Below are 58727 nucleotides of genomic sequence, written 5' to 3'. Positions count from 1 at the left end.
CCCAGGGCTTTGCACGTGATAGTCAAGCAGTCTACCACTGAGCTATTTCCCCAGCCCCTGGAATAACTTCGGTGGAGACAATTAGGCAGTGGTATTTATCAAATGTTTAAATGCACATTCCCTTTGACCCAACAATTCTACTTCTAAAAAAATAATCTACACAAATGCTCAAGCATATGAATGAAATTTATTTAAAATAGCAAAAGATTGGACACAACTTAAATGGTTTGGGGGTTTTATTGAGGTACTGGGGACCTCCACATGCAGTCTACCAAAGAGCCACACCTCCAGCTATTAAATATCAATGCAACCATATAATGCATACTCTGCAGTCATAAAAAAATAGAATGAGAGGGCTGGGTTTGTAACTCAGTGGTAGAGTACTTGCCTAGCACGTGTGAGGCACTGGGTTCGGATCTTCAACACCACATAAATAAATTAATTAATAAATAAAACAAAGTTGGGCTGGGACTGTGGCTCAGTGGTAGAGTGCCTGCCTCGCACATGTGAGGCACTGGGTTCAATCCTCAGTACTGCCTATAAATAAATAAATTAAATTAAATCATTGTGTTCATCTACAACTAAAGAAAAAATATTTTAAAAAATAAAAAATAAAAAGTTAAAAAAAAAGAAAGAAAGAAAAAGAGACTGGTGCAGTGGTACGTGCATATCTAGACTCAGACTCAAGAGACTGAGGCAGGAGAATCACAAGTTTGAGGCTAGTCTTGGTGAGTGTGAAGCCAGTATGGGCAACTTAGCCAGACTCTACCTCAAAATATAAAATAAGGGGCTGGGGTTGTGGCTAAGTGGTAGAGCACTTGCCTAGAATGTGTTCGATCCCCGGCACCACATAAAAATAAAAACAAATAAAATAAAATTATTGTGTCCATCTACAACTAAAATTTTTTTTAAATAAATAAATATATATATTATTTATTTGTTTGTATGTATATGTGTAAATATATATATATGGCTGGGGATGTAGCTCAGTGATAAAGCAGCCCTGGGCTCAATCAAACAAACAAAAAATAAATAATTATTTTTAAAGGGATAGGGAGGGTCTGGGGTTGTGGCTCAGTGGTAGAGCACTTGCCTAGCATGCATGAGGCACCAAGTTCAATCCCCAACACAACATAAAAATAAATAAATAAAGGTATTGTATCCATCTAAACAACTGAAAATTATCTACAACTGAAAATACTTTTTTAAAAAATGGGCTGGGGGGGTTGGGGTTGTGGCTCAGCAATAGAGTGCTCCCTTAGCACGTGCAAGGCCCTGGGTTCAATCCTCAGCACCATATAAAAATAAATAAATAAATAAATAAAGGTATTGTGTCCAACTACAACTAAAAAATAAATATTTTTTAAAAAAATAAATAAATAAAGGTATCGTGTCCAACTATAACCAAAAAAGTAAATACATTAAAAAAAGGGTGGCTGGGGAATGTAGTTCAGTGACAGATTGGACTTGGGCTCAATCTCCAGTACTGGAGCAGTGGTGGGTGGAGGTTGGGTGGGGGAGTGAAGAGAGGGGGGAAATGAGAAAATTGTTTATGTACTGATGTAGAATGATCTTCAAATTGTTAAGTGAAGAAGCAAGTCCTAAACAGTGTGTATTGCATGCTATCATTCCTGTAAGAAGGTAGGGGGTGTAGGTTTTGAGAGTGTAGCTAAGTGGCAGAGCACATGCTTAGCATGCAAAAGGCTCTGTATTCAATACCCAGCACCCAGGGGTAAAAAAATGTGGTGGTAATATACATTAATAATTGCTTATATTTGCATAAATATTCCTGGAAGAATTTAATAGAAACTAATATCATTTTGCTGCCAGGAAGCGAACTAGATGGCAGGAAACAGGTAGGAGAGAAGCTTTTCTTTTCTTTTTCTTTTTTTTCTTTTTGGTACTGGGGATTGAACTCAGGGCCTTGTGTATGCTAGGCATAGTACTCTACCACTGAACATATCTTCAGCCCAGAGGCTGGCTGTAATATATAGTGTTTGGTATCTTGATATTTTAAATAATGTGAATGTGCTATCTATTTTGAAAGTAAATAAATGTAAAAGTTAGTAATAATTTAAAGCCACTTATTTTTTATAAGTAAAACTCATTTTTACAAAGAAGAATGCCTTTATTGGTATTCCTAGCTTTAAGAGATTGTTAGTCCTTTTTTGTGAGTGTGAGTGTGTGTGTGTGGTACTGGGGATGGAACCCAGGGCTTCATACATGCTTAAGCAAGCCATCTACCACTGAGCTATATCAACAAAAAAATTTTTAGGGGGGTGCAGTTTACAGGGGATTAAGTCAGGGGCACTCCACCATTAAGCCAAATCCATAGTCCTATTTTGTATTTTATTAAGAGACAGGGTTTCACTGAGTTGCTTAGTGCCTCGCCATTGCCGAGTATGGCTTTTAACTTGAGATCTTCTTGCCTCAGTGTGCGTCAACACACCTGGATCCCCAAAATTTTTTTATATTTTAAGACAAGGTCTCACTAAGTTGCCCAGGCTGGCCTGGGATTTGTGATCCTCCTGCCTCAGGCTTCCAAGTAGTTGGGATTACAGAGGAGTGCCTCAATACCCAATTTATTTTTTTATTTTTTTTTAAGAAGATTTTTTTTGAGAGAGAGAGAATTTTTTTAATATTTATTTTTTAGTATTCAGCGGACACAACATCTTTGTATGTGGTGCTGAGGATTGAACCCAGGCCGCACGCATGCCAGGTGAGCGCGCTACCGCTTGAGCCACATCTCCAGCCCAATACCCAATTTATTACAGTCTCATTTTTTCAGTACTGGGGATTGAACCCAGGATTTCATGCATGTATGCTGGGTAAACTGTCTACCACTAAGCTATGTCTCCAGCCCCTACAATCTTTTATTCTTGTTGAGTTAATTAGATCAGCAGTTATTCATTATAAAGTTATTGAACATAACCAACCTCTCTTGGCAAAGAATTTACAATTTGTGTAAACAAATATTGTTTTTCTTTTTTTAATATTTATTTATTTATGTAACTTTAATTTTAGGTGGATACATTAGTTTGTTTTTATGTGGTGCCGAGGATCGAACCCAGTGCCTCATGCATGCTAGGCGTGCACTCTACCACTGAGCCACCACTCCAGCCCCCAAATATTGTTTTCTACTATAAACATTTTAACAAATATAATTTATTATATAATAAAAATCTCAAAAATACAAATAAAAACACAAATCAATATTCCTCAGAACTATAATTTTTATATTACTGGCATGTTCTTCTTCTTTAAAAACACATAGAGGGCTGGGGCTATAGCTCAGTGGCAGAGTGTTTGCCTTGCATGTGTGAGGCACTGAGTTTGATCCTTAGCACCACATAAAAAATAAATAAAATAAAGGCGTGCTGTCCATCTACATCTACAAAATAAAATTTAACAACATGTAGAAAATTAATTTTATTTGTTTGTTTATTTGTTTTTCGGTACTAGAGATTGAACCCAGATGTGCTCTGAGCTACATCCCCAACCCTTTTTATTTCTTGAGACAGGGTCTCTCTAAATCTTCAAGGCTCTGACTTATTCTACTCCTACCTCAACCTCCCAAGTCACTGGGATTACAGGTGAGTTCCACTGCACCTAGAATAAACTCAATTTTGTGAGGAAAGATTCAGAGTAAGCATATATTTAACTTAAATTCAATGATAAATGGTGTATGATTATAGTACATAATCCTACCATTATGTATAACTATAATGCACTGATTAAAAAATGTGCTCTTGGGGCTGGAGTTGTGGCTCAGTGGTAGCGCGCTTGCCTAAGCATGCGTGAGACACTGGCTTCGATTCTCAGCACCACATACAAATAAGTGAAAATAAAAGTCCATCAACAACTAAAAAAATATATATTAAAAAAAAATGTGCTCTTATGTCCTTTCAAATTCCCGCTATTGATCTAATTATAATCAAGAGCAAATCTTGGATATTCATGGATTATAATTTATTTCTCCAAAAAGCCAGTTTTCAGAATTTGAAGGAGTTCTTCATATGCTTAAATGATAAGATTTGTGATTATGAAGATAGCAACAGGAGGGTAGATTTCAATTCAACAAATGAAGAACATTCTAAGAATGAGAGGGATTTCTCCCTCATGGAATGGGCTGCTTATGAGGTATAAGTTCCTGGTCACCAGAGAGGTGCTAAAAGAAGCTAACTTACAAAATGTTGGGGATATGAAAAATAGGGGCTCGGGGCTAGGGATGTGGCTCAAGTGGTAGCACACTCGCCTAGCATGCATGAGGCACTGGGTTCGATTCTCAGCACCACATAAAAACAAAATAAAGATATCGTGTCCACCTAAAATTTTAAAAAAATAAATATTAAAAAAAAGAAAAATAGGGGCTCTATAATGACTGAAAGAATTTGGATCTGATACTTGTTGATTCCTATTCTAAAAGGCAGTTGTTCATAAAAGTTAAATGGGGAAAGACAGGATTTCCTGTAATTTTTACTATTCAGTGCCCTGAAACTTCAAGGGAGGGAACATTCTGAAGAACTACTGTCTTTTGTGAACTCTGTTGGATAATGAAAAACACCCCCAGTGAAAAATAAATGAGTTTCTCCTTAAAAATTTAATAAGGGGGAACATGAACTTTGTGAGTACAATGAAATTTCAGCTATCACTCCCTGAGCTTGAGGTGCTGAGCTGTATCAAACCACATCAGAGCCCAAGTGTCCAAAAAGAACTATCCCCAATTCATGGGCTGGCTGTTCTGAGGCAGTAGCATGGGATTTTTTTTCTCCTCACTGGGAATTGAACCCAGGGGCAATTTACCACTGCACTATATCCCCAGTGCTTTTTATTTTGAGACAAGATCTCACTAAGTTGTTTTGGGCCCACTGAATTGCTGAGACTGGCCTGGAATATGGCAATGCTCCTGCCTCAGGCTCCCAAGGCATGAGGACTACAAACACGTGCCACTGCACCAGGCAACTAGACCTGGATTTTTAAGGGCTGAAAGCAGCATCAGATACCAATTCTAGCAATCCCTCTCAAATTCACGCAGACATTTTTTAGAAAGCAGTCTACCGCCAGCCTCACAACAATTCCCTGGGATGATAGAGGTGTTATTATTCCATTTGATCAGAAAACACAGGCTGAGAGGAAGGAAACTTCACAAGTCAGTGGTAGAAGAGAAAAATCGAATATCAGAACTCATTCCACTTCCTCACAGCCTTGCAGGGGACTGGAATTCTCTCTAGGATAGGAAAAAAATCAAATGAATAAAGGATCTTTCTAATGCAAAATTAACTTTTTACTGTGATGTGTCAGAAATTTTAGAAACTGTCAGAACCACCCGTTGAACTTACCATATCCCTCCCCCAGAGTTTGTGAGCCATTGAATTTGGGTTTGGGCCCTAGATTTTGCATTACTAGCATGTTCCCAGGAGATGCTGATGATGCTGGTCCAGGAAGATATTTGGAGAGCCATTCTCTTACTGTGTTTTTTCCTTCCTAGTCTCTTCTATTAGATTCCAGAAGACACGTGAGAATAATTTGAGAAACAAACAAACAAAAAACCAAAATTATTTTATACCTCTGTAGACTGCTTCTGAGACACAAGTATACTACCTCAGAATAATCAGGAGTCAGAAGGATTAAATTACAACTCCAGGTTCTGACACAGGGTGGAGAGTAGGATTTGGTGACCTTTCAAGAATTTGGAATCCTGAGATTCTGGGTCCTTGGGCAAATCATTCCTTTCTCTGGGGCTCAGTTAGATCATCTGTAACATGTCCTGAGTGTGTAAGTGGTCAGGAGGGTTGACCTCCGAATTGTCTACCCGTTCTAATGTAAACTTTTTTTTTTCTCCCAGGGACAAGGTCTCACTAAATTGTCCAAGCTGGCCTCAAATGGATGATCCTCCCGAGGTACCTATACCTCCATCATGAGCAAGAAATAGGTAATATTTAGCACGGACTGCAAGAATTATGAGAAATTAGAGTGTGCATGGGAAGTTCTGTTCATATGATGGCTCAAAAAACTTATGGAGGAGCTGGTGAGAAATCCTGACTATGGAATCAAAAATTAAGTCTCCAAGGGAATTGGGGGTATAACCTTGTGGGTAAGCCCTGGCTTAGTCCTAGGTTCGATCCCCGGCACATCTTCAATGGGTGGGTGTGCACACATGCACACATTTTGTTTCCAGGTTGGGGGTGTTGCTCAATAGTAGAATGTTTGCTTAGCATAAATGAGGCACTGGGTTCTATCCCCAGTGCCTAAGTCCAGAAACATGAATTAAACATCATCAATTAAGGTGGGCTGTAGCTGTAGCTCAATGGTAAAGCACTTTCCTAGCACACATGAGGCACTGGGTTCAATCCTCAGCACCACATAAAAATCAATAATTAAAATAAAATTATATATAAAAAAAAATCAGTTAAGGTCAGGTGTGGTAGCACACACCTGTAATCCCAGCAGCTTAGGAGGCTGAGCCAGGAAGATTGTGAGTTCAAAGCCAGCCTCAGCAACATTGAGGTGCTAAGCAACTCAGTGAGACCCTATCTCTAAATAAAATACAAAATAGGGCTGGGGACTTGGCTCAGTGGTCAGACACCTCTGAGTTCAGTCCCCAGTACCAAAAAAAAAATAATAATAATTAATTAATTAAAAAGGCTGGGGATGTAGCTCAGTGGTTAAATGTCCCTGGGCCCCTGGATTCAATCCCAGGTACAAAAAATAAAATCAATTAAGTAATTGTCTGTCTTGATGAAAAAGGAACAATGGACACAGAGTTTTATACAGAGATAATGCCAAGCCTTCTTATGTGACTAAAAAGTCTGAGGAAAGGCCACCAGTAAGATTACATTTTACCACACTCTGCTCTGTCTTTTATTACAAGTTACAAGTCCTTCCCCTATTTGCCTGACTTTTAGAGTAAATAGATAAGATTAATTTCTAAAGCTTGTAAACTATGTTTCAGAGAATTACATAAGGGCACAAAGCATGCTTTTAGTGAAAAAGATTCGTTGAGAAATATATCTGCTATTTTCATTTAATAAGTGACCTCTCTTGTTATCTTTTCCTTTTCCTTTCTTCACTCCCTTAGCACATAGTGAAATCTCTGGGGGTAGAAAGCAGTTTGGCATTACCCTCAGCTGTTTCCCCTGAAGTTGCTGAGTTTAAAATAGTTTCTTCCAGCTATTTCTGACTCAAACATCAAGGTGCAGTGTAGTCTATAAAACAAGGAACCAAAACTCCAGGACACAGAGTTGAAGACTTTAGACCTGGGGCTGGGGATGGGATGTGGCTCAAGCGGTAGCGCGCTCGCCTGACATGCATGCGGCCCGGGTTCGATCTTTCTCTCTCTCTTTAAAAAAAAAAAAAAAAGAAAGAAACAATGACAAGTGATGAGATGTCAGGTCCTCATCAGGAACTCCAGCTCAACTGCATCCTTGTTTAAAAAAAAAAAAAAAAAAAGACTTTAGACCAAGGAGGACAGAGGAAGACTGACAAAACTTCTGGTATGGCATAGGGAGAAGTGTGTGCCTAAGGTGGACAAAGAACTGACCATCAGGTGAACTGACACATCAAGTGGAAGCATCCAAGTGTCAGGGTTGAATTCTAAGTCAATTATTTAAAGTCGGTGTTTCCCCCTCTTCATTGCTGTCATCAACTAAACACATTCATAGAAGATCTTGGCACCTGACCCAGTCTTTACTGTAGCAATTGTCAAGGTGTGGTCCCCACACCATCAGCAGAAAAGCAAATGCTTGGGTCACCAAGATGAGCTGAATCAGAAACTTGGTGTGGGCCCCCAAACCTGTGTTTTAATAAGGTTTCCAAGTGATTCTGGTCAGCCCTAAAGTTTGAGATCTACTGGGCTATTGTAACCCTATGACAACTTGGGTGACTTCAACTTCACCTCAGTGACCCATTCAGCTCTCTGAACTCTCTGCTGTTTGATCTCTTCAATTTTCCTTTTTTTTTTTTTTGGCATCAGCAATTGAATCCAGGAGTATTTAACCACTGAGCCACACCCCCAGCCCTTTTTATTTTTATTTTGTGATACAGTCTCACTAACTTGCTTAGGGCCTCACTAATTTGCTGATGCTGGCCTCCAACTTGTAATCCTCCTGCCTCAGCCTCTAGAGTCCCTGGGATTACAGGTGTGCACTACACACACTGGGTCCAATTTTTTTTTTCGGTAGTGAGGACCTCTCACATGCAAAGCAAGATATATCCTCAACCAGCACCTTTATTATTGTCATCCCAGTGGGTGTGTGAAGTGGTATCTCATTAAAGTATTAATTTACATTTCCCTAATGACTAATCATGTTAAGTCTTTTAATGCACTTACAAGCTATTTCCAGTCTCAAGCCTTTAATTTAACATACTTTTGCTATCAAAATTATCTTTGTAACCATATTACAGCCCTGTTTGGGTGTATTATCTCCTACAGGACAAGGTCCAAATCCTGAATTTAACAATTGAGTCACTTCCCCATCTGGCCTCTGTCTATGTTTTTGGTCATCAATGCTTTCGCTCCATATTTTTCTGTTCTGCTGAAGCTATACGAATTACTCATAGCTCTTAGAATACATGTGCTATTTCAAGCCTCTGTGTATTTGCTTATGGCAATCCCTTTGCCAATAAACCCTTTCTTACCTTCTTCCACTACCTTCCTCTTGCCCTTTAATACTACATTCATGTGTGACCTCCTCTGAAGGCCTTTCCTGATCAATTACCCTTTGGTAATTGGTAAATTAGTCGTCCTTTATGAGCTTTCTTTTATAGAGTCTACCATTTTCCCTTTTGTTTTTCTCCCCACCTAGGCTGTGAAGAGCCTGAGAGCCTTGACTGAATTTGATGTATCTCTGTCTTCAGTGCCTAGAACACGGCCTGACTGGAAGGAATTAATTTCATAGTATCCTGGTGTCCCTCAAATGCCCTCTGGCTCCAGTGCTAAGACTTGTTCCAGTTTCCTGGGAGAAAGCAAAGCCAGTTTACCTTTAGGCATCTTAAAATAGCCCAAACCTCAGACAGAAAACCAATCAAAAAAGTACATAATAGTTGAAAGGTAAGGCATTCTAAAAAGGAATGGAAGACAAAACTTAACTCTTAATATTAACCCATTTTGTTTCATCTCATCAAACTTTAGGTACTGAATGATCGTGTGTGTGTGTGTGTGTGTGTGTGTGTGTGTGTGTGTGAGAGAGAGAGAGAGAGAGAGACAGACAGACAGACAGACAGATACACTGGGGATTGAACCCAGGGGTGCTTTACCAGTGAGCCACATCCCTGGCCTTTTTATTTTTAGAGATACGGTCTTGCTAAGTTGTTTAGGGCCTCATTAAGTTGCTGAGGCTGGCTTTGAACTTGTGGTCCTCCTGCCTCAGCCTTCCTAGTAGCTGAGGAGTGCACCACGGCACCCTGCTGAATTATCATTCTTATTCTCAATATTTGTTATGCACTGTTAAGGGGACTCCTTCCCTTTCTCATAATTATCTTATAGTAAGCAATAGACTATAGTACTTGTTAAGAGTAAGCCTATCTGGACTCAGGAGCAAGCCAATCTGCCTATATTTCACTCCCAGCTCTACACTTTTGACTCACAGGACCATAGAATAAAACTATATGACATTTCTGTATCTCTGATTCTTCCTCTTTTTTTCCTTTTTCTTTCTTTTTTTTTTTTTTGGTGGTGGTACTGGGGATTGAACCTACGGGCTCTTTGCCATTGGGCTACATCCCCAGTCCTTTTTGAGTCAGGCTTTTGCTAAATTGATCAGGCTGACCTTGAATTTGAAATCCTCCTCCTTAGGCTCCCAAGTCACAGTGATTACAGGCCTGCACCATGGTATTCAGCTCTATACACAGCTCTACTAAATGGCTATTTCTTTATCTATAAAATTTATGTAATAACTTTATTTCAGAGAGGTCCATCAAGGACTGAGTTTCTGTATATTTATACAGCAAGCTCTTAGAACAGGCCTGAGGTGATGAAACTGTTAAATAAAGATTAGCTATTATTATAAGATCCTCTTGCCAATCCTGCAAGTAAGACATTATAATCTTCATTTTACAGATGAGAAAACTGCAGCTTAGAGAGAGGAGTGATTTGCCCCACATTAGAGAATTACATTAACTCCCAGATCTAACAACTGACTCAGATCTAGCAATTTACATGCATATTTTCTTGGGGTTTTATTTCCAGGGTACCCTTCTGTACAGTCTAACAAATCATGCATCTGCCACACATGTATGTATAGAGTGGGGTAAAATTCAAATTTCCCAGGCATCCTTACTTGTCATCTATTTACCATTCTAGCCCTTTCCTGGGAAGTTATACACTTGTAAATGATTTATTATCCAATAAATATAACTGAGGCTTTTCCTACACTAGAAATTCTATTGGTAACAAATTCCCTAACTAATGATAAGTCTTTTATTCTATACTCTTTCTACTGAATTATGTACCCAATACCTCTCCTTTATGTCAGGCTGTATACTACAAAGTGACTATGATCCAGTCTCTGCCCTCAAGGTGCTCAATCAAGTCTAATGAGTGAAAAGACAAGCAATATAAAAAGAATATGACTATCCAGGTGAGGTGTACGCTTGCAATCCTAGCGACTTGAGAGGCTGAGACAGGAGGATTGCAAGTTCAAAGCCAACCTCAGCAATATAGCAAGGCCCTAAGCAATTTAGTGAGACCTTGTCTCAAAACAAAAAGAGCTGGGGGATTTGGCTCAATGGTTAAGTGCTCCAAAAACAACAAAGAATGATTATGATGGAGGTGTAGCACATGGCCTTGGCTTGCATCCCTAACACCACACACACACACACACACACACACAAAAAAAAAAAAAAAAAGGTGCCTACTGGAACACAGAGGAATCAGAGCAGGTTTCCCAAGAGAGGTATGATTTGACCTGGGCTTTGAATACCTGACTTACTAGAACAGGAAAGAACATTCTATGTAGAGAGAACCACTTGTGTGAAGGCAGTGGAGCATGAAACCAGATGATATGTTCTGGGTCTACAAATACAGTGTGTATGGGAGGGGAAAGGAAGCTGGAAAGGCAGGCTGGGGCAGATTACTGCAGGGTTCATCGGCAAAGGTAAAGAGTTATACTTCATTTTTAATGCTATGTGGCATTTGGTTACAACTCTCTTCAGGCACAAGTGCTTTTTTCTGACAGTCAGGTTTTGGTTACATTTAGAAGTCCAAATTAATTTATTCATTTTTGCCCATGTGCTAAACACCTACCTGTAATAGTCCCTGTGTACACAGGCGAGAGGCTTCAGGAATAGACTTGGAGTCACAGCTTGAAACCTTGTGAGCTTTTTTAGAAGGCACTAAATCTCAGCCCAGACTCCAGATAACTTACCCTGAAACCTGATCCCTTCCCTGCCCTAGGTTTTGCAATCCAGTTTGGTCTTTTGGACTTCCCTGAGCATGCTGCAGTAAAAGGTCCCCCACCCCCTACTCCCACACATTGTGGGAATGGCTGCAATCACAAAGGGAACCAGTCAGCTTGGGTGGTGAACAAATCCCTATTGTACTCAGGCACTAGGATCTCAAGAGTGAGATGGAGAAGGAAGAGAATAACAAGTCCCTACACTCTGGGATTTTACAAACTAAAAATGCAGCCCTGGAAGACATGTTTAGAAATCATTAGCCACATGGGATAAATTGAGCACTTACAAAGTGTCTGGCAAGGTGTTGAAACCTGGGAGGCAAATAAATAAATCAAACCTGGTTCCTATGCTTAAGGAATTCAAAGTCTGATAAAACAGATAATGTAACAGGTATTAATAAAACAGATAATGTAACAGGTTTATAATGTAAACAGGTATTAGCCAGCCACAATGGTGCAGGTCTATAATCCTAGTTACCCTGTCTCAAAAATAAAAAATAAAGGGCTGGGCATGTAGGTCAGTGGCAAAGCATTTGCCTACCATGTTCTAGGCCCTGGGTTCAATCTCTAGTACCACAAAAAGTGGAGGGATGGAGGAAAGAAAAGAAAATAGGCAATGACTGCAGTGCTTCAGGAGGCAGATGTGATCACTGCCGGCTAACCACAGCCCACAGTCAACCTGTAAAATTGAGGAAGGCATTTTAGATAAGGACTGAGTTTGAGGGTCTGAGCTGAGGCTACAGGGAAGTGGGAAGGGCAGCCCCAGAGAAAGCAGCCTGAGGAGTTCACAGGAGTAAAGTGAATTAGACGATGGGTTTTAGGACCAGAGGGAAAGTATCAAGTGATCCTGCTGGGATTAGAGGGGAGGGCCTTGCATGCTGAGCTAAGTATGTGCACATTGTGTAGCCACTGGTTTCCAAATGGGGATGACACAACTCTGCATTTTAGAAACGAAAGTGCTTTTCATTGTTGGGACCAGCATACTATAAAAATGAAGGAGTTGTTGATGATTTCCAAAATCTTTTCAGTGCGAGGAGAGATTCCTACTGTATCTCCTTTACTACTTTCAACAATTGCTCCTGAGAGATAAGACAACACAGGCTATGGTTGGGGGAAGCATCCTTACAACTTAGGTACTGGAAGCGAAGCATGGTGGTACAGGCCTGGAGTTCTAGACACTTGGGAGACTAAGGCAGGAAGATCACAAGTTCAAGACCAGCCTCAGCAACTCAATAAGACCCTATATCAAAATTAAAAACAAAATGGGCTGGATGTAGCTCAGTGACACCCCTGGATTCAACCCACAGTACCAAAACACACACACACTTAGACACACATACACACTGAAAGACCCCAGCCCAATAACTTTAGGCCCAGTAACAAATCACCAGGGCTTGCTTCCGCACCTGCACAGACGTCAGATGTATTTTTCAGAAAATCAGTTAAGTGTAACCGATTAAGAAAGGACAGGATGGTTGGGAAAGGAGCCGGCACGGTTGGGCAAACGGGATCATACAATGAAAAACCATACAATGAATAACAAATGGTTTTTATGTGGTTTTTCCTTTATGTGGTTTTTCCAGGAACCTATAGTGAAAAACAAGTTTACCCTTTAAGTGACCTATATGCTGGATTCAAAAGAGCCAATGAGATACCTGTTACTGTGCTAGGAGGGAAACTGACCACTGTACCCTATAAAAGATCTGTACCCCAAAGCCCTGTGTGCCAGTTCACCGAAGCTCCGGCTGAGGTTTCGCTGAGCACCCGCAGGCGCCTGTGTAGCAATAAATCGCCTCTTGCTTTTGCAGCCAGTGTCTCGTGTGCTTTTCCTTGAGCAGGGAGTCGGAGGGTCTTTCAACACAACTTAGGTATTGAGGCTGGGGTGTAGCTCAGTGAAAAAGTACTTCCTAGCATGTTCCCTCCCCCCAACCCCAGATTATTCCGGGTTCGATTATAAGCCCCAGCACTGCAAAAAGAAATAAAAACAAAAAATCTCAAGTATTAAGGTTGGTCTATCTCCTCCCAGCTTTGGAGTGAGGTAGAGAGTATAATAAGGCCTATTTTACAGATTAGGAGACTGAGGATCTGAAAAAGAATGGATCTAGCCAAAGCCAAACACTGTAGAACTGACAGAAGAGGAGTTATTACAATTGAAACCTCTGGCCCCTATTTCAATGCTATTTCTGGCATATTTCTATGCTGCTTCAGGTGTTCATTTATTCATTCAACACAGATTTACCCTGCACCAACTACATTTCAGACCTGTCACAACATGTGAATGATGGGAAAGTTACCTTTCAACAAATCAAAGGAGTGAAATATACAAATGTAGGGGGAGAAGGCTTATTGTAGTTTGTGGCTTATTGTTGAGTTGTCAGCTTTAAAGACAGATTATAGAGAATGCAGAGAGATATTAACATTTTAAAAAATTTATTTATTTGTTCTAATCAGTTATACATGACAACAGAATGCTCTTCGATTCATTGTACACAAATGGAGTACAAATTTTGATTTCTCGGGTTGTACCCAAAGTAGGGTCACACCATTCATGAAATCATATGTGTACCTAGGCTAGGGTAATGATGTACGTCCCATTCCACCATCTTTCCTACCCCCATGCCCACTCCCTCCAAGATATTAATATTAATCTCTGACTTTTGTACATACATTCATCAAATATTTGTCAAGCCCTAATTCTACACCAGGTCCTATGTTAGATTCATTAGATTCTGATGGCACAGGTACGAATCAGAGGCAGATCCCAGAGAGCTCACGGTTTAGTGTAACACAGCGGGTTTTGTTTGTTTGTTTGTTTGTAAGTCCTATCCCCAAAGCTAGCCTCAGCAACTTAGTAAGGCAATAAGCAATTCAGCAAGACCTGTCTCTAAATAAAAATATAAAAAAGAGCTGGGGATATGAGTCAATGGTTGAGCACCCCCATGTTCAATCCCCTGTTCAAAATCAAAAAACTTATCCCCATCATTAATGATAACTCCTGTTTGCTTAGTGCTTGAGGTTAGGTGACTTGGTGGCGACTTAGTGGCAACTTAGAACAAAGCAGCCCGTGCTGGAAAAGAACATCAATCAGATGCCGGCAGAAATGCCTGTCAATCAGCCAGATCTCCTGACTAACACCTGTCAATCAGCAGGACCCCCTGGCCAATCCTGGAGTTCAGCCAACTCCCCTGACCAACTTCAAGGGGGCAAGGGACCCTAGAAACACCTTTTCCTGTCCCAAGCCCTTCCCTTCCTGCTGTAAGCCCCATAAAAGTCCAGTCCAGTCGAGCTTCCATGCGGTTTCTCCTCAGACCCTTCCCCTGTCCCCTCTGTGGGTCTGATAGAGTTCCACCCGGGAGTGATACCTCAATAAAGCCTCCCCCACCTGATCTGACACTTGATATATGCCAGTGTTGTATTGTTTTATATATAATTATTATAATTATCTTAATTAATATTAAAAAATCTTATTAGAATCTATATTACATAAGGGCAGGGTTTTTTGTTTGTTTGTTTTTGTTTTTTCTTTTGATACCAGGGATTTAACCCAGGGGTGCTTGACCACTGAACCACATCCTTAGCTCTATTTTTAAAAATATATTTTATTTAGAGATACGATCTTGCTGAGTTGTCCAGGACCTTGTTGAATGTCCGAGGCTGGCTTTGAACTCAGGATCCTCCTGCCTCAGCCTTCTGAGCTGCTAGGAGTATAGGCATGCACCACCGCGCCTGGCAAGGGCAGGGATTTTTTTTGTCTGTCTTGTTCACTGATGTATCCTTAGAACCTAGAAGAATGCTTCCATGTAATAGACGCTCAAAAAAAAATTGTCACATGAATGAAAAAACAACCTTTTGGGGGAGATACACCCTTTACCTCCATTTCACAGATCCATAAACTAAGGATCAGGTAGGTGAAATGCTTTACTTGAGATCTTCTAAATAGTAAAATGCAGAACCAAGATACTTCTAGAACCCTGGATTGCGTGATCCCATACCCAATGGTCTTAACCTTTGCATACCAGTAGTTCACAAACTTAAACGTGAACAGAATTACCTGGAGAGCTTGTTAAAAACAGATTGTGGGGCTCCAAACCACTCTATACTAACCACCTTCCCAATTTCTCATTTATTCCTATGTGGAAGGCCAACCTTACGGGTGACTGAGTTATACTCCCCATCTGCGTGCTGAGGCACTCAGTCACAGAAATGGGTGTGTCTTGCTACAGCCCCATGGATGAAGCTATGCTCACCTGTTTCTTTGTAATATAACCCCTTGCCCTGTTTAGGATAGAATCTTCCATGGAAGTGCCTTGTGTGTCCCCTTCTCTTACTGTACCCTTGGGTGTGGCCTACCCAGGTGTCAGTCAACCTGCTGACAGTGGACCTCATGAAGATAGACTCAGCCCCCTGAAACCTGACCCCTTGCCTCATTTGAATAGCTTCTCCTCAATAAAAGGGGTCAGCGCTTGATCTCGCTCTCTCTCTTTCTGCGGCCCCTTAAGGTCAGAGGAGCCGTCACAGCAACCCCAAAGAAAAAGGTATTTGTGTCTCTTGTGTGGTTATTTCGTGCAGCCCAGTTAGCCCAGTTTAACTAGAGTGACCCCTGAGCCTTTTAGTCGCGAGAACAGAAACCCGGCATTCCTATAAAATGAAGAGAATGGAGATTAACAGATGAGAAAATTGAGAACAGAAAAGTAACACAACTTTTCCAATTCCCAATTTCCCACAACACATTTTTCTTTTCTTTCTTTTTTAATTTCTTTTTTCAACCCAGGGCCTCATACACGCTTCGCAAGCACTCTACCACTGAGCTACAACCTCAGCCCCTTGTAAAATTTACTATCTCCTATACTAAGGAAACAAGCAACCTGGAGAGTATTTCTCAGAAAGAGGCAAAGATAAAATTGGAAAGGTTACTGTTACCACTGTTTACTAGTGACAAGTCCTTGCTTCCCTGAATGCTGAAGTATAAGACCAGAGAAGCACCCCAAGGCAAGTGTAGAGTGGAAAGTGGAAGCCTTTATTAAAGGATAACAGAAAAGACTTCTCCCTAGAGGAAGAAGGGGAACCGAAAGGTGAAAGGCAGAATCCATGGAAGGGGGAGGTCTTCCCTTTTTTATAGTTTTTTTAGTTTTCCCACATTCATGTCCTTTGTTTCCTCTTATCTTGCAGTGATAGAATGCAGGTGGGAAGGCCAAAAGGTGGGAGAAAGGTGGACTGGAGAAGTAATCTGGGCAGGAAGCACTTGGGGTAGTTTGATTAGCACCTCCCAGATTGTTGGGAGCTGTTTCATTAACAGTTCCATAGGATGGGTTCTGGGCCTTTAACAATTCAATGTCCCCAGGTGCTGCTCTGGTTTCCTGGACTCCATTCTCGATAATGGACTCCATCTTCCTTATTTTACTCGATATTAGACCCGATTTGCCTAACTACACTAACTACCTATCTGTAAATCTGGCTTCATTACCACCCAATTTTCTGCCTTGAGAGGAGAGTTCGGGCTTTGTCACTAACTCCGGTGTGCCCTGGAAAAAGCCCTTTCCTCTCCAGACCTCAGTCCTTTTGTTCGGAAAGCAGGGACCTTTTCATTTTAAAGAATGGCCCCAAGCTTCAGAGACAGGCAGAAATTCAGGTTGCATTGAGTCCTGTTTCTGAATGCTTTGCGCTGGCTCCAGGCCTGGCAGGTCTTGTGAGGATTATGTGCCGTGTTATCACCGCTTGAAACGTGAATCTGAGCGGAGATGGCAGCTGTCACAACAATCTTTCCTAGTCTCGGCGGTGGAGGGTAGGGTGGGGGAGTAAGGCAGCGAGGGAGGTCTGCAGGCTGCCGGGTTTGGGAGATAGACTGGCCACAGCCAAAAGGGCAGGCGACTTCCCCCGCCATCCTACCCAAAGCCGAGGGTCTCCGATCTTCCAAGGTCTAGGAGCTTGGCAAGCCCGGGACGACTCAGACCCAGCTCACCATCTCTAGCTGAGGAAGGCCATCTCAGACACGAGCACCAATGCTAGGCCTTCAAAGTGAGATCACAGCAAACGTGATTGGCCGGTTTGTCTACGCTGAACAAGTACTGTTAGCTCAGATTTGTAACTGTGAGAGAGGAGGGCGACTTCAGCAGGTTGTATGTCTTTGAAGACATCACTTTACTTCTCTGAATCTCTTCTTAAAAATGGAGATACTGCTGGGCGCGGTGGTGTCCGCTTGTAATCACTGCAACTCCGGAGGCTGCGGTAGGGGGATGGCGAGTTTGAGGTCAGTGTCAGCAACTTAGTGAGAACCGGGCTCAAAATGAAAAATAAAATAGGGCTGGGGATGTAGCTCAGTGATAGAACACCCTAGGTTAAATCTACAGTACTGCAAAACACTTAAGTAAACAAAATAAGAAAGATTAAAATGGCAATATTAATATCTATCCTGAATTAAGCCATAGGACAGTGAACAACATGTGTAGGAAAGACATTATGTCTTTAAAAAGTACTTTTATTATTCCATCTGCTTACAAAAGTAATGTGTGATTCTTAAAAATAGGGACGACAGTACACTATTCCCTCTCTCCTTCTCAATCCATAGTTAGCAACTATTAATAGTTTAGTGCTTTTTCCTCAGGTTTTTTTCCCTATGAATATACCTAGGCTTAATTTTTATTTATTTTGTTTTATCTCTTTGATAAGGCTGGTCTCAAAGTCCTAGGTTCAAGTGATCCATGTTTCAGTCTCCTGAGTAGCTGGAGTTACAGGCTTGCATCACTGCACACGGCTAAAAGTTGAATTTTGATTAATTAATAATATTCATGTATTTTTATTTTTGGTGCTGGGGATTAAACCCAGAGGTGCTTTACCGCTGGGCTACATTTCCAGTCTTCTTATTTATTTATTTGTTTTTGAGACAAGATCTCTTTAAGTTGCTGAGACTGGCCTTGGACTTGCGATCCTCATGCCTGTGAGAAATAGAAAGACTGGTGGTCCATCTTCAGTATACAGTATTCAGACTTAGTTGGATCCAATTGTAACCATTTTAATTATAGCCCTTCCCTTTTGCCCACCCTAATATTAAAATTAGCCAATCGCATAGATTGTGCCCCTGAGTCCTCCAATGAGGGCAAAGGACAAAGCTGCCAAAAAGTGTATACACTGCTTCTGCCCAGGCATACTTGCTAGCCAGGTTCTGTAGTGTGCCCTTCTGTTATAAGTAAATGTTTGCCTTGCCCACCCACTTTCAGGCATTTGTTTGATTTCTTTCAGCACCTCGCTATTTCTAACATGCCTCAGCCTCCCCAGTGGCTAGGATTACAGGCGTGCACCACCATACCAGGCTAAAGTTTAGTTTTTAAACAAAAACGATGTTGTACAATACAACTTTTTATTTTTCACTTAATAATGCATTCAAATATCTTTCTGTGGGGCTGGGGATGTGGCTCAAGCGGTAATGCGCTCGCCTGGCATGTGCAGGGTGCTGGGTTCTATCCTCAGCACCATATAAAAATTAAAAAAAAAAAAGATATTGTGTCCACCGAAAAACTAAAAAATAAATATTAAAAAATTCTCTCTCTCTTATATATATATATAATCTTTCTGTGGTTGAGTGGTCAGTACAAGCAAGCCAGAGTAGGAAAGATCTGAGTTTGAATTTCCATTCTGCCTCTTTCTGACCTTGAGAATCTTGTATCTTTTGCTTCTCTGAACCCCAGTTTTCTTACTTACAAGACTGGTGTTTTGTAACTGTGCCTACTGCACAGCTTTGTTGTGAGGATAAAATAAGATTATATGGGTAAGGGCTCCAGGGCTTGGTTGGAATTTGGCAGTTTTGTAACAAGTTGAGGGGTGGTACTATTTTTTTCTCATTATGGATTAGAAAGCAAGTTAGGAGTATAAGAAACTCAGCTTGAAAATATTGAATTATTTTAGCTGAGTATCTTCATTATTTATCTCAAATACAAGGCTTAACCTTGAAGTATTATGACAGAAGTGAAATTTTAAGGGCTATATAACCTTCCCAGTTATCACCTTAGGAAGCAATATTCATATTCATTTTAAATTTATTATCCTTGCTGATTTATTTGGGAATTTTCTACAGGTATTACCAGCCCAAAAGGGCTAGAGGTCTTCAGGCATAGTAAATCTTCATATCTGGAAGGCAAATGTTTATGTTTTGATAATAAAGAAGAGTTTGGTACCAAATCTAGTAAATGAAATGAATTATTTGGAGAATACATTATTATAAAATTTTTTAAAATAAAAAATATGTCTTTCAATGTTGGTCTGAATATGTTTCATTCTTTTTAATATCTACATTGCATTCAAATCCACTATTATAGGACACTTGTTTTTCTTTTTTTTTTGAAATATTTTTATTTGTAGATTTATATAAAAACATTATTACTTATTTATTTTTTGTGTGTGGTTTCGAGGATTGAACCCACAACCTCACACATGCTAGGCAAGCGCTCTACCACTGAGCTTCAACCCCAGCTCACATTTGTTGTTTCTAAGAACAGCAGCAGCGGCAACAACACCTGCAGCAAGTATTTATTTATTTGTGCAAGAATTTTTTTGTAGGATACATTCTTGGAGGTTGAATTTCTAGGTAAAAACATAAGCACATTTTCAATGTTAGTAAATACTACTGAATTGCTTTCCAAAAAGGAGGCATCAATCTATAACTGCACTAACAGTCTGTGGAAATGCTGGTTTCTCAGTATGCTCACAAACATAGGATGTCCATCTTTGTAAAACTAACAGATGAAAAATACCACATTGTTTTCCTTTAATCATCTTATCATATGTTTATGCATGTTCATACTTTTCCTCTTTCAAGAATTGCATGTTCTTGTTGAAACCTTGTTTTCATTATTGTAGCCCTTAAACCCTAGTCATTATTAAGCACCCAGGGAATGTTTGATGAATAAAAAGCAATGCTGTGAAGAAGAGGTGAAATAGTGATCAACAACTATTAGTTGAATCTAAGTCTGGAGTCAGGAAGTGAGCTCTGTAAAGCTCTTGAATTCTTCCTTTCGAATCTTGTTGTAAATCTAGGATTACGAAAGGCATCCCTATCCTCTTATTGTGTTTTTTGTTTGTTTGTTTTTGGTACTGGGGATTGAATTTAGAGGTGCTTTACCACTGAGCCACATCCTGGCCCTTTTTATTTTTTATTTTGAGACCCGGGGCTCACTAAGTTGTTTAGGGCTTCACTAAGTTGCTGAGGCTGGACTCAAGCTTGCAGTACTTCTGTCTCAGCCCCATGAGTTGCTGGGTGGCATGGACCACCATGTCCAACTCACTGTATGTTTTGGAATAAATTACTTAACTTCTCTGACCTCAGTTTCTCGTCAACAGTTGGAATAATGTCTGCAACCTGCATTATGCTTATAGAAAAGGGCTAACAAGTGAAAACCATGAAGTTATATTTTTCAATAAGCACATATTAATGTATTAACTTAAGTAATTAAAACTATTAAGTTTAAAAAGTAAAGGTGAACATTTATAAGAATGGAGGGGGGGGGCTCAGGATGTAGCTCAGTTGATAGAGCACTTGCCTAGCATGTGTGATTCCATGGGTTCAGTTCCCAGCATTGAAGATGAAGCCAGATTTAAAGATAGGTAGTTAGTGTAGTTAGGCAAATCGGGTCTAATATCGAGTAAGATAAAGAAAATGGAGACCATTATCGAGAATGGAGTCCAGGAAACCAGAGCAGCACTTGGGGAAATTGAAATGTTAATGCCCCCAAGGCCCAGAACCCATCCTATGGAACTTGCTTCCAGCAAGTAGGGAGTTGCTAATCAAACCACCCCAGGCCCTTCCTGCCCAGATTACTCCTCCAGTACACCTCTCTCCCACCTTTTGGCCTTCCCACCTGCATTTTATCACTGCAAGATAAAGGGAAACAAAGGACATGAATGTGGGAAAACTAAAAGAAGACCTTAGCTATAAAAAAGGGAAGACCTCCCCCTTCCATGGATTCTGCCTTTTGCCTTTCCCTTTCTTCCTCTGGGGAGAAGTCTTTTCTGCTATCTTTTAAAAAAGGCTTCCACTTTCCTTAGGGTGTTTCTCTGGTGTTATACTTCAGCATTCGGGAAGCAAGGACTCACCGGTAAACAGTGGTAACAAAGAATAGAAGGCAAATAAATATACAGGGAAATAAAAGAAGAAGCTGGCTGCATGATCTTAAATTTCTTTTTAAAATGTGACTTCATACTTGGCTTAGCTCTCTTCCATCTTTTTACCAACTCTCTATTGCCCTCTACTGCTCTGATTGTTTCATTTCAGTGCAATTAAACTCTCCAAATAAGGGGAAAGTAATAGTTGTGGCCATCCCTGATTTTAGGTATCTATATCATCCAAACTGGGCCTGTATCTATTCTTTTTTTTTTTTAAGTTGTCGATGGACACAATATCTTTATTTTATTTTATTTTTTTAATGTGGTGTTGAGGATTGAACTCAGTGCCCTCCACATGCAAGGCAAGCACTCTAGCACAGAGGTACAACCCTCCTGTCTATTCTTGACCCCATAACCACGGGTTATACAAAGGACATATAAATCAGTCTGATGATTTGAATTGTAATTGCTTACATAGTCATATTAATTTAAAAACTAAAACTTGGATTTCAATGCCATATTCCAGCTGCAATAAGCCATTTCCCAAGAAAGAAGTGGCTGGATATGGTCCACTCTTTGCCAGATTAGTAGTGAAGTCATTTGAGAAGCACCACTATAGGTGATGGAAAACTATGGATTGAGCTCCACTAAGGACTCTAGAGTAGGGCTGGCTGGGATTCAAAAATGAATAGGAACTGTCTTTGAAGAGTTTTCTGTCCTGGCCTTATGAAACTAATGATTCTAAGCAGAACAAAACAAAACAAGGTGAAGTTCTTCTCTTCTGCATCCTTTTGACATGTTCCTCTTCTACTTCATTCATTTTGTTATTCAAAAAAATATTGCACACCAACCCCCTCACTTACTGTGTGACGTTGGACTCTGTACTTTAGTTTCCTCATCTGCATATTGGGGATAGTCATACATTTTCAGCGAAAAGAAAATGAGTTAATTAGCAAAAAGAGTTATAGTATAAAGTTTGGCTTTGTTTATACATCAATTATCATAACAATGTTATTACTATAATCTTTACTGCTACTGTGTCCCACAGCCACATTCCTTTCCTAGGTCATAGGTGTCTCTGCCCTGATAGGTCTGGAAGAAACACAGAGATAAACTAGACGTCCCATTGAACTTGTATGGACTTATGATTTGCCCCACTATACCTGCCATATAGAAAGTACTCGAAAAGCTTGCTGAATTAATAAGCAAATGTTCTCCCAATGAACAGCAAGCTCTTTTGAAGACCTCTCACATCCCTAAAGCCAAACAACTGTTGAAGCACACTGCGCTTAGGAATTACTGAACTAATGAACCCATGGACGAAAGAATGGACAAATGCCTGCAGGCTGAAAGTCATTAAGACCACAAAGCAGGTCTACAGAAAGATCGGCACCAGTTTTAGAACTTAGGTCAGTATTAGAAAAGCGTCTACCAGACTTTAACAGCGCGCGGGCTGACGGGAAGCCCAGGCTCGCCTATTAGTCTCCGCGAATCCGCGGAGAGTTCAGACGTCAGCGTCCCACCCTTCCCAGGCCCCGCCCCCGCGTGACCGTAGGTGGAGCGCCGGGCCAAAGCGGGTTGGAGGAGCTGCAGTCATGGCGGGGCTGGTGGACTTCCAAGACGCGGAGCAGGTAAAGTCATTTTTGGAGAACATGGAGGTGGAGTGCAACTACCAGTGCTACCACGAGAAGGACCCGGAAGGTGAGCTCCAGCGGTGCTGTCTGGGGACATGTCAGGGGTGGGATTGAGTGAGCGAACTCTCAGGGAACCTGGAGGGAGCATCACGTGGCGGGCTGAGGACATTTGGAGACCAGGTCTACCGGACACTTGCGACCTTGTGTGTGATGAGAGGAGCGTTGTGTGCAACAGGACTTGCGGGCGCGCCGTGGCGGAATGAGGCTGCAGGCTGGGATGGGGAAGAGTCCTGTTCTGGCATTTGAGGTCAAGGGACTGGGAATACATTAGTGAACAGATGAAATTCCCTGCCCTCAAGGAGCTTACATTCTGATAGGGGAATCAGTCAGTAAAGATAAGGAAATAAATGATGGGGTTCGGAACTGGTAAGTTCAGAGGGGGAAAAAAAAGGGTGAAGGGCTACTGGAGTTTAGGAAGACGATTGTAAATTGATCCATCGGACAAGGGAGTTATTGAGAAACTGGCATTTGAACAATTCTTGAAGAAGTCTTGAAAGAAGCCTTGAAGAAGGCAAGGGAGTTGAACCATGCAAGATTTTGGTTTTTTGGTTTTTGTTTTGGTACCAAGGATTGAACCCAAGGGCGCTTAACCTCCAAGTCACATCCCCAGCCTTTTTTTATATTTTGTTTTAAGACAAGGGTCTCACTATGTTGTTTAGGGCCTCGCCAAGTTGCTGAGGTAGGTTTTGAACGCAGGATCCTCCTGAGCTGGTGGGATTACAGGTGAGTGTGCACACCATTCTGGGCCCTACTTTATTTTTTTTTAAAGGTGGAGAAAAATTCACATCCTTCCTTCTTAGAGCTTGCCATCTGATTTTCAGAATGTGACTTTGCTATATTTTTTAGCTAACCAACTACATGGAAGAATTTTCTCTGTGAGCTAGTCCAAGCCCTAATAATCTATAAATTTCAGAGGAATTGAGATCACTGAGGAGCAGGGTAGTTAGGGGCAGTCTATAGGGCTAATCTGCCGTTGATGAAATGGAGGAGATGGTGGGAGAAGAAAGTGTTCCTTTAGAAGGTTGAAGTCAGAATGTGTAGTCAGAATTAAGTTTATTTATTTATTTATTTATTTTCAGTGCTGTGCATTGAGAAACCAGGGTTTATTCCCTGGTATATTACCCCCTCCCCCAAAAAAAGGAGGGAGGTTTTTTTCATGATAGGCAAGGATTCTACTGCTGAGCTACACTTGCCTGCTCCTCATTGTCTGTAAATAGGTAGTGCTTTCTCCTTATTCAAATCTCAGCTAAGACAGCACAGTCCTCAGTGAGACTTAAGATCCTTCTTGATTGCCCATTCTATACTTACTTGCTTGTCATCCTGTTTTACTTAAATAGAAACATTTTTTATTGTTTGAATACATCTTCTTCACTTATTTGCTTATTTTTTGTATTTCTTCCTTTAGAATGTAAATTTTAGGAGAGCAAATTGCTGTATTCCTAGCATCTGTATATCTGGTACATAGATGCTTTTTGATGCTCAAATATTTTTGAAATTTAATGAGAAATGACATATGATATTGTAAGGAATGAAGAAGGAGATTTTTTTTTTTTTAAGTAACTTTATTTTATTTATTTATTTTTTTGTGGTGCTGAGGATCGAACCTAGTGCCTCATATCTGCAAGGCAAGTGCTCTGCCACTGAGCCACAATCCCAGCCCTGAGGAAGGAGATTTTAAGGAGTGAGGTTTGCCCAGTTCGGTGGGGCACACCTGTAAGCCCAGGATCTTGGGAGGCTGAAGCAGGAGGATTGCAAGTTTGAGAGCAGCCTCAGCAATTTAGTGAGGCCCTAAGCAATTCAGCAAGATCCAGTCTCAAAATAAAAAGGGCTGGGGATGTGGCTCAGTGGTTAAGTGCCCCCGGGTTTATTCCCTGGTATCCCATTCCATCCCCCCAAAAGGAGGGAGATTTTCTGGAACAAGGAGACTGCCAAGGAGGAAGAGCCAGTTTCTAGCTCTTTTGGTAGCTGCCATGTTCCTAGCCTGGCCAAGGAATAAGGTGTAGTCATTGCCACATTTCTTTCTTGCTGTCACAAGATTAGCTTACTAGCCTTGTTTTTTTTTTTTTTTTTTTTAAACATATATTTTAGTTGTAGATGGACACAATACCTTTATTTTATGTATTTATTTTTTATGTGGTGCTGAGGATTGAACCCAGCGCCTCACACTTGCTAGGCGAGCGCTCTACTGCTAAGCTACAACCCCAGATCTAGTCTTGGCTTTTAGGGGTTTTACTACTAGATTTCACCAGAAGTTCCAAAGCTAGCATAGTTTCTGCAATGGAAGTCACTAGGTCTTTGGGCCAGCAGTGGCAAGTGGTATAGCCAGTGCAGGGGTCAAGGTTTCCCCTAGTCCATGCATTGCTCAGTCCCTGGTGAATGGCAGAAAAAGCCACTTATAGGGATGGCTAAATACCACTTATAGTCTTTGTGGTAAGGTTAGTTTGCCACACCAGAGGAGGACAGTGCTGGTTCTAAATAAATGACTCAGTCTGACCTGTCACACTGGAACCTCCCTACTGAGCAGCAGTCCTAGACCTGAACAGCTCTTGCCCTCTCCTCACAGGTTGCTATCGGCTGGTGGACTATTTAGAAGGGATCCAGAAGAATTTTTATGAGGCTGCAAAGGTGTTGAAGTTCAACTGTGAAGAGAACAAGCACAGTGATAGCTGCTACAAACTGGGGGCCTACTATGTGACTGGAAAAGGTAAGAAGGGGCTTGCTTTCTTTGGTATCCCCTTTTTGATGCTAAGGTTGTCATCATACCCAAGCCTTAGGCTGAGCTCTATTCACAGAAATATCCTCACAGGCATTGTGGGAGCACATTGCAGATACATTTGGAGACAAGAGTTCAGCAGAGTGATCGGGGAGGAGCACAGCCTTTAAGTTAAGCAAACCCTAGAGAATGCTATTTGCAAGTAGTGGGATCTTGAGCTAGTCACTTTAACTCTGTGTCTCAGTTACATCACCTGTAAAATGGGGGAAAATAATTCTTGCTTTGTAGGATTGTTGTGAGGACTTAAGAGGAACATGTAGATAAAAGCATCAGTATGTGCCTGGCACAGAGTAAGAGATCAGTAATTACTCCCTTCTTTATCTTTTCTCCTCATTTTTTTTTTTTTTGGTGTGTTTACAAGTGACTTTTACTTTTAATAAACTCAATGCATTTAACATACTTTATCCATTGGCTGGGTTTCTTGCTCAGTGGTAGGCACTCACCTAGCCTGAATGAAGTACTGGGTTTGATCCTCAGCACCACATCAAAATAAAATAAAGGTATTGTGTTCACCTACAACTAAAAATATATATTTTATTATTATTACTTTAATATTTTTTAGTCATAAATGGACACAATACATTAATTTATTTATCTTTATTTGGTGCTGAGAATCAAACCCAGGGCCTCACACATGCTAGATGATTGCTGTACCACTGAGCCACAACCCCAGCCCCAAAATATATATTTAAAAAAAAAAATACTATATTCATACTGTTAAATAACTAATGACTGCTTTCACACTGAATTCTCCACATATGCAACTGAATTAGGCTTTAGTAAAAAGGGGTTTTCAGAGGTTGGGGTTTGTATGAGGCATTGGGTTCAATCCTCAGCATTATGTATAAATAAATAAAATAAAGATCCATCAACAACTAAAAAAAAAATTTTAAAAAGGGGTTTTCATTCTGCCCACATAAGTACACATATATATTGTATCTATGTGTGTGTATATATACATATATACATATATATATACATGTATACTGTACATATGTAATTATATATGTATGTATATTTAATTCTCATTTTGAAGTAATTTCAGATTTACAAAGAAAACCAAAAGCATTACAAAGAATTCCTATACTCTTTAACCCAGATACCACATTATGCCCTAATTTTATTTACCACCAGAATGGTGTTTCAGTTTTCTATTGCTAAATTACAAATTACCCTAATAATTCCTGTGGGTCAGGAATTTGGGAGTGGTTTAGCTAGATACCTCAGGATCTCTCATGAAGTTGCCGGCAAGACACTGGTCAGGAAGCTAGGGCTGTAATCATTTCAAAGGTTTGCCTAGAGTTTGAGTTTCCAGATCTAAGAGGATTTCTCCATGTGGCTGGCGGCAGAGGCCTCTGTTCCTTATCAGCTATTGTTAGGAGACATCTTATCCTTGTCATGTGGATCTCTATGGGTTACTTGAGTATCTCAGGACATGGTCTATGGCTTTCTCCACTGAGTAATCCAAGAGAGCAAGGTGGAATCCACAGTGTGTTTTTGAACTACCATTGGAAGTCACAATTTTTCTTTTTATACACACACACACACACACACACACACACATATATTTATTTATTTTAATTGCCGTTGGACCTTTATTTATTTCTATGTAGTGATGTGTTTCATACATGCTGGGCAAGTGCTACAGCCCCTACAGTTTTTATTTCTGTCACATTCTATTTATTAGAGGTGAGTCACTAAGGCTAGCCCATGCTAGTGAGAAAAGACTTAAATTACAGTCTTTGAAGGAAGGAATATCAAAGAATTTATGGACATATTTTATTCTTTACAGTGCTAGAGATGGAACTCAGGATCTTATGCATGCTAGGCAAGTGCTCTATCACTGAGTTAGACTCTCAATTCCCAAAGGACATAGTCTAAAACCATGACACAGGGAATATGACCTTTGTTTGATAGGAGGCTAATTTTTTTACACTCATCATGTCATGAGCTTCTTGAAGATGATTGTTCATCCCATTCCCAGTACCCAGGCGACCCTAGTTAGAAAAATGTTCAGTGAAAGTTTGATGAAGAGGATGTCTTTTTTAATTTTTGGAGCTATGTTGACTGTTTTGGCTTTTACTTGGAACATAGTTCCTGTGGTAGTGCTGTTTATTTATTTATACATACATACATACATACATACATACATACATACCAGGGATTGAACCCAAGTGTACTTAATCACTGAGCCACATTCCCAGACCTTTTTGTTTTTTTATTTTGAGACAGGATCTCCCTAGATTGCTTATAGCCTGTCTGAGTTGCTGAGGCTGGCTTTGAACCTGTGATCTTCCTACCTTAGCCTCCCAAACTGGGATTACAAGCATCACCACTATGTCCAGTGTTTATTTTTATTTTTTAAAATTTTCCCCAGCTTACTGAGGTGTATGGTAATTGACAAATATTCTATGTTTGCTGTATATATGATTCTTGGATATATGTATACATCATGAAATGATTATCACAATCAAGCTAATTAATGTATTCATCACCTCACATAGTTACTGTATTTCCGTGAGTGGTGAGACCATTTAAGATCTACTCTCTTATCAGATTTCAAGTATATGATAAGCGTAGTCACCTATATGATAGCTCTCCAGAACTTACTCATCCTACCTAATTGAAACTTTGTGCCCTTCGACCAACACCTCCCCAGATCCTAGCAACTGCCGTGCTACTCTCTGCTTCTATATGAGTTGGCTTTTTTAGATTCTACATGTAATTGAGCTCTTGCTTTGTTTTTCTGTGCCTGAATTATTTTACATAGTATTATGACTGCCATAAGGAGTAAAGTTCATCCATGTTGCAAATGATAGAATTACTTTCTTTTTTAAAGGCTGAATATTATACTATTGTGTATATAACTCCTTATCTGTTCCTCTGTTGATAGGCACTTTGGTTGACTCCATAGTTTGTTTGGCTATTGTGAATTATGCTGCAGTGACCAGGGGAGTGCAGATGTTTTCTTTTTAATATTTTCTAGTTGTTTAATATTTTCTAGTTGTTTCTAGTTGGACCTTTATTTTATTTATTCGAATGTGGTGCTGAGAATCCAACCCAATGCCTCCTGCATGCTAGGCAAGCGCATTACCACGAGCCAAAACCCCAGTTCCCAGATGTTTTCTTTCTTTTAAAAAAAAAAAATTTATTTTTTAGCTTTAGGTGGACACAATATCTTTATTTTATTTTTATGTGGTGCTGAGGATTGAACCCAGTGCCTCATGCATGCCAGGTGAGCCATATCCCCAGCAGCACCACCCCCCCCCATGTTTTCTTAAGACATTAATTTTATTTCTTTTCTGGGTACTGGGGATTGAGCCTGGAGGTGCTTAATCATTGAATCACATCAAATCCTCAATCCTTTTTTTATTTTGAGATAGGATCTCGTTAAGTTGCTTAGGAACCTCATTAAGTTGCTGAGGCTGGTCTTGAACTTGAAATCCTCATGTCTCAGCCCATGAGACATATATAGTTTTCCATAATGGCTATATCAATTTACATTCTTACCAGCGGTGTATAAGGGTTCGCATTTTTTTTTAAATAGTTTTTTAGATGGACCTTTATTTTCTTTATTTATTTTTATGTGGTGCTGAGGATTGAACCCAGTTCCTCACACATGCTAGGCAAATGCTCTATTACTGAGCTACAGCCCCAGCCCAAGGGTTCAATTTTCTCCATATCCTCATCAAATAACAGCTGTGAGATGATATCTCTTTGTAGTTTTGATTTTCATTTCCCTGATGATTACTAACATTGAGCATTTTTTCACATTATCTGTTGGAAAGTTATATGTCTTCTTTTGAGAAAAGTCTATTCAGGTCCTTTGCTCATTTTTTGACTTTTTTGTTGTTGTTGTTGTTGTTGTTGGTGCTGGAGATTTAACCCAGGGCCTTGTTCACACAAGGCAAGTACTCTACCAACTGAACTGTATCCTCAGCCCTTTGCTCATTTTTAATTGATTATTTTCTTATTTTGCAGTGCTGGGGATTTAGCCCAGGGCCTTAGAGCTACATCCCCAACCCCTAATTGGTTATTTTCTTGCTGTTGAATTCCTTATATTCATTCCTTATGTTTTTTATTTTACATTTTGAATGTTAACCCCTTTTTGGATATATTATTTTCAGATGTTTTCTTCCATTCTGTCTCTTCATTCTGTTGCTTCTTTGCTGTGGAGGGAAGCTTTTTAGTTTGATATCCCTTCCAAAACTCATGTTTTGTTCTTTCTTTCCCTTTTTTTTTTGATACGGGGCATTTTACCACTAAGCTATACCCCTAATCCTTTTTACAGAGGGGCACTTTACTGAGCCACATCCCTAGCTCTTTTTTGTATTTTATTTAGAGACTTGCTGAGTTGCTTAGGGCCTCCCTAAGTTGCTGAGGCTGGCTTTGAACTTTGAATCTTCCTGCTTTAGCCTCCCTACCTGCTGGGATTATAGGTGTGCACCATCATGCCTGGCCCTTTTTTATATTATTTTGAGACAGGCTCTTGCTAAATTGCCCAGGCTGGCCTTGAACTGCCTCAGCCTGCCAAGTGATTCGATTATAGGTGTGTGCCACTGCACCTAGCTAGTGTTGATTTTTTTGTTTTGTTTTGTTTCCTGTATTGAAGATTGAACCTAGGGATGCTTTACCATTGAACTACATCCCCAGCCCTTTTATTTTTTATTTTGAGACAGGGTCTTGCTAAGTTGCTTAGGGTCTAACTAAATTGCAGAGACTGTCCTTGAACTTGCAATCCTCTTACTTCAGTCTCTCAAATTGCTGAGATTATAGGTGTGTGCCCCCATACCCAGCTTATGTTGAAATTTTTTCAAAATATTTGTTAGTTATAGATGGACACAATATCTTTTTTTTTTTTTTTTTTTTAGTTTTTGGCGGACACAACATCTTTGTTTTATGTGGTGCTGAGGATCGAACCCGGGCCGCACGCATGCCAGGCAAGCGCACTACCGCTTGAGCCACATCCGCAGCCCGACACAATATCTTTTTTTAATTTTTTTTTTATCCTTTATTTTTTAATTGTGGGTGGACGCAATACCTTTATTTTATTTTTTTATTTTTATGTGGTACTGAGGTTCGAACCCAGTGCCTCACGCATGCCAGGCAAGCGCTCTAACTCTGAGCCACAACTCTAGCCCCTGAACATAATATCTTTATTTTGTTTATTTTTATGTGGCACTGAGGATTGAACCTAGTGCCTCACATGTGAGAGGCAAGCTCTCTAGTACTGAGCTACAATCCCAGTACTCATGTTGAATTTTTAAATTGCTATTATAATAGTATTAAGAAATGGGACCTTTAAGAGATGAGTAGGTTATGAGGGGTCTGCCTTCACAAATGGAAGTCAGTTGGTTGTTGCAAGAGTGGGTTCGGAGTAAGTTTGGCCTTCTTTTCCCCCAATCTTGCATGTGCTTGCTTGCCCTTCTGCTATGTTATGAAGTAGCACAGAGGCCCTCGCCAGATTCTGGTACCATTTCTTGAACTTCCAGATTCTAGGACAGTGAACCAAATAAACTTCCGTTGTTAATAATGTACCCAGGGCAAGAGATGTAGCTCAGTGGTAGAATGTTCAGTCTAGTATGCACAAGGCTCTGAGTCTGATCTCACCACTGCTGAGAAAAAAATATTTCCTGGTTTGTGGTGTTCTGTTATAATAGCAGAAAGCAGACTATGATCCTAGCGGCTTGGGAGTCTGAGTCAGGAGGTTCACAAGTTCAAAACCAGCCTCAGCAATTTAGCGAGACCCTGTTTCAAAATAAAAATAATAATAAAAGGGGCTGGGGATATGGCTCAGTGATTAAGCACCCCTGGGTTCAGACCCTGGTACCAAAATTAAAAAATAAATAAATAAATAAAAAGCACACTATGATAAATTTGTCTTTATTTGTTTTTGTTTTCTGTGCTTTTGGGGTCATATTCAAAAAATCATTGCTAAGATTTATTTGAGTTATCTTCAGTTGCTTTTTATTTGAGTAAATTGATATTTTAATTTTTTTAAAAAATTAATTAATTTATTTTTAGTTTTCAGAGGACACAACATCTTTGTATGTGGCGCTGAGGATCGAACCCGGGCCGCACACATGCCAGGCGAGCACACTACCGCTTGAGCCACATCCCCAGCCCCTGATATTTTAATTTTTATTTTTTGGTGCCACAGATTGAGCCCAGGGGCATTTTACCACTGAGCTACATCCCCAGCCCACCCACCACCCAACCCCACCCCGACTTTTTTTTTTTTTTTTTTTTTTTAATTTTGAGACAGGGTCTCACTAAGTTGCTTAGGGCCTCACAAAGTTCCTGAGGCTGGCTTAGAACTTGCAGTCCTCCTGCCTGAGACTCCTGAGTCGCTGGATTAAAGGTATGTATGCGCCCCCATGCCCATTTTATCTGTGAACATGAAGTGTGTGTAACGTGTTTGTTTCTTCAGTTTTTTCCCACTATGTTTTCTCATGGTAATTTTATAATTTCAAGTCTAAATTTAAGTCTTTGGTTTTTTTTGTTGTTGTTGTTGGTATTGCACATTAAATCCCAGGGCCCTGTACTGCTGAGCTATATCCCTAGCCCTTTATAACTTTATATTTTGAGTTAGTGTCTCCCTTAGCTGCAGGGGCTGGCCTCAAACTTAGGTCCTTCTGCCTCAGTCTTCTGAGCTACTGGGATTACAGGCGTGTGCTACCATAATCAATGTCTTTTTTTTAAATTTTTTTGTAGTTGTAGATGGGCAGAATGCCTTTATTTTGTTTGTTTATTTTTATATGGTGCTGAGGATCGAACTCAGTGCCTCATGCATGCTAGGCAAGTGCTCTACCACTGAGCTACAGCCCCAGCTCCATACTCAATGTCTTTAATCCACTTTAGGTTGATTTTTACATATGGTATGAGATAAGAGTCTAGTGCACATAGATATCCAGTTTTCCTAATTATTGGAGAGATTGTCCTTTCCCCATTGTGTGTTTTGTGGCACCTTTATGAAGATCCATTGACCATAAATACATGGATTTATTTCTGGGCTTTCCATTCTGTCCCATTAGCCTAGATATCTATTTTATGCCAGTGCCATGCTGGGTTCAAGCCCCTGCCTCCCCCATATTGGGAATTGAACCCAGGACCTATACATGTGCTAGGCAAGTGTTCTACCACTAAGCTGCACCCTCAGCTCTTTTTGTTTTACTTTATCTAATTTTTAAAAATATTATTATTATTATTATTTTAGTTATACATGGACAGAATGCCTTTATTTATTTTTACGTGGTGCTAAGGATTGAACCCAGTGCCTCACATGTGCTAGGCAAGTGCTCTACCACTGAGCTACAGCCCCAGCCCCTCTATTTTAATTATTTGAGGTATGGGATTGAACCCAGGACTTTAAGTAGCTGTGCAAGTTCTACCATTAAGCTCCACCCAAACTCTTTATTTTTTGAGACAGGGTCTTGCTAAGTTGCTCAGGTTGGCCTCCAACATGTGATACTCCTGCCTCAACTTTCTGAGTAACTGGGATTACAGATGTGTACCATCATGCCAGGCTGCTATGCTGTTATAATTACTAAGCTTCATAATATATTTTGAAATCAGCCTTAAGCTTTGGTAGTTTTGCTTAGAATTGCTTTGGCTTTTGGGGGCTTTTAATGGTTCCATATGAATTTAGAATTGTTTTTTCTGTATCTGTTAAAAATGTACTTGAAAATTTGATGGGGTTGCACTGTAGATTGCCTTGCAGTGTTTTATAGTTTTCAGTGTATAGATCTTTCATCTCCTTGGTTGAATTTATTGTTAAGTATTTTATTTTTATTTTCGGGTGCTGCAGATTAACCTGGGGCTTCACATGTTAAGCATGCTCTCTACTATTGACTTCAGCCCCAATATTTTAGTATTATTTTTTTGATACCATTATAAGTGAGATCATTTTCTTTTTGCAATGGAATCTCATTCTGTTGCCTAGGTTCATGGGCTCAAGGGATCCTCCCACTTTAGGTTCTCAAGTTGTTGGGCCTATAGGCGTGTTCCCGCCTACCCATCAGTATATTTCTTTTTCTTTTTGGTACTGGGCTTTCCATTCTGTCCCATTAGCCTAGATATCTATTTTATGCCAGTGCCATGCTGGGTTCAAGCCCCTGCCTCTTATAAATCAAAATGAAATACAATGGTAGTATTTTATTGAGGATTTTTATATATGTTGGGGATGTTGACTTGTAATTTCTCTTTTTTTGCAGTGCTAGGGAACCAAAACCAGGGGCTTGCACATGCTAGGCAGTGCTCTACCACTGAGCTCTCCCAGCCTTGACCTATAATTTTCTTTTAGTGTTCTTATCTGTCTTTGGTATCAGTGTAATGCTGCCTACATAAAATGAGTTTGGAAGTGTTCCCACTGCATTGTTTAGAAGAGTTTATATGAATTGGTATTAATTCTTCTTTTTGCGTTTGGGAGGATTTTCCAGTGAAGCTATCAGGTCCTGAACTATTGTTTTTGATTACTAATTCACTCTCTTTACTAGTTATTAAACTAGTAAAGAGATTTGTCTTTACTAGTCTATTTTCATTTGTCTATTCAAGTTTTCTATTCATGATTCAGTCTTGGTTGGTTCTGTGTTTCTAGGAATTTATCTGTTTCTTCTTATTATCTACTTTGTTGTAATGTAATTGTTTATAATAGTCTCATCACCCTGTGTTTTTCTCTGGTATCAGTTGTAATGTCTCCTCTTTCATTTTTAATTTTGTTTGCGTTTTCTTTTCTTTAGTCTTTTGTTTATTTTTTCAAAAAACCAATTGTTAGTTACATTGATACTTTTATTACTCTTTTAATCTACTTACTTCTACTCTGATATTTACTTCTCTGATATTTGGCTTTTATGATTCCCTGAGGTCTGAAGTTATATTATTTATTTGAGATCTTATTTCTTAATGTAGACATTTTTTAAAAATTGAAATTTACTTTTTAGTTGTAGTTGGACACAGTACCTTTATTTTATTTACTCATTTTTATGTGGTGCTGAGGATCGAACCCAGGGCCCTGCACGTGCTAGGTGAGTGCTCCACCACTGTGCCACAACCCCAGCCCTTAGACATCTATTATTATAGACCCCGCCCTTAGAATTGTTTTTGCAACATCTTGTAAGTTTTGCTATGTTGTTTCAATTTTCATTTGTCTAAAGATGGCTTTTGATTTATTTTTTTATCCACCGATTGATTATTCAGGTATATATAGGTGAATTTCCACAAATTTGTGAATTTTCCAACTTAACCTTCTATTATTGATTTCTCCCTTCCTACTTCCTTCCTGTCTTTGTCTTTCTTTTCTTCCCTTTCCCTTCTGTTTCCTTCCTTCTGCTTCATTCATGCTGGGCAAGCACTCTGCCACTTAGCTATATCCCCAGGCCCTGCTTCCCTTATACTGGGAATTGAACCCCAGGGTACTTTACCACTGAGCTATCCCCAGTCTTTTTTCCTTTTGGACTGGGTCTTGATAAGTTACCAAGGTCAGACTTAAACTTTCAATCCTTCTGCCTCCACTTCTCAGGATGCTGAGATTACAGTAATATGCCACTGCGCCTAGCTCTAGTTTCATATTTTTGTATTCAGATGATACTTGATGATTTCATTCTTCCTAAATTTGTTGACTTGTTTTATGGCCCACTTACTCTGTCCTCACAATGTCTCCTGCGTGCTTAAAAAGAATGTGCATTCTGCTGCTGTTGCCTGGAGTGTTCTGTTATGTCTGTTAGGTCTATTTGGTGAAAAGTGCTATTCAAATTTACTGCCCTTTTTTTTTTTTTTTTGGTTCTGGGGATTGAACCCAGCAGGGTTTTTATCACTAAGCGACATCTCCAGTCTTTTTAATTTTGAGATGGGGTCTCACTAACTTGCTGGCCTTTCATTTGTAATCCTCCTGCCTCAGCACTCCAAGTCGCTGAGATTACCACATGCACCACCATAACTGGCTTAAACTCCCTGCCTCTGTCTTGATTTTTTGTCTGAATGATTTATCCATTGTCAAAGTAAGTATTGAAGTCCCTTGCTATTAACATATTGCTGTCCATTTCTCTTTCAGTTCTATTAATATTTGCCTTATATATTTAGTTATTCCAAGGTCATCTTTATTTTACAGAAAGTTTGGAGCAGAGAGAGGCATTTCTTTGACCTAGTAATTCTCCTAGTATTCTCTCCTAAAGAAGTAACTGGTGGGGGCTGGGGTTATGGTTCAGTGGTAGAGCATTTGCCTTGCACGTGCAAGGCCCTGGGTTCGATCCTCAGCACCACATAAAATAAATAAATATATAAATAAAATAAAGGTTAAAAAAAAAAAAAGAAGAAATAACTGGTGGCCTGGGGCTGTAGCTCATTGGTGGAGTGCCTGCCTCACATGTGTGAGGCACTGGGTTCGATCCTCAGCATCACATAAAAATAAATAAAGATATTGTGTCCAACTACAACTAAAAAAAAATTAAGAAAAAGAAATAACTGGAAATCTAAATAAAGATTATGTACAAAGATATTCATCCCAGCATTATTTATCTCCAAATTTAAATTTTCATTAATTTGTAATTTACAAGTAATACATACTGTATATAGTAATAAAATAAAGGAAAGTATGTGCCAGAAGTAGCAAGTTAATTATATGTTTTGTTGTGGGTGGTGCTAGGGACTGAACCTTTTTACTCTACCACTGGACTATATCCTTAGCCCCAGCAGCTGAGTTAAGTAATGTTATTTTCATTGGATGAAGTAGTTAGCACATTAAAAAATAATGTTTCTAAAGAATTTTTGTTGCTAGGTGTTGTGGCACGTGCCTGAATTCCCAGCAACTTGGGATTTTCACAGCAAGTTCAAGGCCAGCCTTAGCAACTTATTGAGACCCTAAACAGCTTAGTGAGACCCTGTCAAAATAAAAAGGGCTGGGAATGTGACTCTGGTTAAGCACCCCTGGATTCAATCCCCAGTACCAAAAAAAAAAGGAAAAGAAAAAAATTTATGTTGATATAGGAGAAAACTTATGCTGTAATGTTCAGTGAAGAAAGCTAAGTACCAAATTACATATAAAATGGATTCAGTTTTATGATAAAGTGTGTACAAAAATGTCCGTAGTGATTATTCTGGATTTGTTGTCTTAGTAAACCTTTGGATTCCTTTTATTTTTCTTCTTTTTTTACTATATTTTCTGTAAGGAGGTTTATTTTCTTATTGAATCAGGGAAGCCAAAATAGGCTGTGATGTTGTTTTCCCTTTTCTTATTAAGCCAACGTATCATTAGTGATTGTATACGAAGAATTATTTTTCACTTAAGTGCTCCTTGATTACTACATGTAAGGGGCAGTGAATTAGATAAGGACCAAGGGAGGGGGAGAAAATTTTATACTAATGTTAATTACACCTGGGAGAGTTTGATGGGTATTTTCAGAGAGAGAGAGACATGTAAAGTATTATAGCCCATTCAATGCAAGAATTATGTCATCACTAGGGGGTGCTAGTATGAAGGAGGAGGCATTGAAAACTGGTCCTCAAAGAGTGGATTTTGTTTGTTGGAGGTGGATTAGAGTTAATGTCCCTGAAGATAGAAAGTGGGCAGTGTGAAAGGACACTGTATGGAGAACACTATACTAATGTGTCATATGGCAATATTTCCGTTGATGATGGGTCCAGTTTACCACTATGATGGTGCCATAATATTATTATAAAGTTGGACATGGTGGCACACACCTGTAGTCACAGCTACTTGGGAGGTTGAGGTGGGAAGATCACTTGAGCTTGCACGTTCAAGACCAGCCTGGGCAATATAGTGAGACTGCATTTCAAAAAAAAAAAAAAAGAATTATAAGAAAAATAACCTATGCATAGTGACATCTGCAATGTAACATCGTGGTGCAAGGCATTGCTTATGTGTTTGTGGTGATCCTGTGTGAGCAAATCTCTGCTGCCAGTCCTATGAAGGTATAGCACATACAATTATACACAATACATAATACTTAATGATAATATATGACTGTTACTGATTGTGTTAGTTAGCTTTCCATCATTGTGACAAAAGAGAAAAACTACTTAAGAGAAATGATTTATTTTGGCTCATGCTTCAGAGGTTTCAGCCCATGGTCAGCTAGCTCCATTGCTTTTAGGCCTGTGATGAGGCAGAAACATGGTAAAAAAGCATTTCAGAGGAAAGCTGCACACCTATAGCAGTCAGGAAACAGGGGCCAGGGCCAGAGATGAGTAATATCCTTCAAAGGTAGACCCCAGTGACCAGCTTCGTTCAATGGAACTCCACCTCGTAATAGCCCATTCAACTATGAACTTGTCAAAGGATTAACCTGTTGATGAGGTTAGTGCCCTCAGGATCCTGTCACTTTCCCAAAGCCCCACCTCTGAACATGGAGACCAAGCCTTCAATACATGAATATACCACTGGTTTATGTATTTATTATTCTTTTCATTGTTATTTTAGGGCTTATTCTTTATTTTTAAAAAAGTTTATTGTAAACCAGTATGTTGTTATACATCTCATATTTACTGTGTCTCAATTGCAACAAGAGGCCACAAACAGTGGTAGATGCCATTTAGGATTGTGCAAGTACTTTCTAGGATGTTTACATAACAAAGAAATCACCTAATAGTGCATTACTCAGTAGGTATCCCTGTCCTTACACAATACTGACTATATTTAATCCTATTAACATCTTTTTCTTGGAGGAGGAGGTCTGGGATTTAAGCCAGGGGCAATTTACCACTGTGCTACATCTCTAGCCCTTATTTTTTATTTTGAGACAGGGTCTAAGTTCCTTAGGGCCTCACTAAATTGCTGAGGCTGGCCTTGAACTTGAGATCCTCTTGTATTAGCCCTTTAACATTCTTTTTTTAAAAATATTTTTTATTGTAGATGGACATGACATCTTTTTGTGTTTATTTTTATGTGGTGCTGAGGTTCGAACCTAGGACCTCCCGCGTGCCGAGGCAAGTGCTCTACCACTGGGCCACAACCCCAGCCTCCCTTTAACATTCTTTAATAAATTTCTCCAGGTATTTAAGCCAGAATGTTCACAAAGTTTATCTTTGCTACCTGAGCTTAGCAGACAGACCTTTAGCCATGCTGGGATTAAAAACCTGTACTGGGCTGGGGATGTGGCTCAAGTGGTAGCATACTCGCCTAGCATGTGTGAGGCACTGGGTTCGATTCTCAGCACCATATAAAAATAAAATATATTTTTGAAAAAAAAAAAAAAAAACCTGTACTGTTGGGCTGGGAATGTACGTCACTGGTAGAGCATTTACCTCACATGTGTGAAGTCCTGGGTTCAATACCCAGCTCACTCACACACAAAAAAAAAAAAAAAAAAGAAGGAAAATAACCCCAAACACCAATATTATTGACTCCCCCTCCCTAGTTCTGAGCCAAAGATTTTATAGGTTTTTTTGTTTTACTTTCTGTTTCTGAAAATACATCCAGTGTCCATCCTTTACACAGACTAATACTTCTAACACAGAATCTTACGGCTAGAGAGCAAACAACCCACTTCTATCAAGAGCATTAATTGGCATTTTTCTTCCCCAAGATATAGATTCCTCATTGACAAAATGAGGGTAATAAGGTTTGCTTATGCCTCCTTCATAATATTTTTCAGAGCATCAAATTAGATTGTGGATCTGACTGCTTTGTTAAATTTAAAATATCCTCCCAATGTGAACAGGTCTAGTTTGTATTGATCACTCTAAAGGTTACTTGAGATTGTGGTTAGACGAACTCAAGGAATGTTTTGGCCATGTTTCCATCAATGAAATCAGCTTTGAACTTTTTAAAATTTTTATCTAGAACCTCATACATGTTAGGCAAGTGCTTTACCATTGAGCTACATCCCAAGCCCCGTCCCTTTTTTTAGATCTTTATTATTTATTTATACGTGGTGCTGAGAATCAAACCCAGTGTCTCACACGTGCCAGGCAAGTATGCTACCGCTGAGCCACAGTTTCAGCCCTCCCAAGCCCCCTTTTAAATTTTGAGACAAGGTTTTGTTAAGTTGATTAGGTCTGCCTCAATTTTGTGATCCTCCTGCCTACTTTTGTGTGCTGCCATGCCCAGCAGCTTTGAATTGTTTTTGAGAAGTAATCTAAGTGTCCAACAAAAGATAATTGAAAGTAATTCTGATATATCTGTTTGAAATGTTTTGCTGCCGATAAAACAGATATTAAGAAAGGTTTCCAATGAGGAGTGAGGCAGGCTCATGATTACAGCATGCAAAAAGAGGACCAAACTAAATAGAAAAAGTACTGAGAAGAAACACCAAAAATTAGAGTAATGGTCTCTAGGTGGTAATAACAACAGATTATTCATTTTTCTTATTCTTACTGTTAAAATGTCCTCAATTTCATCTTGTAAGAAGTAGAATTACTTTAGTAGAGGAAATGAAGAGTCAAAATTAATGATGATGATTACAAACATATATTTTTAGTCAAGACCACCCTTGTGGACTCAAGTGTAAATAGCTGACTATATACAGATAATTCTATTTAAAATTCTTCCAGGCATCTCAGATTTAACAAACGCTGTGTATAATTCTCAATTGTTTTCTTCTCTGTCTAATTTATTATGCCTCTACATTATCTTCCATTTTAGCAGATTATCTCCCTTCACTTGGTAGCAAAGCAAGGAAGTAAGCAAGTGAGCTCCATCCATGGTGGCTTTGGCTGTCTTCCTAGAGGTACTTTGACAGAGAGGTGGAAGCCAAGCAGTCTTCCTGAACTAAGAAGGTAGAGGTACAAATTTTGGCCACTGAGGTGACTAGAGTTTGCAGGAGAGCCTACAAGAGTATCGCCATCTATCCTGGCTGGCAACCTATGCTGGGTTCACAAGTCTGACTATTCCAATAATTTAAGAAAACGACAAAGAAAGCACGCAAACACACAGAAGTACCTTTTCAAAACCGAGACGGCTCTCCAACCTTAGGAGTCTGTGGAAAAAGAGAGCCACTGGAACTCTCATACAAGGGGAGGTTCCATGGAACATTCTATCCCAAAAACGACAGAGGGATAGGATTACAAAGGAACAGGTGAGTGTAACTCAACCCCACCAAGTAAATCCTATTCCTGGAGCCACACCTCATTATCCGAGCAGGAGTAAGAACCAATGTGTTGCAGAGTGCAACAACTGTTCCATACTCCTTTATTCAGAACTTAAAGGTGAGTTTACTCCAGAGTGGCTTCTGACCCTAGAGAGGAAAGATCTTCCAAAAATCCACCTGGGGTACTCCCAACCTCTGTTAAGCTGCACATACATAGTGTCATGAGAGACCTTGCAGTGAAAACCTACTGGGGAAGTACAGTGGTGCACACCTATGATCCCAGCCGCTTAGAAGGCTAAGACAGAAGGGTTGCAAATTTGAGGCCAGCTGGGGCAACTTAATAAGACCCTGTCTCAGAATAAATAAAAAGGGCTGGAATGTAGTTCAGTGGTAGAATATTCAAGTTCAATACCCAGTACCATCAAATAACAACAAAACACTACTAGGGTGCTATGACCTAAAAAATGATTCTAGGAGCTGGGATTGTGGCCCAGCGGTAGAGTGCTCACCTAGCATGGGCGCGACCTTTGATTCTCAGCACCACATAAAAATAAAGGCATTGTGTTGTGTCCATCTACGAAAAAAGATTCTCTCTCATTCTCTCTCTCTCTCTCTCTCTCTGAAAAAAAAAAGTGATTCTAGAGTGGTTTGAATTCCAACTATTTTCTGAATGGAGAGAACTTACTGACCATCACAGGTATCCAACTGAGACTCCAAAAAGGAAGTAGTAAGACTATTTTAGGTGTGCTCTCACAAAATTTAAAAATAAGTCTCTAAAGATTTGGGATAGTAAGTTAGCTACCTTCCAGAACAAAACTCAGGAGTCTTGAAAGGAATATAATAAAATCCAAAGAGAACAAAGTATCAACTACAAAGTCTTAGCATTTTTTTTTTTTTTGTACCTGGGATTGAACTCGGGGACATTTGACTGCTTAACCACATCCCCAGCCCTATTTTGTATTTTATTTAGAGACAGGGTTGCTTAGCACTTCCTGTTGCTGAGGTTGGCTTTGAACTCATGATCTTCCTGTCTCAGCCTCCCGAGCCACTGGGATTACAGGCACGTGCCACCCTACCTGGCTTAGCATCATTATTAAAAAAGGGGAATAAGGAGCTGGGTGCCGTGGTACACACCTGTAATTCCAGCAGTTTGGGAGGCTGAGACAGGAGGATCATGAGTTCAAAGTCAGCCTTAGCAATGGAGAAGCGCTAAGCAACTCAGTGAGACCCTGTCTCTAAATTGGGCTGGCGATGTGGCTCAGTGGTCAAATGTCCCTGAGTTCAATCCCGGGGCCCCCCACTGCCCCCCCCCCCCCAACCAGATTAAATAAAAAACAAACAAGCAAATAAATAAAATTTGGGGATAAAAGCAGTGAATAGAAACATACCCAGATATGACAAAGATATTGGAATTAATAGTCAAAATTTAAATGGGTCTAATAAATATGTTTAAGGGTTTTAATAAAAGGTGGATGTAATGAGTTGAATTTAAAGAAATTAAAGTATTGAAGAACCAAGTGAAATTTTAGAATTGAAAAACATGGGCTGGGGTTGTGGCTCAGTGGTAGAGCTCTTGTCTAACATGTGTGAGGCAATAGGTTCGATTCTTAGCACCACATTAAAAAGAAATAAAGATATTGTGTCCATCTGCAGCTAAAAATATTTTTAAGTAGTACCATGATATTTGAAAATGAAAAACTCGCTGGACAAGGTTAACAGCAAATTAGAGACTTGAGAAGAAAAACATGAGCAAACTTAAAAGATGTATGAACTTGAAGATAGAAATATAGCTTCTATTGAAATTGAAGCAAAGAGAAAAAAAAGCCAAAAAGAACAGAGCATCAGCCTTTGGTTCAGCATCCATCAATCTAACATGTGTATTTGGGTTCCAAAAAGAGAATTGAAAGAGAATGGAGTAGAAAAACACATTTATGAAATAACAGATGAATAATGTCTGAATCTGATGAAAAATACTATCCCACAGGCCGTGAAGCTCAGTGAACCCCAAGTAAGATGACTAAAGAAAATCATCTGTAGACACACTATTGTCTGTTGAAAACTAAAGATGAAAAGAAAATCTGAAAAGCAGACAGAAAAAAGACACACTCATTGGAAAATTGGTAAGAATTACCATCGACTCCTCATCAGACTCAATGTAAGCCAGAAGACAAAAAACATTTTATTTTATTTTTTAGTTGAACATGGACCCAATTGTTTTACTTATTTTTTAAGTGGTACTGAGGATTGAACCCAGTGCCTCACGTGTGCAAGGCAAGTGCTCTACCACTGAGCCACAACCCCAGGCCCCTCAAAAGAGCATTTTTTAACTGTTGAAAGAGAAAAAAAAAAAAAAAAACAAGCTTGAATTTAAATGAATTAATTGTGAATTAAATGATTTTGAATTAAAATGAGATAAAATTGAAGGTGAATAGATTCAATTTTAGATAAAAGCATAAAGAATGAGTTACTAGGGGCTGGAGTTGTGGCTCAGTGGCAGAACACTTGCCTCACACATGTGAGGCACTGGGTTCGATCCTCAGCACCCCATAAAAATAAATAAACAAAATAAAGATATTTTTAAAAAAGAATGAGTTACTAGCAGACTTACAAGAAATGCCAAAGAAAGTGCTTAGTTGAGGGAAAATAATAAGTTGGTAACTAATATCCACACAAATGGACAAAGACCCTCTTATCAGTGTCTTCAATGAGTTTTATTCTTTCCTGTGCTCTTGCTTCCTCTTTTGTGTGTAGGAATCCTTTAAATATTATCTATAATGCTGGGTTAGTAGTCATGGATTCCTTTACTTTATGCTTATCTTGGAAAGTATTTCTTCTTCACTTCTGAAGGATAGTAAGTTTGCTAAATAGAGTATTTTCTTTCCATACCCTCTTGGCCTTTGGAGTTTTTGCTGAGAAATCTTCAGTTATTTTAATGGGCTTACCTTTGTAACTGACTTTCTATTGCAGTTTTCAATGTTCTTTCTTCTGTACTTTTAACAATTTAACTATAATATGATGTAGAGAGATTATTTTTTTGTTCAGGTCTATTTGCAATTCTAAATGCCTTCTGTATCTGGGTGTCCATGTCTTTCCCAAGTTTTGAGTCATTTTCTGCTTCTATTTTTTCACTGAATAATCTGTCTGTACCTCTGCTCCTTTGTCTATGACTTTGATTCATGTTTGATCCTTTAATTGTGTCCCATAGATCTTGCATGTTCTGTTCACTCTTTTTTCTTTTTTAAATATTTATTTTTTAGTTTTAGGTGGACAGAATATCTTTATTTTACATGTATGTGGTGCTGAGGATCGAACCCAGTGCCTCAAGCATGCTAGGCAAGCTCTCTACCACAGAGCCACAAACCCAGCCCCCACTTTTTTTTCTTTATTGCTGTCTGAATGTTATCATTTATCAACCTCGTCATCAAGTCTTGATAATATTCTTTCTTTTTCTTCATCTACTCTCTTGGTGAGACTTTTAACTGAGTTTTAAATTTGACTTTTGAGTTTTTCATTCCCAGTTTTTTTTCCAGGATCTTTTTTTTTTTTTTTTTTTAATTGAATTGTCCTTGCATATCCTACATTGTCTTCCTTAATTCATTCAGCTGTTTTTTTTTTTTTTTTTTTTTTAATTCATTGATCATTTTAAACATAATTCTTTTCAATTCTTTGGCATTTTATCCACTTTAATATCTTTGGACTCAATTACCAGAGAGTTGTGAACTTTTGTAGTAGTCAGGTTGCCTTGAGTTTTCATGCTTCTTGTATTTGTGTATTGAGATTTGCTCATTTGTTGGGATGCAGTGTCTCTTCTACTTTTACTTGAGGGCCTTCTTAGGGAATAGTCTTCTCTTGATGGGCTATCTGTTGTTGTGTAGCATTGAATTTAATTCCAAGTGGATTTAAGTGCAGTTCCCTATGGTTTCTCTAAGTTTGATTGGTAAATTTTGACATATTGCCTGGAGGACTCACTTTCTCTGTAGCTCTAGAAAGAGGAGGGTCCTTCTAGTAGTTCAGTTGGGTGTGTTGTAGATAGCATAGTATTTGGAGTTCCTCTTTCAGTTTTGTCTACAATGTGTTGATTGCAAGTTTATGTTGAGGTCCCTGTAGATGGAGTATCCACACAGTTGTGTTATTTCTCTCTGCTCTTGCTGTGGGGTGAGTGTCCAGGAGTGGGACTTCTGGCCCTCTCTAGCCATGCCTGCTTGGGGCCAGGTTGTCACTGGGGAACTTTTACTCTCTGCTTTTTTTTTTTTTTTTGTACCAGGAACTGAACCTAAGGGCTATTAACCACTGAGCAATGTTCCCAGCCCTTTTTTATTTTGAGACAGGGCCTCTTTAAGTTGCTGAGGCTGACTTTAAATTTGCAATCCTCCTGCCTCAGCCTTCAAGTTTCTGGGATTACAGGTAACTATAGAGTTGTGCTCCAGCTATCTCCCTGTTTTAAAGTTGAAGTGTGCACCGAGATTCAAGTAGGACTGTTTTGTGGCTAGAGTAAGTGCAATTTCTTTCAACTTTGTTGTGGGTATAGCTCAGCCACAAAATGCCATCCAGTGTACTTGAGGTGTGGGGCTTGATCCCCCAGCTCCACTGAGAAGGAAGAAGACAAGTAACAGTAACATTTACAACATAAAAACAAACAAGATATATGAATACAGTAACACTCAATTAACAATTATAACTAATAGAAAGGAAAGGGGCAAGACAGGTGTAGTGTTTGCCTGTAATCTCAGCTGTTTGGGAGGCTGAGACTAAAGGATCTCAAATTCAAGGCCAACCTGGGCAGTTTAGTGAGAACCTGTCTTAAAAATAAAAAGAGCTGGGGCTTTAGCTCAGTGGTAGAACACCCCTGTACCAAAAAAAAAAAAAAAAGAAAGAATAAACCAAAAAGTCAAAAATCTTTAAAAGATTGTTTAAAGCAAAAATAATAGTAGTATATTTGTAAGGCTTATTGTATATAGAAATTAAACACGACAGCAATAGCAGAAAGGATGGGAATATAATTAAAAGGCCCTTACATTGTGTGTGAAGTAGTATAATATTAATCCATGATAGATTGTGAAAAGTTCAGGATAAACATGATAATCAATAGATGAACCACTAAAAAAGAAAAGGAGGTATAACTAAAAAAAGCCAATTATGGAAATGAATATATAAATATATAATTCAAAAGAAGAAAGAAACAACAGCATTGGGGGAAATTAAGACTAGATTTAAAATCTTTTCTAGAAAAATCTATATGGTAACCAATAAAGAGGTGAATCGAAAAATAGGGGCTATAGTCGTAGCTCAGTGGTAAAGTGCTTGCTTAGCATGTGTGAGGCACTGGGTTTGATCCTCAGCACTACATAAAAATAAATCAATAAAATAAAGGTATAAAAAATATAACATTAAAAAAATTCAGAAATGGAGACACTCATATGAAGAAACTAATGATGAGCAGAATCCATTTAGAATGACCATTGGGCTAATGAATAGAATGTAAATGACATATACCTTTATGGCATGAAAACATAATTGTTGAGACTGGGGGTGTAGTTCAGGTGGTAGGGTTCTTACTTAGCATGCATGAGGCCCAAGTTCTCCAAGATCACAAAGACTGGAGCCCAGGCTGTGGGCTATACTATCTCCTTGAGTTGAAATAATATAGAGAGGTATAAGAGAAGAGAGTACTACGTGCCGGTATCCTTGTTTTTTATAGTTAAAATTTGCTCTATTTCAGTCCCCTACAGTCTGTTTTTCTTCTAATAAATAAACGAAGGTAAAATTTTTATTTACAAGCAGTATATATGTTCCAATTTTTTAAAGTACTTTTCTATTTGGTATCCATTCTGCCAGCCAGCATTTAATCTAAACACATGCAACAAAGATCGCTAGAATGGTGCTGACTTGATGATTATTTATAGATGATGGATTGAAATCATTAAAGAATAATATTAAAATGTTTATATTTCAGAATGAGTGACAGTACATGGGATTTCAAATTTTGCCTTAAAAAAAGTAACTAAAAAAAGTGAGCCCTGTCACTATCTCTGCCTAGATAAATTACTTTGGGGCAGTTTCTCAATAGCTTTCAGGATTAAATTCAGGGTCCTGAGCATGACCAGTCAGACCCTGCATGATCTGGACCCTTTCGTCTCTTCAGTTTCCTCCTTCAATGGTTTCTGGGTTCAGTCCACAGTAGTTTCTGTTCCCCTTCCTGGAAAATCCCTCACCCATATTTTCTTTTTCCCTTTTTCATTGTATTACTGCTTAAATGTTACTTCTTTCAGGGAACTTTCCTTGACTTCATGCCCAGGCTAGATCAAGACCCTAAATATATCCTTATTCTCCCTGTACTTCTCTATACCTTTTTCACACTTAGAATCATACATTTATTTGTGTGGTTTTTTAATGTCTCATTAGACCATAGACCAAGATTCTCAAGGGCAGGGCAATGTCTGTTCCCCAGGATCTAATGCAATAGTGGCAAATAAAAGACGTCAGTATGTACTCAGCCCTCAGTATCTGGGGGATATTGGTTCCAGGACTTCTGCAGATACTAAAATCCTAGAATGCTCAAGTCCCTTATATAAAAATGGCACCATTTTTGCATATGACTTCTGTAATCTTCCTGTATACTTTTCCTTGAAAAAAATTTAATGTGCTTATGAATCACTTGAGCATTTTTTTCATATTTTTTAATTGATGCATTTATAGTTGCACATAATAGTGGAATTTGTTATGTATTCGTACATGCACACAATATAACAATATAATTGGTCAGTATCATTCCCCAGTATTTCCCCTTTTCTTTTCCCTCCTCCCTCCCTCCCTTTCCTCTACCCTAACTGATCTTCATAAGATTGCATCACACTTTTTCCTTTTTCTTCAGTATTCTAAAATCACCTTTAGATTACTTATAATACCTAATGCAATGTAAATCATAATGGAAGTAGTTGTTATTATTGTATATTCTAGGATTAATGACAAAAAATGTCTATACTTATGCAGACAATTTTTTTTTTACACCACTGAGCTACATTCCTACCCCTTTTTATTTTTTGAGAAAGTTCTCACTGGGGGCGCCTCTCAGGTTGCTGAGGCTAACCTCAAACTTGCAGTCCTCCTGCCTCAGCCTCCTGAGTCTCTGGGGTTACAGGTGTATACCATCATGCTCTTTTCTGAATTTTTCTTTGTGTGTGTGTGTATACCTGGGATTAAATTCAGGGGAACTTATCCACTGAATCACATCTCCAGCCCTTTTTTTGTATTTTATTTAGAAACAGGGTCTCACTGAGTTGCTTAGGACTTTGCTAAGTTGCTGAAGTTGTATATTCTGAATATTTTTGACCCAAGTTAGTTAAGTGTGCAGATATAAAAGCCACAGATTGAGAGGGTCAACTGTATATTTAAATGTATGAACGTTTAATTGTTTATAAAACGCTACGTTCTTACTATAACTCCGTGAGGTGGATATTTTTTGTTTCCAACTTTGACCTCCTTTACCTGTTTGGGCTTCCTCATAGACAGCATTTGAACAAAAGATTACATGGCTAAAGAAGGGTCTGAAGGGTCTGTGCTCCATGCCAGGCTACTTTTCTTTCATATTGCCTTAGCTGAGAGGATATGGACTTGCTTTCTTACTTTGAATTGCTCGCTAACTTTGAGCTGAGACAAATAGGTTCTGCCCTGACTTGGGTTTACTTTTTTCCTTTACTTTCTGTCATTGCAGGTGGATTAGCTCAGGACCTGAAAGCTGCCTCAAGCTGCTTTTTGATGGCATGTGAGAAGCCTGGAAAGAAGTCTGTGGAAGCATGTCACAATGTCGGTCTCCTGGCACATGATGGCCAGGTCAATGAAGATGGCCAGCCCGACCTGGGGAAGGCCAGGGACTACTACACAAGGGCCTGTGATGGCAACTATGCCTCCAGTTGCTTCAACCTTAGTGCCATGTTTCTGCAGGGTGCCCCTGGCGTTCCCAAGGATATGGGCCTGGCATGTGAATACTCAATGAAAGCCTGTGACCTGGGCCATGTTTGGGCCTGTGCCAATGCTAGCCGCATGTATAAAATGGGGGATGGTGTTGATAAGGATGAGGCCAAGGCAGAGATGCTAAAAAATCGGGCCCAACAGCTGCACAAAGAGCAGCAGAAAAGTGTGCAGCCCTTAACATTTGGGTAATGTGGCCAATGTTAAGGGCTGCACAAGCATCAAGCAGCTTGAGGCTGGCACCTTCTATTTCTGAGACCTGATGCAGCCCTTAAAGGTCAACCTGCTGGAGCAGGAGAACTTGGGACTTAATATCAGTAGCTCTGGTTACATAAATCCATTTGCTCCTGAGTGTCACCTACTGGGATGTGGCCTGCAGTGAGTGTGTTCTGTCAGTTGTCTTTTATGTGGCTGTGTTCTGTGAACACTCCCACATTTATGGGGTCTTTTCAAACTTTTGGAGCTCTGTGAAACATAGGAGCCAACTAGAGAGCCATAAAGATTTGTGTGAGGGATTGGAGGGCAGAATACCAGGAAGTCAAAAATCAGCAGCCAGAGGGCCTGAAGGAATCAGCTGCTATCATCATCATCCTCCTCATCATGCTCATTTTAGTTGGGGGGGGGGGCTTGAAAATCAGAGTGTCTTGATTTACATAATAGAGGTCTTAAGGAGCTAAGAAAAGTTAAACAGTCACGACTGCCACCCTCTGACTTATGTAATCGTTGGTGTGGGCTTTTTGCTTTCAGATTCAGATCTTTCAAGAAGTTAATATAGATTAGGAAAGCCTTGCAGCATGAAGGTTAAAGGCTCATGTTGCTAATGATGAAATGGAAGCCCGCCTTCCCCTAGAAGAAACATTCACAGTTAAAACCTCCCTGGACACTCACCTCATGGAGATTATGCTGAGGACATTCCCAGAGCAATTCCAGCTAGTAATTCGCAAACAAAGACTTTGTGACATATTTTGCCTACTGATACTGAGCCTTTTTCACTGTTCCTGTGAATAAACTATTTTGATTGATTTGTACTTTGTGTTATTAGTGTTCTTTCTGGATTCCGGGTAGGGTTGAGTATGTTTTTCATGGGATTGTGCCTTTTAAAACATGTGCTTTTTCTATTATCTCTCTAGCTTGTCACCAGGGGGCGAGCTTGTCATTTTCCTGCTGATTTTAGGATCATTATATGTCACCACCTACTGTTTTTGGCTTTCAGTTTTGCAGCTGTAAGCATAACCACCAAACTTCTTGAGCTGGTAGAAGCGAAGGACTTTCTCAAGTTTTAAAAGGCATCAAGTTCATTTTTTTAAAGTAGCTTTTCCTATGCTTAAAATAAACTCTAGGCCAACAAGCATGTGAAAAGATGCTCAACATTACTAATTGTGGGAATTGCAAATCAAAATCACAATGAAATCTTAAAACTCATCTGTTAAAAAAACTTTATTAAAAAATGGGCCAAAGACCTTAATAGACAGCTCACCAAAGGAGATATGCAAATGTGGGCTGGGGATGTGGCTCAAAAGGCAGCACGCTCGCCTGGCATGCGTGCGGCCCGGGTTCGATCCTCAGCACCACATACAAACAAAGATGTTGTGTCCGCCAAAAACTGAAAAATAAATATTGACATTCTCAAAAAAAAAAAAAAAAAAAAAGAAGATATGCAAATGGAAAATAGGCATATGAAAAAATGGCCCATGTAACATGTCATCAGGAAAATGCAAATCAAAACAACAGTGAAGCCAGGTGGATGGCGCATACCTGTAATCCCAGTGACTAAGGTAGGAGGATTATAAGTTTGAGGCCAGCCTCAGCAACTTAATGAGAACTTGTCTCAAAAAATTAAAAAGAGCTGGGATGTGGTTCAGTGGTAAAGTACTCCTAGGTTCAATTCCCAGTACCTCCAAAACAAACAATGAAATTGCTGTAGGATGGCCAAAATCCAAAACACTGATACCACCAAATACTGGTTATGGTATGGAGCAACAGGAGCTTTCATCCATTGCTATTAGGAATGCAAGATGATAACAGCCACTATGTATGATTCTCATCAAACTAAACATACAATGTGTTAGCAGCCTCACTCAGTATTTACCTAAAGGAATTGAAAACATGTCCATACAAAAGCCAGTATGTTAATGTTTAGCAGTTTTATTTTCTGTTATGGTTTGGATATGAAATGTCTCTCAAAGTTTCATATATTGAAGGCTTGATCCACAATGCAACAATGTTAAGAAGAAAGGCTTTGGGAAGTGAGGGGATCCTGAGAGTTCTGCTGTCATTAATGGATTAATCCATTGGTGAGTTCATAACTGAACAGACTACTGGGAGGTGGTAGAAATTGTAGGGGGATCTAATTGGAGGAAGGAAGTCACTGACAGTCATATTTTGAAAGGGTGTATCTTATTCCTGGCCCTTTCTTCTCTGCTCCTGGCTGCCATGAGGTGGTCAGCTTTTCTTCACCATGCCCTTCCACCATGATGTTGTTCTGCCTTGCCTTACCCCAGGTGATAGACCAGATGACCATGAACTGAAACCATGAGCCAAAATAAACCTTTCCTTCATTTAGTTGAATTTCCTCAGGTATTTTACTGCAGTGATGGAAAACTTAACATAATTGCCAAAACTTGGAAGCAACTAAAATGTCCTTCAGTGGAAGAAAGGATAAGCCATGCAATAGAATAGTATTTAGTGATAAAAAAAAATGAGTTAGGGCTGGGATTGTGGCTCAGCAGTAGAGCGCTCATCTAGATCCTCAGCACCACATAAAAATAAATAAACAAAATAAAGGCATTGTGTCCAACTATTTCTAAAAAATAAATATTAAAAAAAAGAAAAAAAATGAGTTAGCAAGCCACAAATATATATATATTACTAAATGAAAGAACAATCCCCAAAAGTTCCTTTCTATATGCTCTCTACTGTGTGACCTTGGTTATCCATTCTCGAAAAGGCAAAACTAGAGGCAAAAAGATCCAAGGGTCAGGGACTGGGAATATGGCTTAGTGGTAGGACATTTGCCTAGCATGCCTGAGTGCCTGAATTCAATCCCCAGCACTAGGGGTGGGGAGATCAGGGGTTAAATGAGAGAAAGGGATGAATAATCGGAGCATAAGACTTTTAGAGTAATGAAACTACTGTGTATGATACTATAACAGTAGATATACATCATAATATGTTTGTCCAAACTCCTAAAATGTATAACACCATGAATAAACCCTAATGGAAACTAAGGACTTTGTGTAACAGTGATGTGTTGGTATAGGCTCATCAATTACAAAAAAAATGTTCCATTCTGGGGCTGGGATGGTGGCTCAGTGGTAGAGTGCTCCCCTAGCATGCATGAGGTACTGGATTTGATCCTCAGAACCACATAAATGTAAAATAAAGATATTGTGTCCACCTAAAACTAAAAAATATTTTTTAAAAAACAGTTCCATTCTGGGGGCTGGTGTTGTGGCTCAGTGGTAGAGTGCTTGAGTAGCATGTGTGAGGTACTGGTTCAAGTCTCAGTACCACATATAAATAAATAAAATAATGGTCCTTCAACAATTAAAAAAACATTTTAAAAATGTTCCATTCTGGCAGGAGATATTGATTATGAGAAGGCTATTAATTTGTAGAGGCAGATTTTCCATATGTGGGCAATCACTGCCTTCTCAATTTTGCTGTGAACCTAAAATTGCTGTTAAAAATCTATTCAAAATGAGATTGCTGGGGCTGGGATTGTGGCTCAGTGATAGAGCGCTCACCTTGCATTTGAGAGACCTGGATTCGATCCTCAGCACCAGATTAAAAAAAATAAATAAACAAAATAAAGATATTTTTAAAAAATGAGATTGCTTCACACCATTAGGATGGCTATTATTAAAATAAGAGTTTTCAAAGGTATGCACTGTTGATGGGAATGTAGAATAGTGCAGCTGTTGTGAAAAGCAATGGAGTGAGTGCTTCTGCAAAATATTAGAATTGCTATATGATCCAGTTATTCCATTTGTGGGTACACATCCAAAGGAATTGAAAGCTGAGTCTTCAAAACACATTTTTACACCCATGTTTTTAGCAGCGTTATACACAATAGCCAAAAGGTGGAAGCAACTCAAATGTCCATCAATAGATTAATGAATGAATATGATGGAATATTATACAGCCATAAAAGGAAGGAAATTCTGACACATAGTTCAACATGAATGAGCCTTGAGGACATTAGGCTAAGTGAAATAGCCCATCCACAAAAATCCAAATGCTGCATATGAAGTATCTAAACTTGTATGTGTCATGTGAACACATAGTAGAATGGACTGGGAGAAGGTGGGTACAGGGAGTCGTTAAATGAGCGTGGAGTTTCAAATTCATAAGATGAAAAAGTTCTGGAGATTGGTTGTGCAACAATGTGAATATAATTAAAACTACTGAGCTGTACGTTTAACATTGGTTAAGATTAGTAAATTTTATGTGTACTTTATCATAATTATTAAAACTATGAGCTTTAAAAAATGCAAAGTTTGCAGTTTTTGCTTATAAAATAATATAATCTTGCTGGGCGTGTTGGCACACACCTATAATCCCAGTGACTCTGGAGGCTGAAGCAGGAGGATCACAAATTCAAAGCCAGCCTCAAAAATTTAGCACAACCCTGAGCAACTTAAGCAAGACCCTGTCTCAAAATTAAAAATAAATAAATAAAAAGGGCTGACGATTTCACTCAGTGGTTAAGTGCCCCTGGGTTCAATCCCCAGCACTAAAAATAATTTAAAAATAAATAAAATAGTGTGCACTCATGAAACACAATTTGGAATATGGCATAAGAAACCATTATCCCTCATTTCCCCACCTACAGGCATTCTTTGACAAAACAATGTTAATTTTTAAAAAATACTCAAAGCTTTTCAATTAAATTATGAGTTTATGGTTTTGAAGAATTGGTTTACATGATTGTTGGGTGGCAGATGTGCTGAATCATTTTTTTAATGGGCTAGTACCTGCCTGGGACATTTAGTACCTGGCTTCTGAGTCACATACTGAGATGAGGCTGAAAACAGTAGAGTGAGCATTAGGTGTCAAAATGTTATGTTTCATGAAAATTACTCAAATGCAAAGAATAATTATTTACTGATCCGAGGGACCCAGGGGCCATTTCATACTTGGCTGCTCTAGGAGGCAATAGGTTGATAAGAGCCAGTTGGATGAGTTTCTTACTTTTGTGCAGCCTTTGAAACGAGGTTTAAAAACAGGTTTCAGACTCTGGTCACAGCAAGCAGTATCATTACTGTGCCTTCTGGCCAGCAGGCATTTGAATCATCATTAGTGACTATTTCCTACATGTTCTCTCCATGCCAGGCTTGGGCTGCATACAGGAATGAAGAGAGGACATGATGGTGTAATGGGGAACAAGATTCATATTTGACTAGTGATTTGTGTTCTTAAAATCTGATAGTACAGTGCTCAATGAAAGAGGGAAACAAGAGCCCCTCTCCTCGTCTCTAGGGACTCTTGTTCCCTAGAGGTTTAGGCTTTATCTTGTGGGTGATTCAGTTTTGAGCAGAATGGAAATCAGAAAAATCATCCCGGTGCATGAAATGAATTGAAAGGGGAACAACTAGAGAGAGGCAGGAAGGCTGCTACAAAAGGTCAAGGTGAGACATGTTGGGCCCAAGCCAAGGAGTGTCAGTCAGGCAAGGAAAGGGGAAGAGGTGAGAGATGGAGGCAGATAAATAAGCAAAATTTAGTCATGTCGGTGTGGGGGAAGAATGGAATTAAGCACGAGGTTAAAAAAAACAATCCCTCCCCCCACACAAAAAAACCCCGACAACCATGTTTTATCTTGGGCAACTGGGTAGACAGTGGGAGCCATTCATATTGACTGGAGCTTGTGGAAGAGGGATGGACACAAGAAACTTGTTGGGCTATTTGGTGATTTTGTTGTTGTTCTAATTAGTTATATATGGCAGCAGAATGCATTTCAATTCACTGTACACATATGGAGCACAACTTCTCATTTCTCTGTACAATGCAGTCACACCATTCATGCAGGTACATAGGGTTGGTGATTTTTTTTAAAATTTAGAAATAGATTGCATTTTTATTTGTTATATGAAATTGCTTGTAATTTTTGTGAAGAACAGCTTAGCAAAGGGAAAATACCTAGACTTTGGCTCCTACCAATGTGTAGAATTCTGAATTAGTCAAAGGCAGACTGAGATGTGCCTTTAGGGCACCTGACAAAGAATGAGAAACATATTAATTAGTATATTTTTTTTTGTACCAGGAATTAAACCCAGGGTGCTTAACCATTTAGCCACATCCCAGCCCTTTTTATTTTTTATTTTGAGACTGGGTCTCACTAAGATGCTGAGACCGGCTTTGAACTTGCAATCCTCCTGCCTCAGCCTCCTGAGCTGCTGGGGTGTATGGGTGTATGCCACCATGCCTCGCATAATAATTCTTTTATATTAAAAAAAAAAAAGATCAAGCAGTCACTTTGGAGGGGATAATTGAACTGGTTTTGTTTGTTTGTTTGTTTTGCTTCCTAGCATTCATTTTGCAGTTTAAATCTCTTTTACTTTGAATTCTCCATTAGGGTTAGTGGTGATTGGGGCTTCCAAACTCCCCAGTTCTTAGGTCTAAATATTACCAGCTTAGTGAATTTTTGTGCTCTTTCAGAAGAATCAGTTAAAGGCACAACAAGAAGGCTCTATTTTTTATGCTTGAGCACAAGGGAGACAGCATGTGAGGGTAGAAATCCTAGGCCAACTCAAAGGAAAAATGTGTACAGATTTTATAGTGTCTATGGGGCAGGCAGGGACCCAGTCTCTTGATGTCATCACATGTAGTGTTATAGTTGGGCCAGTGCTACTCTTCATGTGACACATGCCTCATTACTACCTTAAGTCTCTACCTTAAGGTAGGGTGTGCTTTCTACTATGCTAATAAACTAAAGGTAACTGCAGGTTACTTTTGTGACTATTCTACCCATGTGTTTGTACCTCAGCTGGAAGAGTCCCTAATCTCATTTTCAGAATAGGACAGGCTCTTGTCCTGTCTCTTAGGATTTGATGTTAGTGACCTTGTCTTTCTGGCTCTGCTTTCTTAGAGTTTCTGCTGACCACATATCACAGAAGGCTGAGCTGGCTTTCCAAACTCCTGTTTCCTGATGTGTTATCCTAATTCCACAGCCTTGAAGACTGGTTCTATTTTTCTTTCCTAATTTTCTGGTGTGTCTGTTAACCCTATGTCACTGACAGCTAGCTTGGGAACATAGCTTTATTCCCCCTAAGAGACATTTTACTACCTCACTCTTAAGGGTTCCTGTTTTTCATGGGTGTCCCTGACTGTCTCATAAAGGTTCTTCCCTGGATTCTAACATTTTTTGCATTTTATTGGCAGTGTGGCCTTGGGTTACTTACTAAAACTTTGGTGTTTGGGTTTTATCAGCTCTCAGATGGGGAAGAATGGAATTAAGCACGAAGTTAAAAAGTCTTCTAAAAGGTCCTTAGGATTAAGTAGTAGCTCTTACCATAGAATGATAGATATTCATGGAACCAGATTTTACAGTTAGATAATTGTTTTTGCTTCTTGTGACACTGTTAGCTTGTGAGGGAGTCTAGCTGTTAAAACAGGCTGCCTTTGCAGTCATTCTTTTAATATCTGGGGAGCTAATGGGTGACTCTCTATGGATATTGATGGCACAAACAGCTGCAGAAGGCTGGCCTCCAGCAGGGGAGGTGGGACTGCTTCTACCTTCTCCTTTTTCTGCTGCTTGAGTGCAGAGTCACTGAGAAGACTTGCACCTGCTGGGGGGCCAGCATGGAAACTATTCCCAGCTGGTGCTCCTCCCCAGGCTTGGGGAATGGTGATTGTATTACAATTTTATAAATCAGGCCTCCCCACTGTCTAAAAGGGGAAGGCCCAAATTCTTTGCCCAACGTATAAGTCTCTTCACCCCCATGATCTAATCCCTGCCTCCTTATTTAGCCCCATGGTGTTCCTAACTTGGGCTTCTGCATCAGGAAACTGCTTATAGTCTCTGAACCACTGCCCAACAACAAGAAGAAGATCCTCAAAACACACATACACAATAATAATTCTGGTGATGATTTAATTGTGGTGATGTATTAATTTGGCTATGGTAATCAATACATAATGTATGCATGTATCAAAACACATTATGCACCTTGAATATATATACTTTTTGTGCTTTTGAATATATAAACTTTCTTTATTAAAAAAATTAAATTTTAGTTGTAGATGGACACAATACCTTTATTTTATTTATTTATTTTTATGTGGTTCTGAGGGTCAAACCCAAGTGCCTCCGACATGCTAGGCAAGCACTCTGCCACTGAGTTACAGCTGTAGCCTAAATATATATATATATATATATATATATATATATATATATATATATATATATATATTTACTTTCTTTCAAATATATATATACTTTCTATTTGTCAATTAAATATTAAAAAGAAGAGTAACACCAAAAACACAGTCTGTTTCTACTGCCACACTTGGGCCAATGTTCTTTTCCCCTTCACCCTCATCTTTTACAACTCTGTATCCCTTAGGCTGCAACAGAGGATTTCTCTCTCCACTTCTGCCTGGAGCTTCCATCCATCACAGCGCTGATCATCCTGTGTTAGCCTCTGTGCAGTTATGTTCTTTGCTCCTCCTGAGACTGTGAGTTCCTGGCAAATAGGGACTTAGGGGATTCTACCTCCATCCTTAGTGTCCAGAGGGAGGCAGGGCACATCGCAGGTCATCAGTGGCTGCTTGCTGATGAACAACACAAGGTAGTACCTTAGCAGCCACCCCACCATACCAAGGCAAATCAGACCCAGGCTCCTCTTCATATCTAAGGACAATCCCCACCCTGCCCCATCCCCTGGTGCAGTCCACAGGACTGTCTTTTAAACTTAACAAGAAAATCTCCTGTCTATGCAGAACTGGCATGGCTTAGACACATGACAGATCAGTACCTTTTTGCTTAGATTCTGTTATTTATTTATTTATAATTTATTTTTAAATTTTTTTCTTTAGCTGTAGATGGACACAATATCTTTATTTTATTTATTTATTTTTATGTGGCGCTAAGGATTGAACCCAGGGCCTCGCATGTGCTAGGCAAGTGTCTCCGCCACTGAGCTACAACTCCAGCTCCAGGTTCTGTTATTTAAACAAAGAAGGTTTTGCAATAATGAAGGGAAAGGATGAAACACCGCCACCCTGGCATCCTAAGGTCATCATGTGGTCAATGACTTAATGCCAAGAAATCAATATTAAATATCCTTATGGTTAAAGAATTGCAAGTTCTAGTAAGCCACATGTTTCTTGGAATACTAAGAATATTTCTTGGGATACTAAGAACAATTAATAGTCTTCACTTATTATAACTCCTTGTTTTATGTTTGTCTCACCGATTAGTCTGAGGCTCCAATATCAGGAACCAAGAATTCTTTCCTCTTTGAAATTCTAAGATTTCTTGTCCCCTGTGGCTGTGGATAGCTTGCTTACTCAATCTTCCTGACACCTGCTTAAAAGAGAGATTCTTGGATCCACCTAAACCTACTAACTGAAAATCTGGATTTTAAATCAGCCAGCCCCTGGAGATTCTTATGCATAATAAGGAGGGCAATATATTCAAGTCATATAATGCCCCTGCTCCTCTCTGCCATCTGGGCTCCATAGCTTCAGCTTTTTACACAGCAGTTCTTCTAAAACATCCTCTTTCTTACCTCCTTTGGCAGAAGACTGGCCAACTCCTAACAGT

General features: G+C 39.4%; 1 protein-coding gene across 1 annotated transcript; it reads left to right on the top strand.

Annotated features, from left to right (window-relative positions):
* Positions 1-23040: 23040 nt before the first annotated feature.
* Coa7 (cytochrome c oxidase assembly factor 7) lies at positions 23041-49989 on the top strand. The gene is made up of 3 exons (XM_027944958.2): positions 23041-23186; positions 25743-25883; positions 48705-49989. The coding sequence occupies exons 1-3, from the start codon at positions 23081-23083 to the stop codon at positions 49151-49153; spliced, it is 696 nt and encodes a 231-aa protein (XP_027800759.1). The 5' UTR covers positions 23041-23080; the 3' UTR covers positions 49154-49989.
* The last annotated feature ends 8738 nt before the right edge of the window (positions 49990-58727 follow it).

The sequence above is a fragment of the Marmota flaviventris genome, chromosome 10, assembly GCF_047511675.1.
Source record: "Marmota flaviventris isolate mMarFla1 chromosome 10, mMarFla1.hap1, whole genome shotgun sequence".
Taxonomy (NCBI): Eukaryota; Metazoa; Chordata; class Mammalia; order Rodentia; family Sciuridae; genus Marmota; species Marmota flaviventris.
The sequence above is the reverse complement of the archived record's forward strand: the minus strand, read 5'-3'. Positions and strand labels throughout refer to the sequence as shown.

What these genes read in the sequence shown, in the direction of transcription:
- Coa7 (XM_027944958.2), top strand. Translation starts at nt 23,081, where the DNA reads ATGGCGGGGCTGGTGGACTTCCAAGACGCGGAGCAGGTAAAGTCATTT. An exon ending in CCACGAGAAGGACCCGGAAG is followed by an intron (nt 23,187 to 25,742) that starts GTGAGCTCCAGC and finishes CTCTCCTCACAG; the next exon opens with GTTGCTATCGGCTGGTGGAC. An exon ending in CTACTATGTGACTGGAAAAG is followed by an intron (nt 25,884 to 48,704) that starts GTAAGAAGGGGC and finishes CTGTCATTGCAG; the next exon opens with GTGGATTAGCTCAGGACCTG.